This window comes from Aquarana catesbeiana, linkage group LG06 (assembly GCF_042186555.1).
Source record: "Aquarana catesbeiana isolate 2022-GZ linkage group LG06, ASM4218655v1, whole genome shotgun sequence".
In the NCBI taxonomy this organism is placed as follows: Eukaryota; Metazoa; Chordata; class Amphibia; order Anura; family Ranidae; genus Aquarana; species Aquarana catesbeiana.
Window position 1 is genome coordinate 118,702,070 of NC_133329.1, and position 72,089 is coordinate 118,774,158.

General features: G+C 43.7%; 2 protein-coding genes across 3 annotated transcripts; one reads left to right on the top strand and one right to left on the bottom strand.

The window, feature by feature from the left end:
* Window positions 1-575: 575 nt before the first annotated feature.
* On the bottom strand, window positions 576-12,473 carry NUDT1 (nudix hydrolase 1). 2 transcript variants are annotated; one of them, XM_073636725.1, is made up of 4 exons: window positions 12,360-12,473; window positions 9,069-9,225; window positions 6,932-7,077; window positions 576-1,028 (listed from the first exon to the last, which is right to left on the bottom strand). In XM_073636725.1, the coding sequence occupies exons 2-4, from the start codon at window positions 9,218-9,220 to the stop codon at window positions 856-858; spliced, it is 471 nt and encodes a 156-aa protein (XP_073492826.1). In that variant the 5' UTR covers window positions 9,221-9,225; window positions 12,360-12,473; the 3' UTR covers window positions 576-855. The 2 variants fall into 2 exon arrangements, with proteins under 2 accessions (XP_073492826.1, XP_073492825.1); XM_073636724.1 differs by having other exon boundaries at window positions 12,380-12,457.
* Window positions 12,474-12,591: 118 nt separating this feature from the next.
* On the top strand, window positions 12,592-31,274 carry MRM2 (mitochondrial rRNA methyltransferase 2). Its single transcript, XM_073636723.1, has 3 exons — window positions 12,592-12,696; window positions 25,492-25,781; window positions 30,761-31,274. The coding sequence occupies exons 1-3, from the start codon at window positions 12,641-12,643 to the stop codon at window positions 31,198-31,200; spliced, it is 786 nt and encodes a 261-aa protein (XP_073492824.1). The 5' UTR covers window positions 12,592-12,640; the 3' UTR covers window positions 31,201-31,274.
* The last annotated feature ends 40,815 nt before the right edge of the window (window positions 31,275-72,089 follow it).

A 72,089-nucleotide genomic window follows, 5' to 3' on the forward strand; every position in this document is an offset into this window, starting at 1 on the left:
ATACATAAAGAAACTACACTGGCTGTCAACCTGGTCATTTGGTTCTCATGCTACCTAAGTCATTTAATATGTAGAGTAGATCAGCCTTTCTGGCTTCTCTTGCTGCAGTATAAAAGCCAAAGAGCTTGGGAAGTAAAATTTTCAAGAGCTGGATAGCAATTGCAGCTTATGTAATTCTCTAATGACAGATTTCCTTTAAAAAGGTGCTTGTCATTTCACTTTCAGGGATGGTTAACCTCCAGGTAAGCTTGCTATACAGTTCACACTGTAGGAGCGCCTATAGGCTAGAGCAGTGTGCACTTTATAAATATATTTAGAAATTCATGGAAACAGACCTCTAGTTTTACAGAATTATAAAATACAGGTTTTAAATTAGGTTTCAGCTTTTGGCAACATAGGACAAACACTAAAGAACTTTAGCACTGATTTTAGGTACCTGCCGTATTGTGGAAGAAGTATTTACATTGGGTCTTTTATGGATTGCTTATTCTGTCACCTAGTTTATGGTCAGAAATGCCTCCCCATGCATGCAAGCATACATACATACATAAAAAAAATGCATACAAAGGCAGACACAAGATTAGGTATTTCTTACCAGAACATGTAAATAGTCAGTGACAAATAAGAAAAAATATAAACCGTTTGGAGGAGGGAAGAAAGTTGCCTTATAGAAGATTCATGCCACCGCTCAGATTTGGTCAATAGTCAATCCAGCACTAGGAAAACACTTTCATTTACAAAAAAAAAAAGACTAAAAAAAAAATAAAACATCTGTACATCACTAAGCTTAGAAAAGGCACCAAACAAATAAGTGCAATGAATAGTCTTAAGAAAAGTTTTGTAATCTTCTTGTCTTCATATATCTTCCACTTGTTGTAGGGTGTAGCTTAGGATTTTGTCATGACCCTCAAACTTGAAGTATCCTTGAAATTTCTTCTTCTGTAGCAAAAGGGGAAACCAAATGATATCATCTGGCCACATACTGTCAAAGGGGATCTTCTCCAGGGGAAACCACTGAGGGCGCATTTCTGGAAATCAACCAAAATAACTAATAATCAGTTCTGTTACATTATCCTGATAGTATCAAAAAGAAGTACTCCAAATTAAAGCAAGTGTATAAAACAAAAACAATCAAATTCAAGCTACCCTCAGTGTATGTTACAGTTTGTGTATGTATTTACTCATTTTATCACCCTCTACAAGAGTGGTGGTCAACTTACTTGATGTCAGGGGGCCCACATGATGCCCCCTACATCAACAAAGAGTTACACATAATATTTAATGAATGTAACATTACAGAAAGCTGTGATAAACAGAAGAATTATAACAGTAGATGGTCAGAGACTGCTTAAAGCAGAGTTAAACCCAAAAGTGGAACTTATGCTCGTTTACTCCTTCCCCCCTCAGGTGCCAACACCGGATACCTCTCTTTCACAGGTAACCCGTTCCCACTTCCAGGAGCCTCAGCTGCAGGTATTGACAGCACCACCCGGGCTCCCTCCTCCTTCCCCGGCCGCCGGGCTAGTAGGAGAGAGGAGTGAAGCGCAGCGCATGCGCAGTAGGGTTCCTGGCGTGAAGCCATAAGGCAAAAGGTGCTAACATCACTGGACTTCTACTTTAGTTTCAGTGCTACAGGCCCTTTACAAATCAACACTTTGACATTTGTACTACCTACAACCCCCTTAATTACTTGTGCTACTTAATATTTGTCCCTGCACTATAAAAGATCAGAGGACAAAAATATTAAAAGAAAAAAAATGAGATGACACCACAGAAATAGGATGCTGTAAAAGTAATAAACCAAACCATTTGAATACATTTTTTTTGTATTAGTGAGTTCCCAATGGGACAAGTCCCACCTCCACATGTACCCTGTAACACTAGCTGCAATGTTGTTCCAACTCCGAGGAAGGTAAAGCATGCGTCCCTCTGCCTTCTCCTTGCCGGAGTTTGCGTCAGGTAAGTGCTAAGTGCCAGAGACAAACTCTACAAAGCAAAGCATCCACCTCCATGGTAGCTGCAGTTTAGAGCAACATTGCAGCTAGTGTTCCAGGGAGAAATAAAGTACTTTATTGACTTCTCAATGAGACAAAGTGCATTTATGTAATTCTTTATAAACCAAATATCTTGCAAGCTACTAAATAAATTGATCAATACATAGTTACACCTAAACCCGTGTGTAATGTAAGTTAGAAAAATTATAAATGTTCAGTTATGTAAAAACTAATATACAGCCGCTAAGCATTGATCACACTCCCATAATTTGTACTAAACATATTAGATCAAAAAATGGTCAGGAGAGAAACACCCATTTGCCCTTAATGTCTTATGTAGCCCACTGTTGGGGCTTCTGGGAATAGAGGATGAAATTATGAGCAATAATATGAGGATCCTACTGAGACTGTTCTTTTATGTAAGCAAACGGATTGCACTTAATTGGATCAGGAGAGAACGTTTAATGCTGCCAGCTTGCCCTAGTGCAGTGATGGCGAACCTTGGCACCCCAGATGTTTTGGAACTACATTTCCCATGATGCTCATCTACACTGCAGAGTGCATGAGCATCATGAGTTTCAAAACATCTGGTGTGCCAAGGTTCGCCATCACTGCCCTAGTGAATACTAATGTTAACTGATATAAAATGACAAAAGAAGCAAGAGGATGCCCAAAAAAAGTTAATAAAATCTGGTCTAAATGGATTGACTCCAACGATACAGTGTCAGAAAGCCCTTGAGGTATTTTATATAATTTTATTATAATATAAATGTTTATTACACCACAGCCTGCACTAAACAAGGTATGTCTACCTTGAAATTGTACAAATAACTAAAGAAAATAGCACACTTCACACAGGTTTAGAGGTACAGTACCTCTTCTATTAGTTTACTTTTATTTTCATTTTTATTGTTTTTATTACACTTTATTTTCCGTTTCAGTTTTCAAAAAAAAAAAAGCTATATGTACATAAAAAACAATGCTATACTTGTGGTGAGCAATGGTCTGAATAGTAGACTCGTTTAGTGACGGTTTACTTCTGTATTCAATACTGTTTATGCCCTATGTTAAAAATTTTTCTTTGTCTATGCACATTTGGCAATAAAAACCTTTAAAAAAAAAATTAAATCAAAATAATGCAGCGCTGTGTGAATGCATTCTCAATACGGTAGTATAAAGATCACTGAAAAGGTGAATAGAAAGTGCCTCAGTTTAAAATCAAACAAATTTCTTAAATATATACATAAACCATTTGAACTGGTAAGTGAATGCAATATTCTACAATGTTCCAAACCAATGTACAGTGAAAATTCATTTTGAAAAAGTCCTATATTAAGCAAGTCCACAATAAAAAGTAGTTGATACTGAAGTTCTATGAAGTCCAAATATTGTGACTTTGTGATGGTGCTCCAAACAATGATACAGTGACTTCAAACACATGCTTCGCCCCCCCCACCCATGTGATTGTGCGCACCTCAGGGTATGTGACCGCACAACCAAGTTTGGTCTGGAAAAGCAGATGAACCACTTTTGGGCTCTTAGTGTAATGTCTCTGTGGGATCCCCAGGTAAATCCAATGAAGCTTTCCTCGATTCAAATTAAAAAGAGGCTGCATAGTGTATTATCGTTTTGAACATAAATTTATTAAAAGTAAAAATGTCAGGGTACTCAACACTTTCATGGTGCTTCCAGCATACTAATCTACAGCAAACAGAAAGTTAAAATCCACTTTAACAGGCTTAAACCTTGTATGCATCAGCAGCTGCTGAAAAAGCGTGTATGCTGTCTCCTCCACCATCCTGGCCCCTCCCATACGTGTCGCAACACAGGGCTGTCACGTGTCTTCCTCAGGGGAATATCCCCCTGAGGAAGACACGTGACAGCCCTGTGTTGCCATGCGACACATAGAAAGTTTAAGTACCCTGACGTTTTTACTGGGGGTCCCCTTTTTAAAGGGGGGTTACAGATTCCGATAAGCCCCCCGCCCGCAGACCCCCTACAACCACCGGCCAGGGTTGTGGGGATGAGGCCCTTGTCCTCATCAACATGGGGACAAGGTGTTTTGGGGGGCTACCCCAAAGCACCCTACCGATGTTGAGGGCATGTGGCCTGGTACGGTTCGGGGGGGCGCTCTCTCGTCCCCCCCTCTTTTCCTGCGGCCTGCCAGGTTGCGTGCTCGGATAAGGGTCTGGTATGGATTTTTGGGGGGCCCCGCACCGTTTTTTTTTTACTTTTGGCGCGGGGTTCCCCTTAATATCCATACCAGACCTAAAGGGCGTGGTATGGAATTTAGGGGGACCCCCCACGTCTTTTTTTTAATTTTGGTTCGGGGTTTCCCTGTGGGGAATTTCCATGCCATTTTTATCAATGAACTTCTATGTGTATTGTTGGACCGGCAATGCAATAATAGCCGCGAGTAGTTTTAAATGACTTTTTTTCCTTTGAAATGTCATTTTGCTGTCAGACTGTTCTAAACACGGGAAACATGCGCCCCTTTACAGGCTTACTATAGACCCCCCCCCCCCGGTATGAAATTTAAAGGGATATTACACTTTTATTGTTTCACTTTAAGCATTATTAAAATCACTGCTCCCGAAAAAACAGCCGTTTTAAAACTTTTTTGCATTGATCCGTGTCCCCTGGGGCAGGACCCAGGTCCCCAAACATTTTTTATGACAATACCATGCATATAAGCCTTTAAAATTAGCACTTTTGATTTCTCCCATAGACTTTTAAAGGGTGTTCCTCGGCATTCAAATTCAACTCAAACTCGAAGCTCATCCCTACTCCTGATGATTGGCATGAGCCATGAAACGTGCATTGAGTACACATCAAACTGATGCCCAGACAAGTTTGGCTCACCATGAGCAATTGCTTATGTTTATTGAACCAATATGAATGGATGAGTGTTTTTATGTAACTGTACTGTCAATCATGTTGCATTTTATTTTGTATAATAACTGTATATTCATACAAGTATATCATAGTATATTGTGTCCTTTATCACAGATTGACACTTTTTATAAATGTGATTTGTAATCAATAAACAATTCAATGAATGATATGAACAAGGTATCCATTCAGTGACATGCCTCACACAAAGTCCCACTGCTTTTTCTTTTCTGTTCAGTATGCATAAGGCAGCAAGATCGCCCCCATGTGAACCACTGAAATGATTGGCAACATTAGTGGAATGATTTCCACGGTATATTAGACATTTAGTATTACAACTGATAAAATTTAAAATTTTAAAACCTTTTCCACTAACTGCAGAAGCAAGTATACATGCATATGTACTATCACTCAGAAGCACAGGGAGATGGCGTTCAATTATGTTTTTTATTTTCTTAAACTCCAAGTTGAACGCTGTGGAAAACACAGGTGGTCTTCTCTCCAATCTATCCTGTACCTTCTTACCTAATTAGCTGTCTCTTTCAGTATTTCTAGCTAAAGCAGAAACAGTGGGCGCCAGACTAATTGCAGTATTAAAATAAAGGATTTATAAAAAGAACAAGACAATTGGCAACTCATTCTTGATTTTAATACTGCACTTAGTCTGGCACCCCTCTGTTCCTGCTTTATCCACAGAGTTCATAGCTTTGCTCTAAGGGTGGTGCCATCAAGTGCTTCCCTACAAACTTTTATGGACTACCTCCATGGACTGAAATAATATACCCTGTTTCCCCGAAAATAAGACCTAGCGTGAGTGTCAGTGATGGCTGCAATATAAGCCCTACCCCCCAAATAAGCTCTATCCTGTTTCCCCAAAAATAAGCCCTACCCTGAAAATAAGACCTACAAGGACTTTAAACTAGAGATAATTTGGGGGGGGGTAGGGCTTATATTGCAGCCATCACCGACAATCACGCTAGGTCTTATTTTCGGGGAAACAGGGTATTGTTTTAACATGTTTTTATTTCCCATCCTCTTGGATTCTTAATTGTCTGATTCTCAGACTGTTGGCTTAGGCCAGAATCTGCCCTTAGGAAGCTACTGCTAGATAGGGGCTTTCTATATAGACTGATGACTATACTGCCATCACCACCCCTCAACATAACATCCAAAAAATGGATGCTATGATTATTCATTTGTCCGGCTAAGGTCAAATGAATAATCATGTTAAGATCGTTATTTATATATGGCAAAAAATCTTGTGACCCCCCCCCAAAGTTCACTGGAACAGATGAAGCTCATATCATTTATGTAGCGCCTGAAAAACTTGATGTGCGGTTGGAATGGGTTATCATACTAAAAAATCCTCACCCTATCCCACCAACCCGTACAGGTTGGCAAGGGATGGAAAAACCCTGGCACTCATCACCACCCGAACCGCTGAACATAAAGGACGCCCATCAAGTGAAAAATTGTGAGCCAACAAGTATTCCAGGCACTCCAAAATGAACTCTCTCTGGATGCGAGAGTACAACCCACACTGGTCCAAGAAAAATGAAACTGCTCTAAGGCCCAGAGAATGAGGAATGGAGGAGTACAGACTGTCCACATCACATGTGACCCATCTGTCACCCTCTATCCACTCATAATCCTGACACATATTCAACAGATGACTGGAGTCAAGCCCAATGACTATGGGTTGCAGCTGAAAGTTAACCACTGTCCAATCCTCTTGTTTAGGGATCCAATCCCAGCTACAATAGGTCTTCCCACCAGGGGGTCTGACCCCTTGCGTGTTTTAGGCAGGTGATACACCGGGATTATAGGCGCTTTGGGAATTAAGGGGTCAATCACCTGGAGCAGCAATACAATGTCATAATATTTGCTGTACTTAGAATGTTATTCAGAAAACATAAAAAAAAAAAAAGAAGTAAAATAAAAAGTAACGAGAATTTAGTGGCCATACCCTGCATCCTAGCCTATAGTATTAGGCCTAATTTTACTTTTTTTTTTTTTCTAAAAAGCAAAGTGGTTAGTCGCTGTACCTTCACTTTCAACTGGTTCTCCTTTGAAAGAATCTGTTCGGAACACATGGACATCCAAAATCTCAGTGCTGCCCACAAATTCAAATTTTATCTCACCGATTTTCTGTAGTGTGTCAACAGTTAGACCACTTTCTTCCCAGAGTTCTCTAAATAAAGAAAAGTATATGTTCAGATTTTTGAAGTGAGGGGTAGGAATACCAGAGCGGATGGCGTTTCCCCCAACATGTTAAATACCACTGACAGCATAATATACTTTGGGTAGTTCTATTCAAATGTTAATAATTTGCCCATGCTCCCAGTTGGACAGATTATGCCTTTTAAGTGCAAGTTAGAAAAAAAAAATACTGGAAAAAGACAGTGAAAAAAAATGTCACTTACAGTGCCTTGAAAAAAGTATTCATACCCCTTAAAATTTTCTACATTTTGTCATGTTACAACCAAAAACATAAATGTATTTTTTTGGGATTTTTTGCGATAGACCAACACAAAGTGGCACATAATTGAGAAGGGGAAGAAAAATGAAGATAAATGGTTTTCAACATTTTTTACAAATAAATATGTGGCGTGCGTTTGTATTCAGCCCCCTGAGTCAATACTTTGTAGAACCACCTTTCACTGCAATTACAGCTGCAAGTCTTTTTGGGGATCTCTCTACCAGCTTTGCACATCTAGAGAGGGACATTTTTGCTCAATTTTTCTTTGCAAAATAGATCAAGCTTTTTCTGGGCTGTACTACGGGTACAAACAACAAATAACACTACACATATGTAGTATCACTGCCATCATCGGGGACAGGAGAATTTATTATGGGTTGTTCTTTGGTGGCAAGTTATGCTAGTAACAAGAAATATACAGCCAAATTTAAAATATATATATATATTTTAAATAATTTTTAAATATTAATATATTTTAAATAATTTTAAAAAATTTATAATTTTTTTACTATTTTGGGACAGTTTTCCTTTGATAATTAAAACAAAAATTTAGGAGATATCCATTACCATTTACCACCAAATAAAAACTCAATTTCTCCTAAAAAAAAAAAAAAAAAAAATAAAAAAAAAAAAAAAAAAAACAAGGTATAATCTACAAAGTAGTTGTGATGATATGTACAGTTTTACTAGCATATGTCAAAGTTGCAAAATTGTGCTTAGGCATGAACATTTGTTTTACTCTTAGGCACGAAGGGGTTAAAATGTAAGCTGAGAAGACGGCTGTTCTCCTGACCACCAGCCCATATCAGACTCAAATAGTAGTGTCCCCAAACTGCTTACACTACTCCTAACTAGAGAGCTCTGTGATAAGCATGATTTATAAGTATCGTTTCAGGTAATTTACAAGACCCCAATTGCAAGTTCTCATTTGGTCTAAATTCCCTTAGTGGGTGGCTCTGTCAGACCCCTCCCACCAAACATCCCTCAATTGAAAATTCAAAGGACCTGGGCAGAAAACTGTCAGCTGAAATACTGCTGTGTCCAATCAGATGCAGCCACCATTAGGGTATTTAGCAGCCAGAATCTGCTGCTTGCCCACCAACCAGCTTCTATCATTTTCAAAGCTTAACTGAAGAAGCTGATTGCTTCGGGTTCTGTCTGCTTAATTTCTGATAAATTCCTCCCACTAGCCAGAGGAGATTCTCTCATCCATGCTGTGTAACGTAGATAGAGGAATGTTAAACAATCAGGCTGGGTTTACACTAATGCGGTCTACGGCATCGCATGCCATTTGTACAGGAACCACATCAGATTCCTGTACAAATGACATGCGAATTCAGTGTGCCGTGCGAAGTGAGCCATACATTTTGTATGGCTCACTTTGCACTGAATCGGCACCAAATACGTGCAGGAACCTTTTTTGTCCGCACTGGAATCGGATCGCATGGGTGTTCAGACCCATGCAATCCGATAACACAGTTCGCGCTGCGTTCTGTGAACCGATTTGTGGACGTCATTAACTTTATATTGACGCCCACATCGGTTTGCAGAGCAGAGTGTGAAGTGCCTGTAATTCTGATGCGGTGCAGGAACTGCACAGGAATCACTGCGATTCCAGCACCGCATTAGTGTGAACCCAGCCTTAGTGTATGTTTAGTCAGAGCTGCTTGATGTAAGTTTACAATTCTTTTTCACCCTTTCACCTTTTTGCAGCTTGTTCAATCGTCTCTCCAGTCTGCACTTTGCCACCAAACCCATTCCACCGGCCAGCACCAAAACCACGTTTCTTCATACCTAACAGAATTCTTGGGGGCTGGACAACTAGGACAAGTGTGAGCAGCTTTGATGTAAACATTGTCTCTAAGGAATTAAAGAAAGAGGTTAATTTGGTGATGAGGTAATAAAAAAAAAAAAAAAAAAAAAAAAAAAAAAAAAAAAAAAAACCACACACAGGAGTATTTTTTTTTTTTATAAATAAATTCTGCAGGCACAATTACTTTTGTGTGCCCAGTTCTAGGACTAATTTCTCCAATTATATAATACTGTTATCTTACAAGACCTTGGGTATTAGATGGCCTCATCCCACCTTTATTATAGAGAGCCCAAAAAAAAAAAAAAAAAAAAAAAAAAAAATTAAAAAAAAAAAAAGGTACCATCTTTGTATGCATTTTATATCATAGATATAAACAGATTCCGGGACAAAAAAAACAGTTAACCAATTCAGTATTTTCTACAGTCTCATGGCAGAAAAAAATAAATCAGCTAAAAAGAGCTGGTATCAATGTTTATAATAGCGACATTTGTTTCTCCAAAGCATCCAATCAGATTCAAACTTTCAAGACTGTAATGGAAATTTGTAAGTTCTGTATATAATTGTATTGTATTTTGTACGTATTGCACACTGCCCTCACTGTGCACACGGCACTAATAATGTTTTCAGTACATGTTAACATTCTTTCGAGCCCTGATTAGAATTAGCCTGCCTATGTAACGCCCCTTGTTACCATAAACGTACAACTGTGATATTAATGTGATACCTACGTAATCATGTGTAAAAAAAACCTTCAATTGCGTCATAATAAAGCCGAACAGTTATTTGGAAAGATGCTGAGCGTATCTTTTGTGTCTGTTCCATACTGCAGTAGTTATTATTAATTTGGAACCACTAATCAATATGAGGATAGGAGTTGCCTATCTATAAAAATTTCCTGGTCAGCAGATATGAATAAGATGGATGGCTGAAGGGAAGCAACTTCAGATATTAAAAGGAGCACATCAGGCACAATGCGTTTTCACTGTCATTATTTAATAATTCTATAGGTGTTGTGGGGGAAGCAGGCTTAGGTCAGTCCAAACATCTTGCCCAGGAAAAAAAAAAAAAAAAAAAATCGGAAATAGCAGGAAGATTAAAACCCAATTCCACATTTAAAGTGGTTGTAAACCCTTACATATACCCAGTGAAGCGACTGCAGTGGTGTCGCTACAGGGGTGCGGGGGGGGGGGGGGAGCGGGCGACACCAGAAAGCAGTTGTAGTGGGTGCCGTCGAGCCCCTCTCTTCCATCGGTAAAGCGGTGGCAGCGGGATATTTTCCCCTGCTCAATTTGCCAGAGAACTCAGCAGCAGTGCTGTGACAGGGGGGAAGAGAGCTGCAGGCTGTCAGTGTATCTCCCCCGCTCGCCCCCCTTCCCTTTCTCCTGTAGAATGTAGCAAAATGGGAGAAGAGAGAGTAGCTCTAATCTGGTTCACTGCCCAGACTGTTTCCCTCCCCATTGGCTACAGCTGATGCCAATCAGAAGAGACTAGGGGAGCATTATGGGACATGTAGTCCCGGAAGATTGGCAGCCCCAGTGCTGTTCACAGGAGCAGGCTACAGCCCCCAGCAGGCATGCACTCTGCTGGGGGAAGAGAGAGAGCCTGGAACCAGCTGCCTTTTGCCAAAATCGGGGGGGTTGCGCTGTGTCCCAGGAACATGGGACTAAATGGCTAAACTGGGCGCCATCATATGACGTTGTCCCAGAACGAGAGCCGTACCGCTCTGCAATCATTTGACAGTGGGCGGGAAGTGGTTAAGCTTTCCTTTATTGTCATCTGGTGATCCAACCAGTAAGTCTGTTTTTCAGCAGAACAAGCTGTCCTGCAGATGTAGAGGTTTGAGACAAACCATTTAACACTGACAGGGATGCTTCCAATGATCCACTTCTATTTACATAAAATCCTTATCCCAAAGGAACATAAACTGTTTGATGTAACCGCTTATAAAGCATTAGCTGGAGTGTGGCTTCAATTTGTTAGTGCATCTAAATCTGCTATTACATATATCACCCCCCCACCCCCCGACTGAAAATGCTGCAGTCATTCAGAATGGGGGCACTCTAATACAGGTGTATTACCGGGCAGATCACAAAGCGAAAACAGAGGGGGGAAAAAAAAGCCTAAAAAAAAGAAATAAAAAGAAGACAAATGCAGCCACCACATAGAATGATTAAGGATGGACTCAGGCGTGTTCGCAAGTCCACGTGCCAATCAAGAAACTGACACTCCGCAGCGCTAATCACAGGCAGTGAGACCTTTCCCGATCTGTGCAGCCACGGATCAGGTATTGTCTCACTGCCTGTAATTAGCGCTGCGGAGTGTCAGCTTCTGGGCAGACGTGGGCATGTGGACTTGTGAACACGCCCGAGCTCATCCTTACTAATGATTAGTAAGTAGAAATGGGCTTGGGTGTGTTCCGGATCCTAGTCTCAACCCACCTGCCGATTCCGCCAAGAAGCCAATACTGCACACTAATCACAGTCAGTGAGACATTTCCCGATCTGTGAACCCAGAAATGTCTCACTGTCTGTTATTAGCGGTGTGCTGTTGGCTTCCTGGCGGGATCGGGCAGGAGGGTTGGGACTAGGATCCAGAACAAGCCCAACCTTTCTCTATCGGTAAGCTGCAATACAATACTTTTTAGGTTTTGGTTTTAGTAGCGCTTTAAGGCCTCAATGCACATAGACGTTTGCAGGCTCGTGAGTCTTGTTGCGTAGAATCCTCAGCACAGCCCATACAGGTGAATGGCTGTACACAGCAGACTGCTTGTGAACGCTGATAGTTTCTGCATCAGCGCTTACCCACGCATGTATGGTGTATTTTCCTGCGAGAACCACCACGGTGTTCAGGGAAATACACTGTTCATGTAAATATGGGGAACACCATCACATAAGCCATCAACGTTTACAAGCAGCTTCACTTGCATAGAGGGACGGACGTGGCATCGCAGTTCCTTGGGCACACAAACGCACCAGAAACGTTACACTACAAGAATGTGCAAATGTCGTGCACAAAACCATTTCAGGTTCACTTCAACACTAAAACCACTACTACTAATAATAATAAATACTGATAGATTACATGGCAGACAATAGGGGTTACAACGACTAAGGTGATCTGGCACCCAATACATGCAAACCTACACTCCCTATGTTGCTGCCTGCCACTATACAATATTTACCTATTCAGCTCCAGCCTCACCTCTGATCCCAGTATACACACGTGGATGGCACTCGCGGGAAAAAGCAGGGCGCGCCCACGTGATCTGCCAGGTTGTCACCCCCGGCTCCATTTTTAGTATGGGCAGACGCTTTTTTTTTTTTCCTACTCGTGTACCGGTAAAAACAAATAGTCACTAACTGAGTTTATAAACACAGACTGTACGCAGCACTTTTAGAGAGAAAGAAATATACTTTAAACTGTTTTTTTTTAACGCAGTTCCCTTAACAAAGATGGCTGTCGATGTTTCAGGCTGAGCTTCCCCCTTGCGACTTAGTGATGGCTGCTGTGCGGAATAGGTGAGTGTAGACTGTATGTAAACTGTAGTGTATAGTTGGGAATAGAGATAGAGATGGATGGGGCAGGGGAGATTATTAATAACAGGGATATTATGATTGGCAGCGTGGGTGTGGAGGAACTTTGCATCCTATCACAGAAGGACTTGTAAGGTCAGGCAGATCTGTTCCTTCCCAGGTAACATTGGAGGTCCTTAGCTGCATAACAAAGTCATAGGATTCAGTAACATAGCTCCCAAATGTCCCTGATTTGGAGTAATGTCCCTCATTCCTCCTCATTTTGCTCTGATCTATATAGTTGTATATAAAATGCACTTTTTATCTTTCAAAAAGTGTTTCCCAGCACTGAACCTTTCCTACAAATTCTAAATTGCTGCATTAGTAAATTTTTAAAGCCAATATAAAGGAATAGTAGTGGTAAAAAAGTCCTTGTGGATTTGATTAACTTTTTTTTTTTTGGGGTTAATTCTCCTATAAGGGGGTGTGGCAGGGGGCGTGTCCTACACCTACATACATTTGCTAGTAGGTGTCCCTCATTCCCATCTCAAAATGTTAGGAGGTATGCAGTATAGAAGTATGATAGATCCGGGTCATGGCAGTGCAGGCTGCATGGTGACACATTATGGAGCATGAAGAGGATCTGATGGAAGAGTTTGTGTTGTCTGGGATACATTGGTGATCTTCCCTGTCAGTGTCCCATTGGCATACCTGATAACTTCTGACAATCAGTATTCCTGAGAGTGGGGGCAGGGCTAATCCCATCAGGCCATGCTGAATTGTGGGTGTGGATGAAAGTATAGGTTCCTAGGAAGGAGCTCAAGTGTGTATGATCCTAGTCTGAGCTTACCTGAGCTATCCTGCCAGGAACATGTTACTATACTGGGCCAATTATAGGAGGCCAGGGCATTCCCTGCATCTGTACATATACACACCCATTGTATATGTGTGGCTGCAAGGCAGGGACTGCCACAGTTACCTATGACTGGCTCAGTACAGGGGACGGTTTCCTGGTGGGATAGATCAGGTGGGTTCATCCCTAGTCCTAATCACCATCTCCCTGTGTGTCTATGGATGGGGAGTAGGGTGGCAGAGAACTGACCCCTAACACATACCATGCATGGAGCAATTAAATGTATCCTTATTATTGGTCACCTGTGTCCATGGATGGAGAGCAGGGTGGTAAATCTTTGGCCCCATATATGTCTATGGATGATGGGTAGGGTGGAAGATCAGCGATCTCCTGTACATCCACGTATGGGGTGTAGGGTGGAGATCAGCAGTCTCCTGTATGCCCATGGATGGGGAGTAGGGTGGATATCCGTGGTCTCCTGTACATCCATGGATGGGGAGAAGGGTGGAGATCAGTGGTCTCCTGTATGTCCATAGATGGGGAGTAGGGTGGAGATCACTGGTCTCCTGTGTGTCTATGGATGGGGAGTAGGGTGAAGATCACTGGCCCCTTGTGTGTCTTTGGATGGGGAGTAGAGTGGAGCTCACTGGTCTCCTGTGTGTCTATGGATGGGGAGTAGGGTGGAGATTACTAGTCGACTGTGTGTCTATGGATGGGGAGTAGGGTGGAGATCACTGGTCTTCTGTGTGTCTACGGATGGGGAGTAGGGTGGAGATCACTGGTCTTCTGTGTGTCTATGGATGGGGAGTAGGATGGAGATCACTGGTCTCCTGTGTTTCTATGGATGGGGAGTAGGATGGAGATCACTGGTCTCCTGTGTGTCTATGGATGGGGAGTAGGGTGGAGATCACTGGACTCTTGTGTGTCTATGGATGGGAGTAGTGGGGAGATCACTGGTCTCCCGTGTGTCTATGGATGGGGAGTAGGGTCCTGTGTGTCTATGGATGGGGAGATCACTGGTCTCCTTTGTGCATGGATGGGAAGTAGGGTGGAGATCACTGGTCTACTGTGTGTCCATGGGTGGAGCTCACTGGCCCCTGTGTGTCCATGGATGGGGAGTAGGGTGGAGGTCATTGGTCTCCTGTGTGTCCATGGATGGGGAATAGGGTGGAGGTCATTGGTCTCCTGTGTGTCCATGGATGGGGAATAGGGTGGAGATCACTGGTCTCCTGTGTGTCCATGGATGGGGAGTAGGGTGAAGGTTACTGGCCTCTTATACATACCCTGCATTGAGGAATGAAGTGTGTCCTGATCACTGGCCCCCTTCGTGTCTACAAATGAGGAGTAGGGTGGAAGATCTCTTGACCCATGTGTGCATGGATGGGAAGGAGGGTGGTAGGTCTCTGGTCCCCTGTGTTGTCATGGATGGGGAGCAGCATGGAGATCACTGGTCTACTGCGTGTCCATGGATAGAGCTCACTGGCCCCCTGTGTGTCCGTGGATGGGGAGTAGGGTGGAAGTCACTGGTCTTCTGTGTGTCCATGGATGGGGAGTAGGATGGGATATCTCTGACCCCATGTGTATCCATGGACGGAGAACAGGGTCAAATTCATGAATCTTCTGTGTGTCTGTGGATGGGGAGTAGGTTGGTAGATCACTGGCCCCTTATACATACCCTGCATAGAAGAATGAAGCGTGTCCTAATTACTGGCCGCCTGGATGTCCTTGGATGGAGAGTAGGGTTGTAGATGTCTGGCCCCATGTATCTATGGATGGGAAGTAGGGTGGTAGATCTCTGGCCCCATATATTCATGAATGGGGAGCAGGGTGGTACATCTCTGGCCACCGCTATGTCCATGAATAGGAGAATGGTGGTAGATCTCTGCCCCCCTCTGTGTCCATGGGTGGGGAGTACTGTGGTAAGTAGATCTTTGGTCCCCGCTATGTCTATGAATGGGAAGAATGGTTATAGATCTCTGCCCCACTGTGTACTCATGGATGGGGAATATCTCCTATCTGTGGGTGGGGAGTTCCTGTCCCCCTGTGTGTCTATGGTAGGAAGTAGGGTGGTAGATCTCTGGCCCTTGTGTATCCATGGATGGGGTGGTAGATCCCTGGTCCCCCCTGCGTCCATAAATGGGGAGTGCTGTGGTAGATCTCTGGTCCCCTCTGTGTTCATGGATGGTAAGTTTGGTGGTGGATCTCTGCCCCCCTGTGTGTCCATAGATGGGGAATAGGGTAGAGATCTCTGCCTGCCTGTGTGTCCATAGATGGGTAATATGGTGGAGATCTCTGGCACCCTGTGTGTCCATGGATGGGGAGTAGGGTGGTAGATCTCTGGATTCCTGTGTGTCCATAGATGGAGAGTAAGTTGGAGGATCACTGACTACCTATTTATACCCTGCATGGAGGTAAGAAGTGCATGCTTTTTAGTGGCCCCCTGTGTCCATGGATGGGGACATATCCTGCACGGAGGAATCATGTGTGTCTAGATTTTTGGTAGGAATGAGCTCAGGTGTGTTTGGATCCTAGTGGGAGCCCCCCATGAAGCTTGTACCCTGTACTGGGCCAATCATTTGCAGCCGGCGCAAACACCTGTAACTCCTGTGCTCAGAGACATACTTGTTTTATACAGTGCACTGATCTCTGCATCCTTTTGAATGAGCCCTAAAACATTTTTCTATTTGATATAACGGGCCCGTTCACACTGATGCATTTTTGCCCCTCCTAAAAGCGGAAGAAAAGCACAATAAAAACTTTGTTGTCAGACTCAAGGGTTGTTTTAGAAAGTGCTCCTGTTGGAAGATTACCCTTCATTACTTCTTGTGACAGCACAAAATTTTGGACTTCCCATCACTTTCTATTCTTGGTGACAAGAAATAGGATAAATCCAGTAGGGACACACACAGCAAAAAAATAAATACAATAAACACAGATACATGCTACAGTGTAGTTTGCACCAAATGTATACTGTTGTAATCAGTTATGGCTCTTCCAGATTTAATTGGAAGATATTTAAAAAAAACTTTTGAATAATTTTTATTATTAATATTTTTTCATTGTATTATATTTTTATTTAATATATTGAAGCTTGTAGTAAAACAATAAATAAATCAAAAATTATATTTTATTATACTCTTTTAAAGTGACACTAAACCGTGGTTTAAAAAATATATTGAAGTATGTATTCTTAACTCAAAAAATCCCTTCTGTTGTTTTCAACCTCATCCAAATCACCAATTTATTTATTTTTTTACTATTGTGATCTGATTTTCTGTTAGATGGTGGCTACATTCGTTTTCAATGGTCCTACTGTATGTAGGAATGTAGCCACCCTCTCTTGCAACTTGTAATGTACATAGATCAGTGCACGTGACTGCAACTAACATGCACTGTTTGTTTCAAACAAACAGAAGTATAGAGGAAAAGAAGACATTACAGGGAGGCAGAAAAACACAAATAAGGAACCATTTCATGTAATGGATTATTTTTGGAGAATAAGTATAGTGTTTAATGTCACTTTAGTTATAAGAAACACTCTAAAATTTAAATTCCAGGAGATTATACAGGTTCACATGAGTATATAGTCCAGTACAGAATGTTATACATTTTAAAATACTGCATGTGTGTCAGGTCACCTGAGGCCAGGTGACAGATACACACCGTTGAGGTCAGTAGTGCACTGCTAAGGTAGTGGACCCTATGGCTGACTGCTGCGGATGAAACTCTGGGTGGTTCAGGAAAGCAAGTCCACTGGAGCACCAACACAGATCCCACTGGGAGCTAGAGCATAAGATTCCCCAGGGTGGATAGTCTAAGAGCCAGCAGGTATTCACCAGAGCCTCTAGTGGCGAGGATGGACTTTGCTGCAACTGGCTCCAGGTCGCGGCCCCCAGGGTCTCCCAGCTCACGCTCACAGTAGGCTACTGGAGTATAGAGAGGAAGCAGCAGTCCAGGACAACAAGGGATAGTCGGAGATAAGCCAAAGCCGGGGCAACTAGTAGACAAGGATAGACAAAGAACACGCCAAAGGTCAGGGTAACAAGCAGGCAGGGATAGTCACAGAATAAGCCAAGATCGGTAAACAGAAACAGATGTAGAGCCCACAGAAAGCCAAACACACAATATTGCTCGGGCAAGGCAGGCTTGACAGCACGGTGTTAAATAGTGTATCCTGTAGAGGCTAGGGTGGCGTCACGCTGAGGGAAGATTACTTAACCATGCAGGTGTGAGAGTGCAGGCCCTAAGGCTGATACACAGACCAAAGGTAAGCAGACAGGGCATGAAGGTATTACTGATGATTCATGACAATATGTAGATGTTTATCCATCCAATGTGTTCCTCTGAGTAAAGTCCTCTTTCGTAAAGGATAGATTCACCTTTGGGGACATGTAACATGTTCCCACTGCTGCAGCCGCTCGCCAATCCCCTTTCTCCCTGTGACAGCAGTATGGGGAAAAGTTCCCCGTACAAGCTGTCACTTTTTGAACAGAGTTCTGTGAATGAATGAACTACAAGTACCGACATCCTTTGCGACTGATGACTCAAAGTTGTCAGTGAACTATTACGCCACTGTTGAGCGCTGTGGTAGTTTATGGAGTCTTCCTGTACGGAGTCTGACTCTCTGCAGGAGCCCTGCATTGCACCTGTGATCTGCTGATTGTTGGTGCGATGCTTTCCAGGATCCAAAAAAAAAAAAGAAAAACAGTGAATGCACATTTTTTTTGAACTGCAAAAAAATGGGCTTTTATTTATTTTTATTTTTTTTAAAGGTCTGTTAATCCTTTAACCGCTTGCCGACCAGCCACCATCATTTTACTGTGTAGCTATACGTCGGCTCGTGGGATGGGGATAGCAGGCGCGCGCGCCCTCTGCACAGCGGGGGTGCCGATGCTCATGGCCGATGGTCGCGATGAGCGATCGCGGGCACGAGAGGCAGAACAGGGATGAGTGTGTGTAAACACACACTCATCCCTGTTCTGTTCTGAGAGGCTTGATAGATTGTGACTTCCTATTAGCTAAGAACCACGATCCGTCATTTCCTCTAGTCAGTCCCCTCCCCCTTCAGTTAGAAACACAAACGGGGAACACATTTAACCCCTTGATCTACCCCTAGTGTTAACCCCTTCCCTGCCAGTGACATTTTTTACAGTAATCAGTGCATTTTTATAGCACTGATCACTGTATCAATGCCAATGGTGTCAAAAGTGTCTGATGTGTCCGCCATAATGTCGCAGTCCCGATTAAAAATCGCAGATCGCCACCATTACTAGTAAAAAAAAAAAATTAATAATAAAAATGCCATAAAACTATCCCCTATTTTGTAGACGCTATAACTTTTGCGCAAACCAATCAATATACGCTTATTGCGATTTTTACCAAAAATATGTAGATGAATATATATCGGCCTAAACTGAGGGAAAAAAAAAAATTTATATATATTTTTGGGGGATATTTATTATAGCAAAAAAGGAAAAAAAATGCGTTTTTTTCAAAATTGTCGCTCTTTTTTTGTTTATAGCGCAAAAAAAAAAAAACGCAGAGGCGATCAAATACCACCAAAAGAAAGCTCTATTTGTGGGAAAAAAAGGACGTCAATTTTGTTTGGGTACAACGTCGCACGACCGCGCAATGGTCAGTTAAAACAACGCAGTGCCGAATCGCAAAAAATGGCCTGGTCATTCAGTAGCCAAATCTTCCGGGGCTGAAGTGGTTAAGGATGGGTGTGCATCTTACCATATGGACGTCATTAGTAAACTTACTCATCAATAGTATCATATAAGCAGAGTAATTCATCAGTCCCCTGTTTCCAGAGCATGGAACCACAATTGGGAAGAGAAGGATAACTTTTACTGCAGATGATACCCCAAAAAAGGGGAAGGGGGGTCCCTACAGCCACCACCACTGTAATGAGTATACATGGAGTATGACGCGGTGGGGTGACTGTCCCCTCTGACCTCCATTAGCTTTTTGACCAATTTTCTGTGATTTTATGGGCACAACCTCATTTTTATAGATTGCCCATGTAGCTTTGCCCTGTACACTGCTGCCGTTGGCTGTAAAAGAATAGACACTTATAATTGTCAGTTATTCACATTTACTGCATAAGATGAAACAAGATAAAAACGTTAATATTCATAGGGATGTATAATGCTATAGCAGCCTTATTCAAGGAAGGGTGGCTGTATTAATCATAGGTTAAAGAACTCTTTTTACTGAGGTTAGCAGCAATTTAAAGCAGCTATAAAAATGCAATGATATTTTTATGAGAAAAGATTACGATGGGATTATTCTTATTTATTTATATTCAAGATCTACAAAGATCCCGACTACTCACCTAAAGAAGCGCATGCAGAAGCTCAGGGCTGTACACAGGCCATGGCAAGAATTAAACAGCATGTCACATTGGAACGTTGCCGAGAGCCACCCATTTAAGTGTATGGAGCTGCGCTGTAACCATATCAAATGGGCACGGTTTGCAGCTTGGTGGCATAGTACTTAAAGGGTTTCACACTTTGTGTGGCAGGAACATGCATTCCTGCTTGCATTTTTTTTTTGCCCATTTTCTACACGCCACGCAGCATAAGACACTTGACTGGGCTGCCCTATGCAAAACAAACACGATAAAAAATGTAATGTGCCAAATTTTGGCAGACGTATGTGACGATGTGCATTTTGCCATGATTTTGGTGTGTTTTGTTGAGAAACAGATGCATCAAAAAATCACACCACATTTTGACTGCTATCAAGTAATAATGCCACCGCATTGCACATTTTGCCGTCTTTCTGAAAATTCTGCCCGTGTTTTCATAGCAGCATAGTGTGAACGCAGCCTTAATAGGCAGTGAGGAAGCAAGATATAGCCTCCTCATTGCCTGTCAAAAGCCCCTGAAGAGTGATCAACCACAATTTTCTTTTCAGATTGACTGCAAGGGCTGCCGCACCTATTAATGAGCTCTTAGTTACATAATTGTATGCTGTGTAACCTCCCTTTATGAAAATGTGTTTGCAACAGGTTCCCTTTAATGCCCACTTCCCAATGCAGCATCTTTCCTTTGCTTCCTTGTCTCTCTGTGTAAGTTCTAAGTCACTTTAGTCATACTGAATTCACTGGATGGACATGACAGAGTTCCGGAGCTTTCAGAAGGAAAGGTTAAAATGACTGAAGTTATTTGGATTTTTTTTCTAAAGGCCACATTTCTGATCCTGTTTAGTGTTACATCCATATTTAGGATGTAACATGAAAAATGGTCACAGTCTGCAGCCCCCCAACCCCCAAACCACCCTTTATCCCCTTTCTGAATGTACTGGAGTTTTGTTATGCCGCATACACACAATCGGAAATTCCGTCAGAAAAAACTTGGATGGTTTTTCCGACGGAATTCCGCTCAAGTTTGCCTTGCATACACACGGTCACACAAAAGTTCTCTGAACTTTCAACCGTCAAGTACGCGGTGACGTACAACACTACGACGAGCCAAGAAAATGAAGTTCAGTGCTTCCGAGCATGCGTCAAATTGTTTCTGAGCATGCGTAATTTTTTGCGCGTCCGAATTGCATACAGACAATCGCATTTTCGGATAGGAACTTTTCCCGACCGAAAAATAGAGAACATGCTCTCAATCTTTTGCTGGCTGGAATTCCGCCAGCAAAAAACCGATGGAGCATACACACGGATTTTCCGACGAAACGCTCTCATCAGAATTTTGCTGGTGGCATTTCCGATCGTGTGTACGCGGCATTAGAGTTCCCTGTGTAATTTTGAATTTAGCAAGAAATCTGTAAATTAAAAAAACTGCAAGGTTTATCTGTCATTGCCGCAGAAGGACTCCTATTTCTAGCACAAGTGTGGTGACGTCACCATAAACCACTAATTCCCCTCTCCCTATAGGATGAAGACAGAGGAAGACCTATTTATAGTTCAAATCAGGAGAACCAACTGACAATGTTGTCTCCTTCCGTTGATACAATAAAGGAGTGAGTGTAGCCACCCAAGGACAGAGAGTAAAGAAATGCAACCACCTGCTGGAACCACAGGGACACGTTCATTATTGCAGGACATCAGCTCCATATGTGAGTGTCCTGCCTTGGAAACTATGTCCCTGAGTGTTCTGCGTTTCCACAAGAACATTTTTTCCGGTCCCTAAATGCCTCCTATGGTCACCTGCAGTCCTTGGCGCATTGTGGTGGTTGTAGACTCTTTAAATCATCACTGATTACAGTGTACACAATTGTTTAAAATCCTGGGAAGTCTTGTGCTCCAAGTGGACAGCATCCCCTGAAGAAGCCCAGATTGAGGGCGAAATATGTTGGGAACTCCATCAAATGTGCTGTACCCATAAGGATTGTACCCTTTGTATTTGCTGTGGAATTGTTTTTAGACAATTTTTCTTAATCTTTGTGTAACACTAACCCCCGAAGGAGCTGCTGAAATAATTTGGGTTGTTGCCGTCACCCCTTACCTGTAGTTTCACCACATCAAGAACCTAGAGTCCATGTTGAGCTTTGTATCCAACTAAGTATGCACCAGTCACTTTAGTAATTTTCCAATGCTTTAATGAATAACTTGAAAGAAGTAGCAGTGAAGAGGTAGAACGGGAGTTGCAGGAAAATTCAAATACCTTTTTCAGATCATTGAGGGATTGAAGATCTTAGAGACGATTATACTTTCAGTCCAAAGATCTTTGCCCACCCGGATTGGTCTCTCTCACTGACCTAGCAGCCGGAATGGAGCACGAACAAAAAGTCTCTGCCACAGACTTTAGAGAAACAAAATAGCTATATGATCCTCTGCCACAGGACGTAATGGTCTTAGATGAACAGCAACACAGTACCAGAACCTTTAAGCCGACCTGGCAGTACTGTGAGGTAAGTTAGGTTAGGATGCATCCTCCAATTGAGTCACCAGGCCCCTCTTGAGACCAGCCTTCTGCACGGTCCTCTCCAAGATGAGTCCTCCCCTGGATCATCTCAATTGCTTGGCTTCTTCCCACAGGACAGACAGCACAGGACCACCTCTAAACCAGCGGGCCCCAGACGACCTCTGGGCCCACTTATTGTAGCGCAGCCTCTGGCCAGCATGGCCCCGAGACTGAAAGGAAGCCGTCACATACCTTTAGGCCAGGAGGGCCAGCAGGTAAAAGAAAACCAAAAATGGTGTCTGCCCCTTAAGTACTCTCTCCCAGAATTCATAGCAGTGGACCCCCTCTGCCGAGTTACCTCTGAGAAAGAAGAGCACTCAATACACTTCAGCCTGTTGCTTTTCAACCCTGGCCTGTGGTGACAACGACACCTACAGGCGACAGTGTGGAACTGCACGCAATACAGCCAATGCTGGAACAGAGGCTAATTTAGCCATAGATTAAATCTGAACTATATACAGAACAGATGACCCACTAAATTTACATATAGCACCTGATCAACAGGAGCAGGGCGCTACATTTGTTTAAATAAAATGTATACTTTTTAATATACCTCCTTGAATCAATTTATTAGTATATGCACCTCCTGCAAATCCCACAAGTACTCCTATATCTAATGCAACCACCTTGTTAAAGGACTAATATATTAAATGTTAGTTTTGGGATTAGGTACACTTTAATGCAGGTGCATCAACACATAATTAAAAGGGGCCTATATTCAAAGGTTTCAAGTTTAGATTGCAGATCTTCTTTACTTACAGAAACTCGTAGACTGGCATTGCTAACCTCCTGAAAATAATAGTTCTCTGACTGTTTATGACATCAATAATTTGAGGTGCTAACTCAGAACAAACATGCAGCAGGTGAAGTCAGAACTACTGATTTGCATAACTGTTCTGGGTTAATAATGCAAACGTGTTTGGCTCGGTTCACACTGCTGCAACTGCAGAGTTGTAGGACTTTGCCTGCGACTTCCTTCCAACTTGATCTGACTTGGATTCTATTTAGGAGCCTGTACAAGGGCTGAAATTGCACCCAAGTCAGACCAAAGTAGTGCAGGAACCTTCAGAGCGACTTGTGTAGCATCAGTTAAAGAGGCTGTAAACCTCCATTTGCAAGTTGTACCTATAGGTAAGCCTATAATAAGGCTTACCTATAGGTACTGTAAATATCTCCTAAACGTGTGCCTTTTAGGAGATATTTACTTTGTACTGTGCCAATGATGTCATTGGGGCATGTGCTATGAAGAAACGGCCACCCGTACTATTTCTTTAGTAGCGAGTGTTGTGACTGGCGGCTCACGCATGCGCTGGGATGACGTCATGCGGCTCCAAACAGTCACAGTGCCAGAGTCCGTGGCCCCGGAAGGAAGAGGGTCGAACATGGATGCGGCCGGCAGCGGGGACGGCACAGGCTTCGTTTGTAGATAAGTGTCACATAATGTGCTAGTATGTGATGCATACTAACACATTATGCTTTTACTTTGCAGGGGAAAAAAAGGCTTTCATAGGGAAATATTAAATTTGACATATCATGCAACTTGGGGTCTCGCAAGTCAGATCCCATGTGGCAGCAGTGTAAACCGAGCCTTAAAGTGATATTAAAGCCTTTTTTTTTTAAATAACAAAGATGTCATACTTACATGCTCTGTGCAGTGGTTTTGCACAGGGCAGGCTGGATATTCCTCTTCTCAGGTCCTGGCTCCTCCCTCCTGCCGCGTGACCCCAGAGCAAGCAGCTTGCTCTGGGGGCACCAAAGGAGGCGCGGTCCTGACCTGCAGCTATGTATGTCCATTCACACACTTAGCCGCCGCTCAGCCCTGCCTCCTCCGTCTCCAGATTGGCTCAATGGCTATGATTGACAGCAGCAGAAGCCAATGGCTCCCGCTGCTGCCAAAAAGCCATTCAGGAGTGCAAGCCCCCAGAGAGGCAGGGCACTCGTGGACATCTCTGGATCGAGAGGGGGCTCAGGTAAGTAATAGGGGGCTGCTGCACACAGAAGGTTTTTTTTACCTGCATGCATAGAATGCATGCAGGTAAGTAACCTTGTGCCTTTACAACCACTTTAAATACTTGCCGACCAGCTGCTGTCATTATAGGGCGGCAGGTTGGCTCCCCTGCACGAATCGGCGTAGCTGTATGGTACGTTTTAAGAGCTATAGGGGGCTCGCTTACCCGTGGCGTGACACCGGAGCCGATGCGCGTGGCCGGCAGCCACAATGTCCGCCGGCGACCCGTGATTGCTCCTCAGAGAGCCAGAATGGGGATCTGTCAATGTAAACAGACAGATCCCCATTCTGTCAGGGAAGTAGTGGGTGATCTGCTGTTCCTAGTGATTAGGAACAGCGATCTCTCTATACTCCCAGGCAGTCCCGTCCCCCCACAGATAGAAACACCTCCCTAGAGAACACTAAACCCCTTGATCGCCCTCTAGTGTTAACCCTTTCCCTGGCAGTGACATTTATGCTGTAATCAGTGGCTATTTTTAGCTCTGATCGCTGTATAAATGTCACTGGTCCCAATAAAGTGTCAAAAGTGTCCAATCTGTCCACTGCAATGTCGCAGTCCTGCTAAAAATCGCCGATCAGCACCTAAACTTGTAAAAAAAATTAATAATAAAAATGGCATAAATATATCCCCTATTTTGTAGACGCTATAACTTTTGCGCAAACCAAAAGACTTTTTTTTTTCTTTTTTTGGGGATATTTATTATACCAAAAAGTAATAAATATTGTGTTTTTTTGTTTATAGCGCAAAAAATAAAAACAGAGGTAATCAAATACCACCAAAAGAAAGCTCTATTTGTGGGAAAAAAAGGACAGCAATTGTCAGTTAAAGCAGCGCAGTTCGGTATCTCAAAAAATGGCCTGGTCAGGAAGTGGGTAAATCCTTCCGGGGCTGAATTGGTTAAGCAGTATTATTCATTGGCTGCATGCTTGCTTCTAGAAGTAACATTGGTGTCATCCAGAAGTTAGTTTTTCTGTTATAAATATATTTGGCAGCAATTCATTGTTTCTTCTGCTTGCAGATTCTGTCAGAAAGCCTCTTGGCTAGTGCAATGTCGCAATATTCATACCAGCCTGGTTCAAGAAAAGGCCAAGACAGGAGCAGAGCAGATATGGCTGGCCAGACAGAAGAAGGATCCCTATGTAAAAGCAGCTCGGGAACAAAACTACCGCTGCCGCAGCGCTTACAAGCTTCTCGAAATTGACACGGAGCAAAAACTCCTGAAGCCAGGTCTTCATGTGATCGACTGCGGGGCTGCTCCTGGAGCCTGGAGCCAGGTGCTCATAGAGAAAGTCAATTCCCTGGGACAAGGTGAGCAAATTGTCAGATCTAGCTACATCAACTAGACATGGACATACAATTTCCTAAAGTGTACGTCCCATACCTGATTTAAAAAAAAAAAGTGTAGGTCCTACCAAGACTGTCATGTACAACAGATTATACTTCCTTTCCCAGTGTAATACACTCAGTGAGCTTCTCCCATAACCATATGTAGTATTCTATGACAGCCCTCTAAATTTCCACTCGCCTACATGCATTTTGTGAGTGGAAAATTATTGCTGGTGAGTGTAGGGCTGCCTTGGAGGGGTGTTGAGCACCGCCGGCAGGCGGGGTTGAATGGGAGCCCTTCGCCATCGCCCAGGGGAAGAGAGAGCCAGCCGGATCATCAGAGAACACGGAACATCGCTGTAATAGCTTTCATTTGAATTGCTGAGTGTTCCCCGTGCTCGCCGTCACATACAGTCCCACTTCCTGGTCCGGGTACTTTGATAGACAGAACACCGGTCCAATGCCGGGACGTGTGACGTATAGCGCGCGGGGAACACTCGGCAATTCAAATGAAAGTTCTTACAGTGATTTTCCCCGCTCTCTGATGATGGCCGGCAATCCTCTTCCTCTCCTCTCTCTTCCCCTGCACAGGTGAAGCAGCAATGTTGGGCACAGGTGAGGCTGTATTGATGGACACAGGTGAGGTTGCATTGATGGGCACAGGTGAGGCTGCATTGATGGGCACAGGTGAGGCTGCATTGATGGGCACAGGTGAGGCTGCATTGATGGGCACAGGTGAGGCTGCATTGTTGGGCACAGGTGAGGCTGCATTGTTGGGCACAGGTGAGGCTGCATTGATGGGCACAGGTGAGGCTGCATTGATGGGCACAGGTGAGGCTGCATTGTTGGGCACAGGGAGGCTGCATTGTTGGGCACAGGGGAGGCTGCATTGTTGGGCACAGGTGAGGCTGCATTGATGGCCACTGATAAAGTCATTGTTAATATTTATTTTTGTAACTTAATTTTGCATAAAACATTTAAGTGTCATATCATGAGATAATTTATGAGGGCGTTTTTAGGGGCGGGGTTGGGTGGGGCAACTGGTGGCGAGTAACCCTTAAGGCCTGGCTAGTAGCTTAGGACTTGAAATTTTGAGCCCTGATCTGTGACACTAACAGCAGTTTGCAGATATGATTAGTACAGTTTGATTAGTACAATTTTAGCTAGTTTTCAGTGGTTTACGGACCTTATGTTTTATTGCATGGCATTATATAAGCCCAACTCCGGGACAAAAAAAAAAAAACCATTGCAGTGGGCTCTGCAAGGATTAAATGCTCATCCTAAGTCTAAGGAGAAATACTTGCCTTATTCCATGCTTCAGCAGGCTCCCTCCAGTGGTGCAAGCATGTCATTGCAGCCTCATCTAGGACGCTTGTGGCCTTGTTTGCACATATGCCCCCTCTACGTACAATACAGGGTTAATAGCCTTGCATTGTACTGAAGCCAAGGGACCACCCATAGACCAGAGGCTCAGAAAGAAGAGGAGACTGCTGGAGCAGGGGTTAGGGTATGTAATACTGCCTTTCATTCTACTGAATAGACGTAATGAGCATTTAACCCTTGCAGTGTCGGCAGGCCCCACTGCAAGGGTAGATTTTTTTTCCTCAGAGTCACAAAAAAAAAAAACTTTAGCAGTTGTTTAAAAAAGGTAAGTGGGCACTTTTTACACCTGGAGGGAAAGAGGTTTAATCTCCACGTATGGAAAGGTAGTGCTTGCACTCATCCACAAAGTATCTATAAAAATATACAGTGGGGACGGAAAGTATTCAGACCCCCTTAATTTTTTCACTCTTTGTTATATTGCAGCCATTTGCTAGAATCATTTAAGTTCATTTTTTTCCTCATTAATGTACACACAGCACCCCATATTGACAGAAAAACACAGAATTGTTGACATTTTTGCAGATTTATTAAAAAAGAAAAACTGAAATATCACATGGTCCTAAGTATTCAGACCCTTTGCTGTGACATTCATATATTTAACTCAGGTGCTGTCCATTTCTTCTGATCATCCTTGAGATGGTTCTACACCTTCATTTGAGTCCAGCTGTGTTTGATTATACTGATTGGACTTGCTTAGGAAAGCTACACACCTGTCTATATAAGACCTTACAGCTCACAGTGCATGTCAGAGAGCAAATGAGAATTATGAGGTCAAAGGAACTGCCTGAAGAGCTCAGAGATAGAATTGTGGCGAGGCACAGATCTGGCCAAGGTTATAAAAAAAAATTCTGCTGCACTTGAGGTTCCTAAGAGCACAGTGGCCTCCATAATCCTTGAATGGAAGACGTTTGGGACGGCCAGAACCCTTCCTCGAGCTGGCCGTCCGGCCAAACTGAGCTATCGGGGAGAAGAGCCTTGGTGAGAGAGGTAAAGAAGAACCCAAAGATCACTGTGGCTGCAGAGATGCAGTCGGAAGATGGGAGAAAGTTGTAGAAAGTCAACCATCACTGCAGCCCTCCACCAGTCGGAGCTTTATGGCAGAGTGGCCCGACGGAAGCCTCTCCTCAGTGCAAGACACATGAAAGCCCGCATGGAGTTTGCTAAAAAGCACCTGAAGGACTCCAAGATGGTGAGAAATAAGATTCTTTGCTCTGATGAGACCAAGATAGAACTTTTTGGCCTTAATTCTAAGCGGTATGTGTGGAGAAAACCAGGCACTGCTCATCACCTGTCCAATACAGTCCCAACAGTGAAGCATGGTGGTGGCAGCATCATGCTGTGGGGCTGTTTTTCAGCTGCAGGGACAGAACAACTGGTTGCAATCGAGGGAAAGATGAATGTGGCCAAGTAAAGGGATATCCTGGACGAAAACCTTCTCCAGAGTGCTCAGGACCTGAGACTGGGCCGAAGGTTTACCTTCCAACAAGACAATGACCCTAAGCACACGGCTAAAATAACGAAGGAGTGGCTTCACAACATCTCCGTGACTGTTCTTGAATGGCCCAGCCAGAGCCCTGACTTAAACCCAATTGAGCATCTCTGGGGAGACCTAAAAATGGCTGTCCACAAACGTTTACATCCAACCTGACAGAACTAGAGAGGATCTGCAAGGAGGAATGGCAGAGGATCCCCAAATCCAGGTGTGAAAAACTTGTTGCATCTTTCCCAAAAAGACTCATGGCTGTATTAGATCAAAAGGGGCTTCTACTAAATACTGAGCAAAGGGTCTGAATACTTAGGACCATGTGATATTTCAGTTTTTCTTTTTTAATAAATCTGCAAAAATGTCAACAATTCTGTGTTTTTCTGTCAATATGGGGTGCTGTGTGTACATTAATGAGGAAAAAAATGAACTTAAATGATTTTAGCAAATGGCTGCAATATAACAAAGAGTGAAAAATTTAAGGGGTCTGAATACTTTCCATCCCCACTGTATATATAAAGATATGTACACAGCCAGCATAAAAGCATACAAGCCAGCATAAATTCTACGTGTATGTCACATTAAAGCCCCATACACACTATCAGATTTTCTGCTGATTTTTGTCTTCAGATTTACCAAAACCATGTAGTCCAAGGGCCTGCCTGATTGCATACAAATTGAAACTCCTAAGGTTTGACCTCATATTATATGGTTTTGGTAAATCTGAAGGAAAAAAATCAGCAGAAAATCTGATAGTGTGTATGGGGCTTTAGAGAGCTCATCCATCGCATATGCAACAAATCCTCACAATAGATGGAAATCAATCAATAAAAACTACCAATAATGTTATATATTCTGTTGCACAAAGATATATATGTGAATCTCCTTCAATGTAATAATGTTGAAGGAAGTTCACATGTATATCTTTTTTGCAGCAAATTATATACCAATATCGGTAGTCTTTTTTCATTGATTTCAATCTATTTTGAGTATTTGTTGCACATGCAGTGGGGTAATGTAAACGTGGATTTAAGCAATACTTTTTATGCTGTTTGCAGATTGTATTTTAAATGTTTTTTTATATACTTTGGGGATGAGTGCAAGCGATGTGTGTGTTTGTAAATGCAAAAAATATGAATTATTCATAATATTTGTAAGAAATAGCATAGTAGAAGGCTGATCTAGGGAATTATCCAGTTGCCTCTCGGGATCAGAAAGGAATTTTTTCCATTTAGGCCCCGTTCACATTTTGCGTAGTGCGTACTTGTTTACAATTTAGTTTTTTGGGGTTTTTTTGCATGTCACACATTGGGCAGCCCATTCAATTGAATATACACATTTGTTACGCCAATGAAGGTCATGTACCAAATTTTGACACTGAGCCAGGCGCGTGTTTTCACTAGAATTTTGTTGTGTGACAATCACAGCAAAATCACACCACATTTGGGGTTCCATTAAGAAGGAATGGCACCCAAACGCATGTCACATATTTTGTCATGATTTAATAGGTTTTGGAAATTCATGATTCTACTCCCGCAATTCCAAATCGCTCATTTGTGAATGGGGCCATAGCATAAAATAGACTAGATTTTATTAGAGTATTTTTTTATCTTCCTCTGGATCAGTTTAGTTTAGGGTTCAGAGGATGCAAGTTCTTGTGGTTTTATTGATGAATTTTGTTCAGTGTGAAAATGTGAAATATGCATAAAATGGCCTTCAGTGCAAAAGGAGGTACAAAACTATATATGCCACAGCTCACCTAAAGCTTAGATCCTCCACAAAGCAATAAAATAAAAAAATCACAGCATTCGGTAATGCTGCTTGCACTCGTCCACAAAGTATCTACAAAAGATACAGTATGTACACAGCCAGCATAAAAGCATACAAGCCAGCATAAATTCTACGAGTATGTCACGTTAAGAGAGCTCATCCATCGCACATGCAACAAATCCTCACAATAGATGGAAATCAATGAATAAAAACTGCCAATGTGTTTTGGTTTGAAGTTGATGGACATGCGTTTTTTTCAAGCTAATTTTATACCTACGTTTATATTTGCACTGATTCTTATTGTAAAGTATTTTTTCTTTTGTAGATCCAACAGCAAGTGTTGGCTATGTGTTAGGTGTGGATCTTCTTCACATATCTCCCCTGGATGGAGCCGTGTTCCTCTCTAAATGTGACCTTACAGACCCCGCCACACACCAGAAAATAGTCAGCCTTCTCCCGTCTGGCAAAGCAGATGCCATACTGAGCGACATGGCTCCCAATGCCAGCGGGTTCAGAGAACTGGATCACCATAGACTAGCCAGCATGTGTCTGTCTCTTCTAGACTTGGCAGCCATTGTTCTGCAACCTGGGGGGAATTTTCTGTGCAAAGTCTGGGATGGCAGTGAAACCAATCCAATACGAGACAGACTGCGACAAAGATTTCAGCATGTCAAGACTGTAAAGCCTAAAGCTAGCAGAACGGACTCTGCGGAGATATATTTGCTGGCAAAATCATACAAAGAAATTCAATCTTCACACAGATAATTCCTTGTAATCCAACATAAAAACAACTTCTGTGGTTAAAAATACATTATTTAATAAATAGCATTTTATTGTTTTGTATATTTGCATTGCTTTTTATTTTTAAACAAGAGCTTGCTTATTCTGTTCTTTTATTTGTGATGCCCTGTGGGCCTTGGTATTTATAAATAATAATTCAAATATGACCATTAAAAAAGAAATTAACTTCCAGTTCCTGTGAGCAATAGGAAAAAATGTGTTAAACCCTAAACCAAAAATGTACTTTATTGCAGCTTACCAATCATTAGATGTGGCTGCATTTGTTTTATTTTTTTTTAGGCTTTTTCCCTGTTGTCACCTGCTGATCTGGCCAGCAATACACCTCCTGTATTAGAGTGCCCCCACTCTGGATGGAGGAACAACAGAGACACCAGCATTGTCAGTCGGGGGGGGGGGGGTTATTAGATGTGCTAACAGATTCAAATACACTTACAAATTGAAGTTAAACTCCAGCTAATACTTACTTCTTAACCACTTCAGCCCTGGAAGATTTGGCTGCTGAATGACACGGCCATTTTTTGCGATTCGGCACTGCGCGTCGCTTTAACTGACAATTGCGCAGTCGTGCGACGCTGCACCCAAACAAAATTGACATCTTTTTTTTCCCCACAAATAGAGCTTTCTTTTGGTGGTATTTGATCGCCTCTGCGGTTTTTATTTTTTTGCGCTATAAACAAAAAAGAGCAACATTTTTGAAAAAAACAATATTTTGTACTTTTTGCTATAATAAATATCCCCATTTTTTTTTTTAAAAAAAAAAAAGCTAATTTTTTTCTCAGTTTAGGCCGATATGTATTCTTCTACATATTTTTGGTAAAAAATCGCAATAAGTGTATATTGATTGGTTTGCGCAAAAGGTATAGAGTCTACAAAATATGGGATAGAGTTATAGCATTTTTATTATTATTTTTTTTTTTTTTACTTGTAAAGGCGGTGATCTGCGATTTTTATCAGGACTGTGACATTATGGAGGACACATTGGACACTTTTGACACATTTTTGGGACCATTGGCATTTATACAGCGATCAGTGCTATAAAAATGCACTGATTACTGTTAAAATGTCACTGGCAGGGAAGGGGTTAACGGGGGGATCAAGGGGTTAATTGTGTTCCCTGCTGCATGTTTCTAACTGAAGGGGGAGGGGACTGACTAAAAGAAATGACAGATTTGTGGTCCCTAGCTATTAGGAACACACGATCTGTCACTCCTCACAGAACAGAACAGGGATTTACACACACACGTCCCTGTTCTGCCTCTCGTGCCCGCGATTGCTCATGGCCGGCGGTCATCGCAACAATGGGCCACCAGCATCGGCACCCCCACAGTGCAGCGGCGCACGCATGCCTGCTATCCCGATCTCACGAGCCGACGTATAGCTACAACGGTTCACGGGATCGTGACGACCTGCTGCAGTAAAATGACGGCGGCTGGTCGGCAAGCGAATAAGCAGTTACGGCAACAATTTTTTTTTTCTTTTCTGATAAAGGTTTTTCATAAAAAGCTGATCATTGTAAGTACCCCTGTCAGTGTTAAATGTTTGTCTCAACCCCCTAATTGCTATATCTGCAGTACAGCTCGTTCTTTTGAAAAAAAAACAGACTTACTGGCCAGATCACCAGGTAAATATAAAAGAAAGAAAGCCCAAAATAGAATAGCTGACGCTTGAGGCGTATACAGTGGAAGAGCTCAGGGAATCCAGTGACGACTGGGATCTGGAAGTCTAGTGAGAGATTGGAAGCTCAGTAAGTGAAGATCTACAGTGGGATACTGTGAGATAAGTAAAGGACTGTTCTGTGTTACCAAGAGTTATGTACAACTACCGTTAGTGACTGTGACAAGATTAGTTGCTGTAGGAGACAGTAGTCCTAGCTATACAGTAGTGTTATCCGGCTGGAGGTCTGCCACTGTATAGCTGTCTACCTATAGAAGTCTCAGAGTCTGCCAATTATCATTGCATCTACTTAAGGGTGTCCTGGCCCTGACCCTCTCTCCCACAGTTCTGTTAAGAGACAATAAATCTCTTGTTCGCATTCAAAAGTGACTGGCGCCCATCATTTCTTTTTGCATCACACCCACCATGCCTGGTAACCCACTCTACAAGGAAGGATGTCAGCTCTCCCTAATCCTTGAGGTCACCATTAGGCCTCTGGGGCCCCAGAACCTTGCTACTTTTACATAAATTTTTTTAAACAAATGGAACTTTCTTTTTGTGGTATTTGATCACCACTGGATTTTTTATTTTTTTGCGCTACAATGCAAAAGGAGTTTCCTCACTGCTATCTAGCCCCAAGTGTGCTTATTTCAACGCCATGGCATTGGGTACTGCGATGCCCAAGGGGGCGTTGATGGCCCACATAACGGTTCTCCCCAAGGAAGGGAAAGATCACTCTACATGCCCAATTCGCTTTTGAATAATGATATTAAAATATTAGCAAAAATTTTGGGCAACCGCCTAAAACCAATCCTTCCAACAGTTATACATCTTGATCAAATGGGGTTCATTATGGGGAGGGAAGCCAGGGACATCTCTAATAGAGCGATCCAGTTAATCCATTGGGTTGAATCACAGGCTACGCGCCCTCCCTGTCTTTTGCTTTCCACAGATGCCGAGAAGGCATTTGACAGGGTGGATTGGACCTACCTACGGACGTTGTTGGCCAGACTGGGTCTGGGCCCTGACATGCTATCATGGATATTCTCCCTTTAGCCAAAGTGAAAGTTAATGGGCTACTGTCAGACTCATTCCCTATCCACTTAAGGACCAGCCTCGTTTTGGATTTTAGGTGTTTACATGTTTAAAACAGTTTTTTTGCTAGAAAATTACTTAGAAAAAAAACCCATATATAATGTTTGGGGGTTCCAACACCCTAGAGAATAAAATGGCGGTCCTTGCAATACTTTTTTTTTGCACCGTATTTGCGCAGCGGTCTTAAAAGCGCACTTTTTTTGGAAAAAATTCAGTTTTTTGAATAAAAAAATAAGACAACAGTAAAGTTAGCCCAATGTTTTTTTTATATTGTGAAATAAAATGTTACTCCAAGTAAATTGATACCCAACATGTCACGCTTCAAAATTACGCCTCAAAAATCTCCATAGGCGACGTTTAAAAAATTCTACAGGTTGCTTGTTTTGCGTTACAGAGGAGGTCTAGGGCTAGAATTATTGCTCTCGCTCTATCGGTCGCGGCGATACCTCACATGTGTGGTTTGACCACCGTTTTCATATGCGGGCGCTACTCGCGTATGCGTTCGCTTCTGCGCGCGAGCTCATTGGGACGGGGGGGTTTTTAAAAAAATATATATTTTTATTATTTATTTTACATTATTTTATTTATTTTTACACTGTTTTTTTTAAAAAAAATTGTGTCACTTTTATTCCTATTACAAGGAATGTAAACATCCTTTGTAATAGAAAAAAACATGACAGGACCTCTTAAATATGAGATCTGGGGTCAAAAAGACCTCAGATCTCATATTTACACTAAAATACAATAAAAAAAAAAAAAGTCATAAAAAAAATTACATTGAAAAAAATATGCCTTTAGGAGGCGTGGGCGGAAGTGAGTGGGCGCCATCTTAGCCTCACTTGTCTCCAGGCACAGAAGGGAGAAGGGCCCCTCTCCCGCCACCGATAAAAGTGATTTTGCGCCGAATCCGCTGCAGGGACCACTTTTATCAGAAAGCCGACTGCCGCACGAAAACGGGGATACCGGGGTTATGGCAGCTAGCTGCTGCCATAACAACGATATCCGCCGTCAAAGTTTGGACATACATCGGCGTGCGGCAGTCGGCAAGTGGCTATCCGTAACGGGACACAACAGGGGTGCCCTTTGTGCCCCCTCATTCTCTCCTTAACCCTCGAGCCACTGCTTAAATCATTAAAGGTTTCAAAGTGGGACCGATGGAGCATATCTGCCTATGTGGACGATGTCCTGTTCTATGTCTCAGATCCCCCGATTTCTCTCCTTAATATTATGGCCGAACTGAAGGACTTTAACCTGCTGTCCAATTTTAAAATAAATTACAATAAGTCCGAGATCCTGTCCTTGAATGTGCCTTCGGGTTTGCGTACACAGCTGCAGGGCTCCTTCTCCTTTACCTGATGCCAGACTTCACTAAAATATATCGGTGTGTACTTGCCTGCATGCTGCTCCCAGTTGTATGCCTGTAATCATACCCCATTGCTCTCTACTATCAAAACGGACCTAAAAAGTTGGGACCGCATTGCCTTTTCCTGGATGGGCCGGGTCAACATTCTGATAATGAATGTGTTGCCACGTATTCTTTTTGCAGAGGGTGCCTGTTTCATTGCCCAGACCTTTCTTTTCAACCCTGAACAGCCTGTTTCTGAAATATATTTGGAATGGGAAAGCCCTTATTTGGCTCTTCGCGCGATACAACGCCCGAAAAGCAAGGATGGTATGGGGGTCCCGGTCATTCGCACATACTATGAAGCGATAGCACTACAACACATCTTGGACTGGTACCATAATATGGCCTTCAAACCATGGGTCCATCTTGACAAATTCCTAGCAGACCGCAATTTATCACATGCCCCATGGGTCCCCCAGGATTGCAGGGGATTTTCTGCACTTACCTCTCCCATGGCCACCCACGTCCTGGCAACTTGGGATGCTTTGAATGGGAAGGGGCAACTGACCCTTCTGGCTCCCCTAGGGGGCTACCCCTGGTTCACTCCAGGGGAACATCCCTCATTTTTTAGAACTTGGTCAGCCGATGGAGAGACGAGGTGTGGCAAATTTATGAAGGATCAGGGGTTACTACCGTTGGCCACATTGAGAATACAGTATGGATCTTTCCCCATGGATGAATGGCGCTATAGACAACTCCAACATTTTGTCCATAGCCTACCCCAATGTGTTCGATCCCTTACCACGGCATCTCCTTTTGAACGGCTCTATATGTCTGCCTCTGCTATCCCACATGCTATATGTGTTTCTGCAGTCGTTGGAGAGCAGAGGGAAGCCTGTATATTTAAGGGAGTGGGAGAGGGACCTTCAGCACGTCTTCAATGATACTCAGTTAGGCCACCTTTTACTGTGTCACTCATACGAGCTTGGTGGACATGAAAATGCAGGAAAACAGTTTTAAGGTCATTACCCGATAGCATAGAGTTCCCTCTAAGCTTGCTAAGATATACCCATTGGTCTCCGACGCCTGCTGGAGGGAATGCTGGAGGGGCACATTCCTCCACATCTGGTGGGAGTGCCCTAAGGTGCAGCTATTCTGGGTGGATATATGAGCCCAGATTAAAGACATTCTAGATCTCAAGCTCCCTGATTCCCCTTTGGAATGCTTGCTACACGTTCCTACCATTCCTCTCAGCCAATATCGCAAGTCCGTACTGCCTCATTTACTCAAGGCAGCCAGAAACTTAATTTCAATATACTGGAAGAGACCGCAAATCCCCACGTGTGCTGTGTGGATTACCTTAGTGAATATCATCATGGCTGCAGAGGAATGGATGGCAAAGTGTAAAGATCACTATGATAAGTTTTATACTATATGGGCCACCTGGATACACTTATACACTTATACTTTATACTTAATATTTTTTTCTCATTAATAAATGGATATTGAATTTAACACAGAATTGTTGTCTCTTTGTGATACATTTAAAGTCTACGTTTTTATTGTTTGATTTGTATTTATGAATAACTAAAGCTGGCCATACATTATACAATTTTCTTATTTAATTTCCTTTAGATTTACCTTCAAAATGTAGTGCGATGGCCTGCCTGATTGCATACTAAGGGGGTTATTTATGAAAGGCAAATCCACTTTTCACTACAAGTGCAAACTACATGTGCAAAGTGCACTTGAAATTGCACTGAAAGTGCACTTGGAAGTGCAGTTGCTGTAGATCCGAGGGGGACATGCAAGGAAAATAAAAAACAGCATTTTAGCTTCCACCTGATTGTATGATAAAATCAGCAGAGCTTCCCCTCATTTCAGATCTACCCCTCAGATTTTCAGCGACTGCACTTCCAAGTGCACTTTCAGTGCAATTTCAAGTGCACTTTGCACTTGTAGTTTGCATTTGTAGTGCAAAGTGGATTTGCCTTTCGTAAATAACCCCCTGTGTGTTGTACTGATCTCTTCATTTCAGCAAAGATACAAATCCAGTCCAGGCATGGGGCTGATGTACTAAAACTGGAGAGTGCAAAATCTGGTGCAGCTGTGCATGGTAGCCAATCAGCTTCTAACTTTAGCTTGTTCAATTAAGCTTTGACAAAAAAAACTGGAAGCTGATTGGTTTCTATGCAGAGCTGCACCAGATTATGCACTTTCCAGTTTTAGTAAACCAATTCCATTGTGTTTGATCGGTAAAGAGATTAGTTTGGTGATGAACTGATTCACTATAGTTATCTGTAGAAGTGGAATGCATTTCTGAGGAATACAGTCCTCCTTTCTCAGGGTTGTAAAATTTGCACATTAACAAAAACCATCCAAGGAAACATTTATGTTCTTTGAAAGGACTAAAAATAAATCTAGAAATGGATAGATCTTTCATTAATGGGCAATTTTCAATTGATGGGCACAGTGGCGGCAATTGATGGGCACAGTGGCTGCGTTTGATGGCATAGTGAGGCTGCAATTGATGTTTTTTTTTCAGAATTTTTCAGTTTGCTTGCGCCCCCCCCCCCAAAAAATTTGGAGCACCAGTCGCCACTGTGATAAACTGCCTCTTGTCAAACTTCATTGAGCAGCCACATGTCTTCTTAAGCTACCTGGGACTGAATAGTCTTCTCCCTATGATTGAATTACCATTTAGATATTTGTACATACGATCATGGTTCCTCTTAAGCTCCTCTTCTCCAAGGAAAATAAGTTTAATGTGTGTAGCCATTCCTTATAACTGAGATCCTCTAGTTCCCTTATTAGCTTTGTTGCCCTTCTGTGGACTCTCTCTAGTTGCAGCACATCTCAGCAAAAACTGAGATTGAACTATTTATACAAACCTCTATGTTATTTATGAACAAGCTAAACAGAATTGCTCCCAGGACAGAGCCTTGGATTTTGCAAAAGCATTTGACACAGTTCCCCACACACAGCTAATATGTCAGGTAAAGTCTACAGGCTTGGAAAAATCAGTTTGTAAATGGATAGAGAACTGACTAAAGGATCATATTCAGAGAGTAGCGGTTAATGATTCATACTCTGAATGGTCTAAGGCAGGGGTGTCAAACTCAATTTCATCACGGGCTGCATGAGCAGTATGGTTTCCCTCAAAGGGCCGGTTGTATCTGGGGTGAGCTACGTGTAGAGTTCACGACTATGCTATGTACAGAGTGCAGGGTCCATGGGTGCATTATGTACAGAGTGCAGCATTCAGGGTTGTGTTGTGTACAGAGTGCAGGGTTTAGGGGTGCACTATGCACAGTTTGCTACCCCAACCTCCCCCACAAAGCTTTCTCACATCTCTTTCATCTACATGGCCCGCCTCTAGTACCTCCCTGTGTAAGGTGGCTCTGCAGGGAGATCATTCTCTCTCTCTATCTCTCTCAGATTGTGGAGATCTGTCCCTGCCATGCCTCACTGTGAGTACGTGCAGGAATCTATTAGATCTGGGAGCCACTGAGGGCAAAGCTGTCTCTCATAAACACAGAAGGCTTCTGTGTTTAGAAGTGACAGCGGGGAGCAGAAGCAGAGGGAGAGAGCTGAAGGTGGCGGAAATGGATTCCTACATGTTCCAGGTGAAAATCTGGGTGTGAGAGCCACATGACAAGGCCTGGAGGGCTTCATTCGGCCCCCGGCCTTGTGTTTGACATATGTGGTCTAAGGTTATCTGTGGCGTACCCCAAGGTTCAGTGTTGGGACCCTTACTTTTTAATATATTTATAAATGATATAGGGTCTGGGATTAAAAGTACCATTTTGGGCTTTGCAGATGAAACAGTGGAGTTTTGTCCTTACAGAATGTCTCCAATTAAACAGTGCTGACCTCAATGCACTGTTTAATTGGATAACTGTGTGGCAAATGAGTTGACAAAATGTAAAGTTATGCACTTGGCAGCTAAAAATATGCATGCATCATACATACTAGTTGGAGTACAACTGGGGGAATCAATGGTGGAGAAGGATCTGGGTGTTCTGGTAGATCATAAGCTTAATAATAACATGCAATGCCAAGCTTCAGTTTTCAAAGCGAGCAAAGTTATTTCTTGTATTAAAAGAGGTATGGACTCCAGAGAGAGATATCATTTTACCCCTGCACAAATCATTAGTAAGACCTCATCTGGAATATTCAGTTCAGTTTTGGGCACCAGTTTACAAAAAGGACATTGGGGAACTGGAGAAAGTGCAGAGAAGGGCAACCAAACTGATAAGAAGCATGGAGGAGCTCAGTTATGAGGAAAGATTGGAGGAACTGAATTTATTCTCTCTTGTGAAGAGAAGATTAAAGCAGAGCTCCACTCAAAAGGGGAAGTCTGCCTCCCCTCCCCCCTCTGCTGTCACATTTGGCACCTTTAAGTGGGGGGAGCGGATACTTGGTTTTGACAGGTACACGCTCCAACTTCCAGCTCAGTTTGCTGTGGCAAACTGAGCTGGAAGTTCACACCCCCATCCTTCCCCACAACCTTCTGGGACATTTTACACGTCCCAGAAGACTGCGGCTCATTCACAAAACGCAGTGCACTTCACGCATGTGATGAAGGAAACCAGCTGTGTAACCGCAAGTCAAGATGGTGGCGACAGCCACCGTTAGCCAATTGAAGAATCAGCTCAGGTGAGGACACTGCTGGATGTCTGGACAGGTAAGTGCCCTAACATTAAAAGTCAGCAGCTATAGTATTTGTAGCTGCTGACTTTTAATTATTTCTGAAGGAACTTGGAGCTCCTCTTTAAGGAGGAATATGATCAACATGTACAGTATAAACACATAAGTGTCAGTGTGTCAGTCTCAGCCCCTCTGGCTGCTGACAGGCTCTGTGTCCCTTGAGCCTGTCAGTGTGTGTGAATCCCAGCCCGCGGGATATATGGGCTGAGCGACACCCGCTACACAAGTAACATCAAAACCTCAACAGAGGCCCTGTAACCGGACAGTTCAACAAAACATTCCCATTAGATTATATGTGCATTTAATGTATTTTATACATGTAATTTAACTGTACAGATTAAATGAAAAAAGGTGCAGCGCTAAATGCAATTCATATTGATACCAAATGGAAATAACTAGTGTTTAAACATCAAGAACATGTGTAAAATACGCATTATATGTGAGCAAACATATATACAAATATAAAGTGCAAAAAATATAAAAAGCACAAAAAAAGGGGTTAAAGTCCACTCTAATAGGGCGTACACACGGTCGGACTTTGTTCGGACATTCCGACAACAAAATCCTAGGATTTTTTCCGACGGATGTTGGCTCAAACTTTTTTTGTCTACACACGGTCGCACAAAGTTGTCGGAATTTCCGATCGCCAACCACGCAGTCACGTACACCACGTACGACGAGACTAGAAAAGGCCAGTTCAGAACCAAGCGCGGCACCCTTTGGGCTCCTTTTGCTAATCTCGTGTTAGTAAAAGTTTGGTGAGAGACGATTCGCGCTTTTTCAGACTCGTGGCTTTCAGATCGTTTTCTGCGGTTCAGTTTGTGCTTGTGGGTTTATATCTGCTCTTCAGTGCGTGCAGCAAGTTCCGCGTGACTTTAGGTAGTCATTGTATTCTTGTTCGTTCGTTACTGGTTTTCAGGTCGCTCTTCACAGGCCTTGCTGTTCTTCAGTGCGTTCTGTTACTTTGTTCTGAGCAGCCAACCGTTTTCTAGCCATGTTTCGTATGCGTACTCCTCGTAGAGTTCGCGCTGTTGTGCGGGGGCTTGGTGTTGGGGTCCTGACCTTGACACAAGTCCAGTCCATGAACAGGGTGGGGAGGAGTTCATGGACCAAGAATTGGTTGCTTCAGCGTGACCAGTTCTCTCATATGCCTTTGCTCCGTGAGATCCGTGAGAATAATCCTGATGATTTCAGGAACTTTCTCAGGATGACGGACCCCGTGTTTCACCGTTTGTTGGCTTCGCTGACCCCCTATATCAGCAGGCAGGATACCTGCATGAGGCAAGCCATCACTCCAGAGCAGAGGTTGGTCACTACCCTGCGGTATTTGGCGACAGGGAGAAGCCTGCAGGACTTTAAGTTCTCGACAGGCATCTCCCCCCAGGCTCTGGGGATCATCATCCCAGAGACCTGTTCTGCCATCATCCAGGTCCTGCAGAAGGAGTATATGAAGGTAAGATTTTTATCCTTTTATATCACATTTTATTGTATTGAATGTTTGATAATATCTTGTATTTCTTTCCTCATTCCATGATTGTAATATGCTGTGAATGTCCCCTTTGTTCTCATGCATGCTGGATTTTTACGTAATTATTATTTTAGGTCCTTCATACATATTTGCCCTTCACTAACCTCCCCAGCATGGTGTCTCCTGGCCCTATATTCACCTCATGTAGTCACTTAACAATGTATTTTATCAGCTCCATAGTAGTGCTTTACCCCAAACACCTCCTAAACTGTTTGGAAATGTTATTTTATTATAATCATCTATCTGCTGACTTTGCCAAACCCATACACACTATACCCACCTCTTTACTGGTCAGATTTATGGATGAATTCCCCAAAGCATGTAGTGCAAGGGCCTGCCTGTATACTTTCAAATGGTACTGTTTAAAGTTTTTGTATCCTATTATTATCTTGACAGGTAATAGCAGAATGTCCAAATGTCCTCAAATGTGTACAATGTGTATTTATATCTTTGTATTATGACACTTCTTACCTGTCCAGTGGGCTGCCAATAGTGTAACTAAGGAGGGGCTGTCCCAAGTAATACCCATTATTTAGGCATTCATCTCTCAATGAAGTGAAGAGGGTTACCTGTCCAAGATTTCCACACACCCCCTATAATGTTAGAAATGGCCCATGAGAGGGGGGGGGAGGGGGAATATGATAGGTGTACCTTATACTTTGGCCTTGTTAAATTCCCCTTACTAAATGCTATCTGGAGGTTGCCCCATAATGTTTGTGTCTAATCTGCTTGCCATGTTTCTGTGAAAAAATAGTAATGTTTATTGTTTTTTCCTCAACAGTTTCCTTCCACGCCACAGGAATGGCAGACTGTGGCCTCCCACTTTGCCCAGCGGTGGGACTTTCCTAACTGCGGAGGGGCAATTGATGGGAAACACGTCCACATCGTCCCACCACCCAACTCGGGGTTGTACTATTATAATTACAAGGGGTTCAATAGTATAGTGATGTTGGCGGTGGTGTCGGCTAATTACGACTTCTTGTATGTGGACGTGGGGAAGAATGGCCGGATGTCCGACGGTGGAGTCATCGCCCAGACGGAGTTCTACAGGCGTCTCCAGAATGGCAGCTTGGACTTGCCAGCTCCAGAGGACAATGTTGAAGGACTCCCATTTGTGTTCTTGCTGATGAAGCGTTTGCGCTGGGGGACCACCTGATGCAGCCATTCCCAATGAGGACCCTCACCCCGGAACAGAGGGTTTTTAATTACCAGCTGGCCAGAGCCTGAAGAGTGGTGGAGAACACATTTGGAATCCTGGCCAGCCGGTTCCGCCTATTTATGACACCCATCCATATGGCGGAGTATAAACTGAACCATATTATACTTGCGTGCTGTGTTCTCCATAACTTTTTAAGGAAACATTCGGCCAACTATGCTGGCTCAGTTGGGCCTGAGGCCGGAATCATACATCAAACCACACTGACAGCGCTTGAAAGTGGCCGTCCTGGCTTGCCCTCCCTGAGTGCCCGTGATGTCCGGTTACGCTACCTGGAGTTCTTTGCGGGTAGGGGGGCTATCAATATGCCAGACAATCTGTGAAGCCTTTTTATACTAAAAAAAAAAAAAAAAAATTCTTTGTGGACATTTACTGCTTGTGTTTGTTTTAGCTGACCCTGACAGAAATGTTTTGAGTGCAGAAAATGGCGTGATTATACAAAGCACTGTTGGCTGTTATTTACTAAATGCAAAAACACATTTCACTACAAGTGCACTTGCAACTGCACTGAAACTGCACTTGTAGTGAAAAGTGGATTTGCCCTTAGGAAATAACCCCCATTTTCTCATAAAACAAGAATTACATCACCCCAAAAGTGTTGTAGCGTTGAGACAATAATCCACACATTCTTGATTAACAATCTTTTTAATACCTGCACAATCACATGTGCATTTACCAAAGGTTTTTCAAACAAACCAACATGTTTGTTGTATAACAATTTTTGTGGTGGCATTATCCAAAATCAAAATGTCCATTTTATAGAAAACAGGCCTGTGTAAAACCAACAAGAAAAGACACAAATCTTGAACTTACAAACGTCACATTTGGTCGAATTTGAAGGCAATATCAGACATGAGTATTTAGGAACTGTGTTTGATATTGCGTTCAGATGGGGGGAAATCACCCCTGGAAAAGCCAAATTTGGAAGATGCACACAAATTTCCCAATGTCAACATGTGCTAACTGCCATCACGGGGGATCAAGGGATGTGTTTTGGGGGAGAAACCCCTTCCTCATCGCTATTTTATTATTGAGGAAGGGGTTGCACCCCCAAAACGCGTCCATTGATCTCCCGTGATGGCAGATAGCACATGTTGACACACTGTGTACATCCTCCAAATTTGGCTTTGGGAAAAATCACAAAAACATTTAGCACATTGTAGCACACAAAAGAAGAAAGTGATTTGGAGGGGTTTTAAACTTGCCCCAAAACATCAATGATGTTTTTATATTTTGGAATAACATCATTGATGTTTTGCTTGATGATTTCCAATTGTAAATTACACCCCATGATCTCCCCGATCAGGATCTGGGCACTTTCGGATGTGAAAGGATCTGGATCCACAACATCACGATCACCTAAAAAGAGAGGAACCCCAAAATAAATTTGGTTTCAAAAAAATGCCGCCATCCATCTCTTATCTGAGCCTGTGGTTGCAGACACTCACCTGTTGTGGTGACTAGTTCCACCACGTCTTCATCCTCCTGCTCAGCTTGTGTTGGAGGGATTTCCCCTTCTTCCATAGGGGGGGGGGGGCTCTGATCTCCTCAGATGAGGGGTGTGCTCTGAGTCTTTTATCCCCTATGTAAAACAAAAATGGTATACTTAGCACACAGATATTTAATGTCAGAACTATAAATAGGAAACATTGCTTGGAAGTGAGGTACAATTGTCTATTTTAGCAGAGTTCCAAGATGTAGCTTTTTTAGTGTCCTTTGTCAACCTGCAATACTTTACCTGTTTTGTACAAGCTTCACAGATGGAGACCCCCCTATAGTATACACTGGAGCACCTGTGTGGCCCCCCTAATAAAAATGGTGTTCTTGTGTCCCACACTAGTGCTCCAGTGTCCAGATGTGAAAACAGCTGCTGAGTATCCTCTCCTTACACAGAATCTAGTTTGCATTTCATTCTAGTAACAAAGCCATCTACACAACCCAATTCTTTGAAGACAAGTATAGGGAGTCAAAATGGTGGCCAAATGCATATGGGCTAAACAATGGTATTTTATAGTTGGAACGAAAAATGTTTGATCCGAACGAATAATGTGCCCATGAACATGAAAGTTGCCATTTTAAACTGTACAACAGTTCCTAAAAGCACATGGAGCAACACGAACGTAATAAACACAAAAAGAATAGGAACACAGCACAACTACTTACTTTTTTGCAGCACTCTCCGGATCTTTCTGTACTGCTCATGTTCTCGTAATTTCAGGTCCGACCACCGCTTCCTGAGCTGATCTTTCGATCGTCGTACCCCGAATTTCCGGTGCAGACTCTTGACCACTTTCGCAATTATCTTGGCCTTTCTGACATTGGGGTTGGGGTAAGGCCCATACTTTCCATTATAGTCGGCCTTCTTCAGGATGTCCACCATCTCCAACATCTCCCCAAAGGACATATTTGAGTCCTTAAATCTCCTTCTGGATCGGGACGTTTCAGGCTCCGGCCTTTCCTCCTCCTCGTTGCTACAATTAGCACGATCCTGCTGTCTATCCGCCATGTGCTCTTCCCCCACTGCGCCGAACGAAAAGGGGCGGGGAATAGACTAGAAAGAACGTCAGAGGCGAGCGGAGTTATACGCATGCGCAGTGTGTATAAAGCGTAACATACGTGCGTATTACGTACGATCTGTGAGCGGAGGAAGGAGCATCGGAGACGCTGATCGTGATAACGAAGGTAAGATCTAAACTTGCGCCTATACTGCTTCGAAATGGAAGCCTATATTGTAACAAGATTAGGGGAGTTTTGCCTGACATTAGGGTTTGTCTTGTGTTGTGTCTTGCAGAGAAAATGGATGGGTTCAACGACCACAATTTCCTGCCCCTGTTCATAGACAAGTACAGGGAGCTGCCCTGTCTGTGGCAAGTGAGACACCCCCACTATAATCACAAACAGAAGAGGCAGGCAGCGCTGGAGAAACTGCTGGAGTTGGTGAAGCCGGTGGTCCCCATAGCAACCATCCCTTATTTAAAAGCCAAAATTGGTGGCCTGAGGAGCACTTATCTTAGGGAGCGCAAGAAGGTCACAGATTCCCAGAGATCTGGAGCTGCAGCAGATGACGTTTATGTCCCCAGGCTGTGGTACTATGAGAGACTGCGATTTCTGTCAGACCACACTGAAGTCAGGGAATCCCTCTCCACTCTTCCTTCCACTCTTCCTTCCACCCCAGCTGAGGTTTCTGATGTCCAACCTGGGCCTTCCAGCCAGGAAGAAGTGGAGGAGCCCAGCTGGAGTCAGGTATAGCATTCTTCTACAGATTTCTGGTCAATAAATAAATTATGTTTACTAGATGTTATTATTGATCACTAATTGCTGATTAAAAAAAGTGTTTTACATATCAATAGACAGTAGTGGGCACCCAAAATTGGGACAAGAATGAAAAATGCTGGGCTCAGAAGGATAGTCTGTTATATTTCTTAACATTCAATTTGCAGCAGTCAGGAGGTGAAAATTGTTTGTGATTGATTGAAAAAATACTAAAACTATGTCCCTTTTTCATACACAGGAAGACCTCAGCCAGGAGGAGGTTGTGGAATGTGGCAGTCAGGAGGAGGTTGTGGAATGTGGCAGTCAGGAGGAGGCGGGGGTTAGTGGCAGCCAGGCGGAGGCGGGGCTAAGTGTCAGCCAAGAGAAGCCTAGGACCAGTCGCAGCCTGACTGAGTCTCAGGTCCCTCCCCTCCACCTGCCATATAAACGAGCCAGGAAGGTCACTCCGAGTCCCGTGCAGGATTCAGCGTTCAGGCTGATCCAGGAGGCTTCTGCGTCCCTCAGAGCCTTACCCACTCCTGAAGAGGCCTTTGCCTGCATGGCTGCCACCAAATTGCAGGGCATGCAGGACGGTCAACGCAGGCTCTGTGAGGACCTGCTTTATAAAGTCCTACGTAAGGGGGTGAGTGGGGAACTAACACCCAAGACCGACGTGGTTGAGTTGGACCATCCTCCTCCTCCCCCTGCTGCCACAACTCCACCACCACAGCCACCGCGTGGAAGGAGGTGTGGAAAGAAGACCAGAGAGTGATTGCCCTGGGTTCAGTCTGGTCTGACAGAAGATGCAGTCTCTTGTATGACCACAGCCTGGGGACACAGATGTCATCTGCTGCTTTCCGGATCTCTGGGACTTCTGGACCAGACTGCCCTCCCTTAGATAAGGACTCCTCAGGCCACCAATTTGGCTTTCAAATTATTGATGTGTGCCCTGGGGGTCCAAGGCTTCGCCCACTTCTGCAGTTTCTCCAGCGTTGCCTCCCTCTTTGTTTAGTTGTGACCCCTTAATACAATTTTTTAGGTAAATTATACTCTCCTGTGTGTGTTTTCATCCAAAATGGACAGTTTGTTGGTGAGGATTCAGGTACATTTCTAACATAAAATGTGAAATTAACAAGGGACAACAACACCAAACAATCTCCTACAGATTAAATAGAACAACATATCAATGGTGTTGTGGGAACTTGTCACAAAAAACACACACAAACATTTTCGGGAGTACAAATCAAAATCACAAAAAAAATAAAAATAAAATACAAACACAAAAAAAGAATCTACATTAAAGCCAAAAAATATATAAAAAATATATAAAAATATGTTGTCAGATGTGAGAAATCAAAATATATTGAGGGAATCACGATAAATAGTAACGAAATAAGTTTGTGAGAAGTGTGTGTGAATATGAGCAGCAAAAATACTTAATTCTTGTCACATTATAAAGAAGAAGAGAGTGCGCTGTATTAAACCATTTTGAACATTGCAGCGTGACGAAAGTGCTGTATCCATTGCGAACGCTAAGTTTACCAGAACGAGCTGTTCCGTCTTGGAATTTCTTCTGAGCATGCGTGGCACTTTGTGCGTCGGATTTGTGTACACACGATCGGAAATTCCGACAACGGATTTTGTTGTTGGAAAATTTTATAGCCTGTTCTCAAACTTTGTGTGTCGGAAAATCCGATGGAAAATGTGTGATGGAGCCTACACACCGTCGTAATTTCCGACAACAAGGTCCTATCACACATTTTCGGTCGGAAAATCCGGCCGTGTGTACAGGGCATAAGTTTTCTCCTTTAACATCACATTCTATGTATTTAATGTATGCTAATGTATTGTATTTCTTTCATCATTCCCTAATTACCATGATTGTAATATGCTATGAATGTCCCCTTTGTCCTCATGCATGCTGTAAGCTTTTAATGCTCCTTTTTTGTCCTTCATGCATATTTGCCTTCACTAACCTCCCAGCATGCTATCCTGGGCCCATATACACCTAGCCCAGTCACTTAACAATGTATTTTGTCAGCTCCATTGTAGTGCTTTACCCTAAACACCCCCTAAAATGTGTCCAAATGCTATTGTTGTCCTTAAATTCAGGCAGAGTGCCAGAGGCACGTCCACATCATCCCACCACCCCACTCGGGGTCATACTATTATAACTATAATGCCCCAAACACACGGTCGGACATTGATCGGACATTCCGACAACAAAATCCATGGATTTTTTCCGACGGATGTTGGCTCAAACTTTTCTTGCATACACACAGTCACACAAAGTTGTCGGAAAATCCGATCGCTCTAAACGCGGTAACGTAAAACACGTACGTCGGGACTATAAACAGGGCAGTAGCCAATAGCTTTCGTCTCTTAATTTATTCTGAGCATGCGTGGCACTTTTTGCGTCGGATTTGTGTACACACAATCGGAATTTCCGACAACGGATTTTGTTGTCGGAAAATTTTATAGCAAGCTTTCAAACTTTGTGTATCGGAAATTCCGATGGAAAATGTGTGATGGAGCCCACACACGGTCGGAATTTCCGACAACAAGGTCCTATCACACATTTTCCGTTGGAAAATCCGACCGTGTGTACAGGGCATAAGGGGTTTCATAGTATTGTGTTGATGGCGGTGGCGGTGGCGTCGGCAACATACGAGTTTCTCTATGTGGACGTGGGGAAGAATGGCCGGATGTCGGATGGTGGAGTCTTTGCCCAGACCGAGTTCTACCGACGTCTCCAGAGTGGTGGCTTGGGATTGCCACCTGCGGAAGAGAACGTGGAAGGACTCCCATTTGTTTTTATTGCTGATGAAGCATTTGGTCTGGGTGATCACCTGATGAGGCCATTCCCCCAGAGGACCCTCACCACGGAGAAGAGGGTTTTTAAATACCGGCTGCCTTTGGGATAATGGCCAGCGGTTCCGCCTATTTCTTACAGCAATAAATATGGCGGAGTACAAACTTAACCACATAGTTCTTCTAGCATGCTGCATACTTCACAACTTTTTGAAGAGAAATGCTCCGAATTATGTTGCCTCAGTTGGGCCTGAGGCCGGACTTCCAGAAAATCCACTGACGGCCCTGGAAACTGGCCGTCCTGGCTTGCCCCCCCAAAGCGCCCGTGAAGTACATAAAAAATATGTAGATTATTTTACGAGTAGGGGGGCCATTGCTATGCCAGCAAATTTGTAATTATTTTAGGTATTAAAAAAAAAATTTGATCTGATCAAATCTTGATTTTGCTTTACTGCTTGTGTTTCTTTGAGCTGTCTCCTAGGTTCTCCTAGTGCACTTGTAGTGCCAAGTGGTTTTTCCATTATTAAATAACACCCATTGTCACTGTAAACACCAACTTAATGCACAAAATGGTATTGAGCATTGAAAGAAGAAGCCACACATTGTTGAGTATAAAACCTTTTACTCTGTGCACATTCACATGTGCACGGAGTAAAAAAAAAATTTTTTCTAAAAAGAACATATATTTTTTTTAAGTTTTACCTTGAAAATATTTTTTTTAGTACACAAACAGGCATGTTTCAAAACATAACATACACAACTCAGGAACTTACAAAGTTCAACATTGAAAAACTGAAGGCAATATCAGACATTATAGTGTCAAAAATGTGTTGATATTGACTTCATCAGATGGGGTGATGTCCCCCTGTAAAAGCAAAATTTTGAAGATGCACACAAATTGGGAGTCAAACTGGGGATTTCCCTCCTGATCCCATGCCTAAAGTCAACATGTGCTATCTTCCATCATGGGGGATCAATGAATGTGTTTTAGGGGTGAAACCACTTCCTCTCACCTACTTGAGTTACGAGGAAGGGGTTGCACCCACAAAACGCGTTCATTGATATCCCCTGATGGCAGATACACTGTGTGCATGTTCAAAATTTGGCTTTTAAAATGCGTTAAAAATTTGTAAAAAATTGGTCCGAAAAAATTGAAAATGGTGTCATTTTGGTGTTCTTTAGATTCTTCCTAGTACATCAATCAGGTTCTTCAGTTTTTGTTCTATGTCATTTGTTTTTTTGCTTGATGACTTCTAAATCCTGACTACAAAACATTATGTCCTGGATTAGCCTTTGTGCACTGTCAGTCGTGAAATGAGTAGATTATTCTTTCACAACATGCACATCACCTAAAAGAAAAAATACACACCATGTATTATAAATATGCAGGCATACATCTATTACCTGAATCTGTGGTGTCAGACACTCACCTGTTGTGGTGACAATCTCAACCACCTCTCCTTCCTCCACATCCTCAGGTTGTGGTGTCCTCTGTTCCTCTTCTTCAAGAGGGGGGGTTTCCTGGTGTCCTCAGACGTCCGGAGTCTTTTCTTCCCTATGAGAATGAAACAAAAGGTGTACTTAGCACACAGATATTTGAGGCCAGAAATAGGAATATGAAACATTGTTTGGAAGTGGGCTACAATTGTTTGTTTTGGCAGCGTTCCAAGATGAAGACATGATTTTTTCCCTTACCAAAGCTGGAATTCTTACCTTTTTTGGACAAGTTTAACACATGGAGACACCCCAAGTATCCACTGGAGTACCTGTGTGGGACACCCTAAAAAGTTTGTTCTTGTGTCCCACACTAGTGCTCCTGAGTCCAGATGTGTAAACAGCTGCTGAGTGTCCTCTCCTTACATTACACTGAATCAAGTTTGCAATTCTTTCTAGTTTCAAACACATCTAGACAACAATGTCCTAAACTTCTTTTAATACAAATTAGCACGACCAAATGTAGTTAACCCTGTATCTGCCCAAAACATCGTATTTAGTTGGCAAACGAACGATGTTTCCTATGAACGATTACTGTGCCCATGAGCATGAAAGAAGCCATTTCAAACTGTACAACAGTCAAGAAAAGCACATGGAGCAGCATGCAAGTAATAATAATAATCAGAACACACGACAACTACTTACTTTGTAGAAGCTTTTTCTTTATCCTTCTGTACTGATCCTGCTCCCTCAATTTCAGGTCTGACTAGCGTTTCCTCAATTGCTCCTTGGATTGTCGTGCCCCAAAATTCCTGTGCAGATTCTTCACAACTTTAATTATGATCTTGGCCTTTCTCACATTTGGGTTTAGGTACGGTCCATACTTCCCGTCATAGTCGGCCCTCTTCAAGATGTCCACCATCTCCACCATCTCTACAAAGGCCATATTTGAGGCCTTAAATCTCCTCCTAGATCGGGACATTTCGGGCTCCGGGCTTTCCTCCTTCTCGTTACTGCTATTATCAAGCACCTGCTGTGTCTCCGCCATGTTCCTCTCCCACTGCAACGAAAGAGAAGGGGCAGGTTACGCGGGCGGAGTTTCACGCATGCGCAGCGTGTATAAAGCTAACACACGTGTGTCGTGCGTATGATCTGCGAGTGGAGGAAGCGCCGAATGTTCTAACAAAGGTAACATTTTAACTTGGGACATCAGTGGCCTATGCTGATTCGATTGAGGCCTATATTGGGATAAGATTAGGAGAGTTTAGCCTGATATTAGTGTTTTTGTCTTGTGTTTTGTCTTACAGCAAATATTCAAAGACCCTGAATTCATGGGCCAGTTCATAGACAGATACAGGGATATGAGAAATTTGTGGGAGGTTAAAAACCCTGTATATCGAAATAAACCAGCTAGTAAGGCATCGCTGGAGAAACTGCTGCAATTTGTGAAGACGCAGGTCCCCGACGCAGACATCGAGTTTGTGGATAAGAAAATTGGTAGCTTAAGAAGCACGTATAGGAAGGAGCTTAATAAGGTCCAGGCTTCCATGAGATCAGGAGCAGCAGCAAAGGATGTGTATGTACCCAGTCTGTGGTAGTACAACAGGATGCAGTTTCTGGAAGACCAGATTGAAGCCAGGGAATCACTTTCTACAATTCCATCCACCCTTCCCTCAACCCCAGCTGAGGCTTCCGAGGACCAACCTGGATCTTCTATCCTGGAAGAAGTTGAGGAGCCCGGCTGGAGCCAGGTATAGTATTTTTGAACATATTTATTGTATGAAAATTATTGTTGTTAACTAGATGTTATTATTGCTAACAAATGAATGATTGAACAAAAAATGTTTGACATATCAATAGACAGTAGGGGCCAAAAATGATTGGGACAAGAATAAAAAATGCTGGGCTCAGAATGATAGTCTTTTCTATTTATTATAATTCAATTTGCAACAGTCATGAGCCGAAAATTGTGTGTGATTGATGAACAAAAAACTACAACTATGTCCCTTTTTCATACACAGGAAGACCTTAGCCAGGATGAGGCTCTGGAAAGTGTCAGCCAGGAGGAGGTGGGGGTAAGTATCAGCCTGGAGGTGGCCAGGCCCAGTAGCCTCACCCCATCCCAGGTGCCTCCCCTCCACCTTACAACAAAAAGGGCCAGGAAGGGGAGTAACGTGGAGGAGGCAGCACTGGGCCTTATTAAGGACGCTAATGCGGCCCTGAAACCCCCCCCCCCGACGCTGAAGAGGCCTGTGGCTGCTATGTAGCTGCAAAATTGCAGCAAATGGAGGAGGGCCAATGCTTCATGTGTGAGAATCTTATTTTTCAGTCCCTTCAGAATGGGTTGAGGGGCCAAATTAGTGAGAACATGCACTTATGTGCGCATGCCCATCCTCCTCCTCCTCCTGCCACAAGTCCACCTCCAAAGCCACAGTCTCCATGGAAGGCTGCAGGGAAGGCTGCAGGAAAGGATGCAGGGAAGATATGAAAGTGATGGCCTGGGTTCAGTCTGGTCTGACAGAAGACGCAGGCTATTGTAGTACCACAGCCTGGGGACAAATATGTCATCTGCTGCTGTTCCTGATCTCTGGGAGTCCTGGACCAGATAGTGCTCCCTATTATATGGACTTCTCAGGCTACAAATTTTTAGTTACAAAGAGTTAATGTGTGCCCTGAGGTACAAAGGCTTTGCAAATGCAAGCAGTTTATCCAGCGTTGCCTTCCTCTTTATTTTGTTATGAGCCAGAACAAATGTAGATTTTTTTATATGAAAATACTTGCCTATTTTTTTTCTTCAAAAAGGACAGTTTGTTTGTGAGTAGGCAGGTACATTTCAAAAATACAATGTCAAATTAACAAGGGACACCAACCAACCTTCTTGAGCTTTAAAAATACAAGATAATAATGTTGTTGTGAAACTTGCCACACAAAAAAAAACATATGGAGATCACTAGAAAATAATTTAAAAATAATCAAAAAAACAGGAGATCTTGATTAAAAAAAAATGACTATAAAAAATAATTCTAAACATTATTATGCAGATCTGGCTTTAAAAACAAAAAAGATTATTCATGAGATCAGGAGAAATAATAAAGAAATAAATTTGTGAGAACTCTGTGTGACTATCAGCAGCAAAACAAATTCATTCTTCTAGCATTATAAAGAACAAAAGAATGCGCTGCATTAACCGCTTCAGCCCCGGAAGAATTTACCCCTTCCTGACCAGAGCACTTTTTGCGATTCGGCACTGCGTTGCTTTAACTGACAATTGCGCGTTCGTGCAACGTGGCTCTCAAACAAAATTGACGTCCTTTTTTTCCCACAAATAGAGCTTTCTTTTGGTGGTATTTGATCACCTCTGCGGTTTTTATTTTTTGCGCTATAAACAAAAAAATAGTGACAGTTTAGAAAAAAACGCATTATTTTTTACTTTTTGCTATAATAAATATCCCCAAAAAATAATTAAAAAAACATTTTTTTCCTCAATTTAGGCTGATACGTATTCTTCTACATATTTTTGGTAAAAAAAAAAAAATCGCAATAATCGATTATTGATTGGTTTGCGCAAAAGTTATAGCGTTTACAAAATAGGGGATAGTTTTATGGCATTTTTATTAATATTTTTTTTTTACTAGTAATGGCGGCGATCAGCGATTTTATTGTGACTGCGACATTATGGTGGATGTGCATAATGTCGCAGTCACAATAAAAATTTTATTTTTGACACATTTTTGGGACCATTGTCATTTATACAGCAATGAGTGCTATAAAAATGCACTGATTCCTGTGTAAATGACACTGGCAGTGAAGGGGTTAACCACTAGGGGGCGGGGAGGAGTTAAGTCAGTACTAGGGAGTGATTTCTAACTGTAGGGGGGATGGGCTAGCTGTGGCACTTCACTGATCTCTGCTCCCGATTACAGGGAGCAGAGATCAGTGAGCCTGTCACTAGGCAGAACGGGGAGATGCTTGTTTACATCAGCATCTCCCTGTTCGTCCTCTCCGTGAGGCGATCGCGGGTATCCCCGCGGCGATCGAGTCCGCGGGACCCGCGATCCGAGTCACGGAGCTCCCGGCTGGTGCATGCGCACGCCGCCGGCAGCGCGCACACAATGGCACGGCGGGGAATTCAAATGGGACTTACAGGTACGCCCATTTGCCCAGCCGTGCCATTCTGCCGACGTACATCGGCGTACGCCGGTCGGGAAGTAGTTAAAAGATCCAAAAATTGACAGCGTGACGAATTTGCCATTATGAACGCTTGTTTTACCAGAACAAGCGCTTCCGTCTCGTACTTGATTCTGAGCATGCGTGATTTTTTGCGCGTCCGAATTGCATACAGACGATCGCAAAAAAATAGAGAGCATGCTCTTAATCTTTTTCTGGCTGGAATTCCGCCAGCAAAAGACCGATGGAGCATACAGATGGTCGCATTTTCCGACAAAAAGCTCTCATCTGAGTTTTGCTGGTGGCATTTCCGATCGAGTGTACGCGGCATAAGAGTATATTTGGATGTTGATTTCCAGTGCATCAAGACCAATATTTCACCAACACTCTTTTGTCACATATTGGATTTTTTAGTCTGTTATTGTCCTGGACTTTATTTAGGGTTTCTAACCATTTCCCTTATGCCCCGTACACACGGTCGGATTTTCCGATGGAAAATGTCCGATCGGAGCGTGTTGTCGGAAATTCCGACCATGTGTGGGCTCCATCGGACATTTTCCATCGGATTTTCCGACACACAAAGTTGGAGAGCAGGAGATAAAATTTTCCGACAACAAAGTCCGATCGCGTCAATTCCGACCGCGTGTGGCCTGTTCCGAGTGCCACGCATGCTCAGAAGAAATTCCGACACGGAACAGCTCGGTCTGGTAAACTTAGCGTTCGGAATGGATACAGCACTTTCGTCACGCTGCAATGTTAATAATGGTTTAATACAGCGCACTCTCTTCTTCTTATAATGTGACAAGAATTAAGTAGTTATGCTGCTCATATTCACACACACTTCTCACAAACTTATTTCTTTACTATTTATCGGGATTCCCTCAATATATTTTGATTTGTCACATCTGACAAAAATTTTTTTTTTTTTTGGTTTTTAAGGCCGATTATTTTTTTGGTTTGTCTTTTTTTCAAGGCTTATTTTTTGTTTTTGGGATTTTTATTTGTACTCCTGAAAATTTTTGTGTGTGTTTTTTGTGTCACAACACCATTGATATTTTGTTCTATTTAATCTGTGGGAGATTGTTTGGTGTTGGTGTCCCTTGTTAATTTCACATTTTATGTTAGAAATGTACCTGAATCGTCAACAACAAACTGTCCTTTTTGGATGAAAACACACATAGGAGAGTATAATTTTCAAAAAAATAACTTTTATTAAGGGCTCACAACTAAACAAAGAGGGAGGCAACGCTGGAGAAACAGCAGAAATGTGTGAAGCCTTGGACCCCCAGGGCACACATCAACTATTTTCAAGCAAAATTGGTGGCCTGAGGAGTCCTTAACTAAGGGAGTGTAGTCTGGTCCAGAAGTCCCAGAGATCCGGAAAGCAGCAGATGACATCTGTGTCCCCAGGCTGTGGTCATACGAGAGACTGCAGCTTTTGTCAGACCAGACTGAACCCAGGGTCATCACTCTCTGGTCTTCCTTCCACGCTTCCTTCCACGCGGTGGCTCTGGTGGTGGAGTTGTGGCAGCAGGAGGAGGAGGAGGATGGTCCAACTCAATAACGTTGGTCTTGGGTGTTAGTTCCCCACTCACCCCCTTAGTTAGGACTTTATAAATAAGTTGCTCACACAGGAGGCGTTGACCCTCCTGCATGCCCTGCAGTTTGGTGGCAGCCATGCAGGCAAAGGCCTCTTCAGGAGTGGGTAAGGCTCGGAGGGACGCAGAAGCCTCCTGAATGAGCCTGAGCGCTGAATCCTGCATGGGAGTCGTCTTCCTCGCTCTTTTATATGGAAGGCGGAGGGGAGGAACCTGCGATTCAGTCAGACTGCGACTGGTCCCAGGCTTCTCTTGGCCGACACTTAGCCCCGCCTCCTCCTGGCTGCCACTAATCCCCGCCTCCTCCTGACTGCCACATTCCACAACCTCCTCCTGGCTGAGGTCTTCCTGTGTATGAAAAAGGGACATAGTTTTTTAGTCATCAATCACACACAATTTTCACCTCCTGACTGTTGCAAATTGAATGTTAACAAATATAACAGACTATCCTTCTGAGCCCAGCAGTTTTCATTCTTGTCCCAATTTTGGGTGCCCACTACTGTCTATTGATATGTAAAACACTTTTTTCAATCAGCAATTAGTGATCAATAATAACATCTAGTAAACATCAATTATTTATTGACCAGAAATCTGTAGAAGAATGCTATACCTGACTCCTTCTGGGCTCCAACACTTCTTCCTGGCTGGAAGGCCCAGGTTGGACATCGGAAGCCTCAGCTGGGATGGAAGGAAGAGTGGAAGGAAGAGTGGAGAGGGATTCCCTGACTTCAGTGTGGTCTGACAGAAATCGCAGTCTCTCATAGTACCACAGCCTAGGGACATAAATGTCATCTGCTGCAGCTCCGGACCTCTGGGAATCTGTGACCTTCTTGCGCTCCCTAAGATGAGTGCTCCTCAGGCCACCAATTTTGGCTTTTAAATAGGGGATGGTTGCTGTGGGGACCACCGGCTTCACCAACTCCAGCAGTTTCTCCAGCGCTGCCTGCCTCTTTTGTTTATTATTGTAATGGGGGTGTCTCACCTGCCACAGACAGGGCAGCTCCCTGTACTTGTCTATGAACAGGTGGGAGGAAGCTGTGGTCATTGAAGCCATCCATTTTCTCTGCAAGACACAACACAAGACAAACCCTAAGGTCAGGGCAAACTCTCCTAATCTTTTTACAATATAGGCTTCAATTTCGAAGCAGAATAGGCCCAAGTTTAGATCTTACCTTCGTTATCACGATCGGCGCTTTCGATGCTCCTTCCTCCGCTCACAGATCGTATGTAATACGCACGTGTCTTACGCTTTATACACACTGCGCATGCGTGTAACTCCGCCCGCCCCTGACGTTCTTTCTAGTCTATTCCCCGCCCCTTTTCGTTCGGCGCAGTGGGGGAAGAGCACATGGCGGAGACACAGCAGGTGCGTGCTAATTATAGCAACGAGGAGGAGGAGGAAAGCCCAGAGCCTGAAACATCACGATCAAGAAGGAGATTTAAAGCCTCAAATATGTCCTTTGGGGAGATGTTGGAGATGGTGGACATCCTGAAGAGGGCCGACTATGAGGGGAAGTATGGACCTTATCCCAACCCCAATGTCCGAAAGGCCAAGATCATGGCGAAAGTGGTCAAGAGTCTGCACCGGAATTTTGGGGTACGACGATCGAAAGATCAGCTCAGGAAGCGGTGGTCGGATCTGAAATTAAGAGAACATGAGAAGTACAGAAAGATCCGGAGAGTGCTGCAAAAAAGTAAGTAGTTGTCCTGTGTTCCTATTCTTTATGTTTATTACGTTCGTGCTGCTCCATGTGTTTTTCTTACAAGTCTACATTTTTACATGGCAAATTTCATGTTCATGGGTACATTATTCGTTCGTATCAAACATTATTCTTTCGGCCTATAAAACACCATTTTTTAGGCCATATGCATTTGGCCACAATTTTTACGCCCTACTTGTCATAAACTATTTTGGTTGTGTAGATGGCTTTGTTACTAGAATGAAATGCAAACTAGATTCTGTGTAAGGAGAGGACACTCAGCAGCTGTTTTCACATCTGGACACTGGAACACTAGTGTGGGACACAAGAACACCATTTTTATTAGGGGGCCACACAGGTGCTCCAGTGTATACTATAGGGGGGGGGGGGGGGGGGGGCTACATCTGTGAAGCTTGTACCAAACAGGTAAAGTATTGAAGCTTGACAAAGGACACTGAAAATGCCACATTTTGGAACTCTGCCAAAATAGAAAATTGTACCCCACTTCCAAGCAATGTTTTATAATTATAGTTCTGCCATCAAATCACTGTGTGCTAAGTATAGCATTTTTGTTTTTTTATTTTATTTTTTTTAATAAGTTTTTATTGAAACACAGGATGTTCACAAAAAGAAAAGAATACATAATATATGCAGATATTTTCAATAGTGACATCGCATCATCTCAGAAGAAGGTCATCAAGGTAAATTAAGTACTTTATCATAAGCACTATAGGCAGCGACCCTAGTCAGAAATATTAGATCCTGTCAAATTTTTGATATTCAAAAAAGAATAATAGAGAAAAAGGAAAAAAAAGAAAAAAGAGAGAAAAAAGAATAGGCAGAGGTGGGAAATGAAAAAAAAAGGTAAGGTATAGGAATAAGGGGGGATGGGGAGGAGTTGCCGTCTGTCTCAGGAGGGTCTACCTTACATTAGATCTCAATACATAATGTACATTCAGCTAGATTCCATAATTTCCGCATATGCGGATGTATATTTAAAGGCGAACCAGCAGGACCACATTTTTCTCTTCATTTCTGAATTTTTTTTATTGGAGTATATTAGATCCTCCATATAGTACATATGATCTACTTCCCTCAGCCATTGGCGTAGGGAAGGTATTTTAGTTGTTTTCCAGAACTTAGGGATAAGAGCTTTAGCGGCATTTAGTAAATGCGGAGTAATAGACTTTCTGTATGATCCCGCTGGTTCGCCTGTACAGTGTAAAAGGACATACCAAGGGTCATTAGGGACTTCAGAACCCTGAATCTCCTTAATCCAATAAAAGATGGTAAGCCAGTAAGGCCTTATCAGGGGGCAGTACCACCAGATGTGAGCGTGCGATGCGATATCTCCACAGCCACGCCAGCATAATGGTGATTCTTGAGGGAAAAGCTTGTGCAGAGTTGCTGGTGTGTAATGCCATCTGGTCAACAATTTGTAATTAACCTCTGCAATTTTGGAGGCGATCGAGGTTGAGTGGGTTAAAGAGAGGATGGACGACTTCTCCTGATCTGTCAGATTCTTGTTTAAGTCCCTCTCCCAATTGTGAAGAAATGTAGGGTAGCTAGCAGGGGTGAGTGAACCTAGTGCTTGATAGAAATAGGAAAGCGGTCTTTCTACCGGCATGTCTCCTGAAAAAGCTGATTCAATCGGTGTTAAGCTGGTTGTATTGCGTAGGGGTTTTGGAAGGGATTGGATAAAGTCTTTTAGTTGCAGATATCTCCATTGATCCAATAGCGATGGGAATGGCGTCGAGATGAGCAATGAAAGTGGTACAATATTCGAGGCGTCTGCGACTTGGTGCAATTGAATATTATTCCCAAGGTTCCAAGAATGGAGTCCGGGGTCCATATTACCTGGTGGGAAGAAGTTATGTCCAGTCAGGGGCATAAGGGGGGAATTGTATTGCCACTTCTGAGTTCTGTGTAGCAAGTCCCAGCATGTAAAGGTGGATCGAGTGAGTGAAGATGTAGTAGAGGGCAGCGATCGAAATTTCCCAGGAATCCAGATCAGCTTGTAAAGGTCACTACCCCCTAGTGTCATCTCCACTGATACCCAGAGTTTTGATGCCTTGTTGTATTTCCAGTCTGAAATTCTTGATAAGATTGTTGCCATATAATATCGCTTGATGTCTGGTAAAGCTAAACCTCCTAATTTATTAGGTCTAAGCAATACTGATCTAGAAATTCTAGGGTTACGTCTATTCCAGACATATTTGCTTATAATTTTCGTTACACATTTAAAGAAACTAGGTGGAATTTGGAAAGGTATCATCTGGAACAAAAATAGCAACCTGGGCAGTACGTTCATTTTGATCACACTGATCTTCCCTAGCCAAGAGTGTGCGAGCTGTGACCATTTTTGTATGTCCGATTTAAGTGTATTAAGGAGGGGCATGAAATTAGCACGGAATAGGGATGATAGGTTAGGAGTCAGAAATATACCGAGATATTTCATTGCTGTTTTCTGCCAGGTGAATGGGAAATATTTCTGAAGATTGCTAGCTATCTCTTGGGGGACTGAAATATTTAATATTTCGGATTTGGACATATTGATCTGAAAATTTGAGACTTGATTATATGCGGAAAAGGCTTGCAGAAGATTGGGTATAGTAATTATAGGTTGTTGGACATAGAATAAGATATCATCCGCATACGCGGCGTATTTGTGTTCAAACTTGTCTATCGTGATGCCATGAATGTTTGGATTGTGCCGAATTGTAGATAAGAAGGGTTTGAGTGAGAGAGCAAATAAAATAGGGGAAAGAGGGCAGCCTTGACGCGTACCGTTGTGGAGTGTGAATGATTCGCTTAAAGTACCGTTTATTCTCAATTGTGCCGTAGGATAGTTGTATAGGGCAGATATCTGACTTAGGAGAGAGGGGCTGATACCTAGATGGGATAAAGTCGCTAGCAAGAACTCCCAGTCCACCCTGTCAAACGCTTTTTCAGCATCCGTTGACAACAACAGGGTGGGCTGGGAGGTGTCGCAAACATGTGCAATCAAGGAGAGAGTACGTAGGGAATTGTCTCGGGCTTCCCTGCCAGGGATAAAGCCTGTTTGTTCCGTAGAGAACCATTTCGGTACTAAAGGGAGGAGTCTATTTGCTATTAATTATGCGTAAAGTTTAGCATCCAAATTCAAAAGAGAAATGGGGCGATAGCTACCACAAACGCTTGGATCTTTTCCTGCCTTCGGAATTACGGTAATGTGAGCATGTAGGGTTTCTGGTCTAAAGTGATCTCCTGAAGTAATAGAGTTAGTGTATTTACCAGGTTCGGGAGCAGAATATCAGCGAATGAGCGGTAATATGTTGTTGTTAAGCCGTCCGGACCTGTGGCCTTACCGTTGGCCATGGCCTTAAGAGCTTTACGAAATTCTCCAGTGGTAAAATCCCCGTCCAGGGTAGCTAAAATGTCTTCCGGCAACTTAGGGAGATCGGCTTGTTTTAGGTATTCTTGTATAAGACGGCTACGGGACCCCTGATCTCCTGTATGGTGATGTACATTGTATAACTGCTGGTAAAACTTTCTAAATTCTGCAGCTATGGCAGGGGTGTGATGAGCTATCTCAGCGGTTTTAGTTTTAATTTTAGGTATGAAACTCGCGGCTTTTTTTTGTTGAAGGGAACGGACCAGCAACCTGCCAGGTTTATTGCCCCATTCGTACATACGATGAGCAATTATGCGAAATTGTTGTTTTTGTGCAACATGGAGAAGGTTTTTTAAGTCTTCCCTCTTGCTAGTTAATTCTGCCAACACAGATTTTGAGAGGCTTAATTTGTGTTGTCGCTCAAGGGTATTTATATCTCGGATTAGTGCAAGTTGCTGACTCGTTCGTTCTTTTTTTTTCCTAGTACCCAACTCTATAAACTTCCCGCGGACAAAGGCCTTATGGGCCTCCCATATTGTGCCTGGAGATATATCCGGACTAGCATTCTCCTGAAAATAAAATTTCAGATCTTTTGCAATCATAGTCATGTCTATTTCTTCTGTCAATAAATTATCATTTAACTTCCAGTTTATTCTTTTATGTGGGATAGATGGAACCTGTATTTTAAGCACAATCGGAGCATGGTCAGAAAAAGTAGATGTATCAATATGTGAGTCCATTATCAAGGGAAGGTGTTGGTGACTGACAAAAAAATAATCGATACGCGAATAGGAATGATGTAGGTTTGAAAAATGTGTGTAATCTCTCATCTGGGGGTGTAGGATTCTCCAAACATCCATCAGCTGAGCATCGTGTAGATGTTTACGTATAAATGTTAAGCGCGCATGTGAGATACAGGATTTGCCCAAAGATGTGTCCAATAACAGTTCGAGGGGGACATTAAAGTCTCCCGAGAGGAGGACACATCCCTGCGCAAACTCCGCTAGCTTCTTAAGAGTGCCCGACAGGAAGGAGACCTGGTCTCGATTGGGGGCATAAAGCGTGGCTAAGGTGCATAACATACTGCCCAGGTTGCCTCTTACAAATAAAAATCTTCCCAGAGGATCACTAACCATGGAGTCAAATTTAAACTGAGTATCCCTGTGGAGTCCAATGGCCACGCCTTTCGATTTGTGTACATCGGTCAGGCTATAGAACCATGTAGGGTAATTTGGAGAGAAGAGCTTGACCGAAGTAGTGTGTGTGAGGTGGGTCTCCTGCAGGAAGACAATGTCCGCCCGCAGGCGATCCAGCTCTCGGTATAGATTATGTCTCTTACCTGGTGCATGGAGACCGCGGACATTAAGTGATATCAAATTGAGCTTAGCCATTGACTACAGCAGGGAGCACTCGTGCAATGCTTTCTCCACATCCAACTGTTCCAGGCAGACGGCAAGGGGGGGTGAAGGAAAGGGGAGAAGGGAGAAAAGGAAAGAAGGAAAACAAAAGATAGAAAATAGAAAGTATGTGTTAACAATCAAACTTAGCATAATCAAAAGCCACCATTGAAAGAGGCGGCTGAGGACATTCAAAAATCTATTGTGCCTAGGTGGGGCAAGCCGTGGGCACGCAGCCCTCCCACCCCCACCCCCGAAGGGAGTAGGTGCGTGAGGACGACGAGCCCCCCGGCCCCCCCAGGGGGGCTGTCTCAACGCCAGAGCCGAACGACGGAGCGCGAACATACCTGTGCGCGCGTCGTCCCATCACCCCGGGCGCGGCACCCAGTCTTACAGAGAAACAAATACGTTGTATCTACCCAGAGAGATAAAAAAAATTTAAGACGAACCAGGAAAAAAGGAACCTAAAAAAAACAATTTGAGAGAAAGAAAAAAAAAAAAATTATAGAGGCAACTCAAGTGAGCCTGCCAGGAGATCTCTCTCTCCACTTCCTCTCCTACCTATCCTCCTCATCCACTTTCATTTTCTATCCCCACTTATAATACAGGTATATATTTAAACCCGAAAAACAACTAAATAGGGGTGGGCTTATCATATGAGGCAGGAGAGCATATTCTAGATTTGAACACCTTAATAAAACTAACTAGGGATATAAAAATAAAACAATAGTTATTCCACAGTTATGTGGAAGGTGTAAACCTAACATAATCTAGAACAGTATACTTGCAAATGCAGCATTTAGGAGGAGTCTCCTGGGTAGCTTCAGATAGAATGCATTGTTACAGTCACCCAAATTGCGAAGATGCAAATTGCGAAGATGCATCCGGGGAGCCCGATCCACGCTTGTGCTGTACTTTTTGCCAACTTGCATCCGGAGGAACACTGAGAGGGGGAATGGATTCTTGCCATCCTGGAAGATCCGGAGGCGAGATGTTGAGATCCGAGCAAAATTTTCCCAGGTCCTCCGGGAAGCGGAGGGTAGCCGTCTTGCCGTCTCTATGGGCTATCAGAGCTGAAGGAAAGCCCCATCGGTAATTAATAGAGGCCAAGCGCAGTTGTTCGGTTAATGGACGCAGGGCCCTGCGTCTCTCTAATGTCTCTCTAGCAAGATCCGGAAAGAACAGCAAGGATGCGCCGTCAAAGTCCAGTGGTGTTTTTTCCCGGGCTTTCCGCATAATTCTCTCCTTTTCCTCAAAGTAGTGTAGCCTGCAGATTACATCGCGTGGGATATCAGAGGTTAGGTTGCGAGGTCTTAAGGCTCTGTGTGCCCTGTCGATTTTCAAAGGAAAGTCTGTGGGCTGGCCAAGTAGGCTATTGAATATGCCACGGAGGGAGGGCAAAAGATCATCATCCCCTGTGGCCTCCGGCAGGCCTCTGATCCGTATATTGTTCCGCCGATTGCGGTTTTCTTGATCTTCGATCTTATATAGCGCCATGCGATGTGAGATAGTAAGGTTGCGGGTAGTCGTCTGCAAAGATCGTATTGCAGCCGCGTGGCGATCGAGGCGCAGCTCCGACTCTTCTACCTGTTCCAACACGTGGTTTAGGTCTGATCTGACTGCTGAGAACTCCTTTTTAATGGAGCGTTCCAGGCTAGAGAACAGGGAGGCTAGCTCCGTCTTGGTAGGAAGGTCACTCACCAGAGCCGCGATCTCCGAGTTTCTGGAAGTGCTGTCTTCCCCGTCAGAGCATGCTGATTCTGCCGGAGAGTGTCTCCTGGTTGTAGGTCTATGGCGGGAGGCGGAGCTCGGGCCGCGAGGCGAGCGGCCTAGTCCATCCATGCTGGTAGTGTCCTCTAAGTATAGCATTTTTGTTTGACATAGGGGAGAAAAGACTCGGAGGACACCCCTCATCCGAGGAGAACACAGACCCCCCACCTCTGGAAGAAGGTGAAATCCCGCCAACCCAAGAAGAGCAGGAAGAAGAAGACGGGGTGGAACTAGTCACCACAACAGGTCAGTATCTGCGACCACAGACTCAGGTAAGAGATGGATGACGGCATTTTTTTGATACCTTTTTTTTTGGGTTTCTCTCTTTTTAGGTGAGCGTGATGTTGTGGATCCACACATCCTCACATCAGAAAGTGCCCAGATCCTGATCGGGGAGATCATGGGGTGTAATTTAGAATTGGAAAACCTCAATAAAAACATAAAAACATATTCAAAAAAATAAAAACATCATTGATGTTTTGGGGCGAGTTTAAAACCCCTCCCAATCCCTTTGTTTTTTTGTGTGCTCCAATGTTCAAAATGTTTGAAAGATTTGTCGAAAAGCCAAATTTGGAGGATGCACACAGTGTGCCAACATGTGCTATCTGCCATCACGGGAGATCAATGGACGCGTTTTGGGGGTGCAATCCCTTCCTCAATAATAAAGTAGCTGTGAGGAAGGGGTTGTTCCCCCAAAACACGTCCCTTGATCCCCCGTGATGGCAGCTAGCACATGTTGACATTGGGAAATTTGTGTGTATCTTCCAAATTTGGCTTTTCCTGGGGTGACTTCACCCCATCTGAACGCAATATCAAACACAGTTTCTAAATACTCATGTCTGATATTGCCTTCAAGTTGTACCAAATGTGAACTTTGTAAGTTCAAGATTTGTGGCTTTCTTGTTGGTTTTACACATGCCTGTTTTAGCTTAATTGGACATTTATCTGTTTGATAATGCTACCCCAAACATTGTTATACCACAAACATGTTGTTTTGTTAGAAAAAAACTTTTCTAAGTGCACATGTGATTGTGCAGGTATTAAAGAGATTGTTAAGCAAGAATGTGTGGATTATTGTGTCAACGCTAAAACACTTTGTTGGTGATGTCATTGCTGTTTTCTGTGAAAATGGGGGTTATTTCCTAAGGGCAAATCCTCTTTGCACTACAAGTGCAGTTTCAGTGCACTTGTAGTGCAAAGTGTCTTTGCCTTTAGTAAATAACACCCAACAGTGCTTTGTATAAGGTTACACAATCACGCCATTTTCTGGACTCAACACATTTCTGTCACGGTCAGCTAAAACAAACACAAGCAGTAAATGTCCACAAAGTTTTTCTTTTTTTTGCTTTTTTATTTGATAAAGGCTTCACAAATTTGGTGGCATATTGATGCCCCCCCCTACCCGCAAAGAACTCCAGGTATCGTAACCGGACATCACGGGCACTCAGGGAGGGCAAGCCAGGACGGCCACTTTCAAGCGCCATCAGTGTTGTTAAATGTATCATTTCGGCCTCAGGCCCAACTGAGCCAGCATAGTTGGCGGAATGTTTGCGTAAAAAGTTATGGAGAATACAGCACGCCAGAATTATATGATTAAGTTTATACTCAGCCATATGGATGGGTGTCAGAAATAGGCGGAACCGGCTGGCCAGGATTCCAAATGTGTTCTCCACCACTCTTCTGGCTCTGGCCAGCCGGTAATTAAAAACCCTCTGTTCCGGGGTGAGGGTCCTCATAGGGAATGGCCGCATAAGATGGTCCCCCAGCACAAACGCTTCATCAGCAACGAACACGAATGGGAGTCCTTCTACATTGTCCTCTGGAGGTGGCAAGTCCAAGCTGCCATTCTGGAGACGCCTGTAGAACTCCGTCTGGGCGATGACTCCACCATCGGACATCCGGCCATTCTTCCCCACGTCCACATACAAGAAGTCGTAATTAGCCGACACCACCGCCAACATCACAATACTATTGAACCCCTTATAGTTGAAATAGTACGACCCCGAGTTGGGTGGTGGGACGATGTGGACGTGTTTCCCATCAATTGCCCCTCCGCAGTTAGGAAAGTCCCACCGCTCGGCAAAGTGGGAGGCCACAGTCTGCCATTCCTGTGGCGTGGAAGGAAACTGTTGAGGAAAACAAAAATAAATTAATATTTTTGCACATAAACATGGCAAGCAGATTAGACACAATCATTCTTGGCCAACCTCCAGATAGCATTTATTAAGGGGAATTTAACAACGCCAAAGTATAAGGTACACCTATCATATCCCCCCCCCCCTCATGGGCCATTTCTAACATTATGGGGGGGGGGGGAATCTTGGACAGGTAACCCTCTCCACTTCATTGAGAGATGAATGCCTAAATACAGGGTATTACTTGGAACAGCCCCTTCTTAGTTACACTATTGGCAGCCCACTGGACAGGTAAGAAGTGTCATAATACAAAGATATAAATACACACTGTACACATTTGAGCACATTTGGACATTCTGCTATTACCTGTCAAGATAATAATAGGATATAAAAAGTTTAAACAGTACCATTTGAAAGTATACAGGCAGGCCCTTTGAATTTAAGGACAACAATAGCATTTGGACACATTTTAGGGGGTGTTTGGGGTAAAGCACTACTATGGAGCTGACAAAATACATTGTTAAGTGACTACATGAGGTGAATATAGGGCAGGAGAGCAGGCTGGGGAGGTAAGTAAAGGCCAATCTGTATGAAGGACCTAAAAAAATCATTACATAAAAATCCAGCATGCATGAGGACAAAGGGGACATTCACAGCATATTCCAATCATGGTAATTAGGGAATGAGGAAAGAAATACAATATATTATCAATCATTAAATACAAAAAAATGTGATATTAAAGGATAAAAATCTTACCTTCATATACTCCTTCTGCAGGACCTGGATGATGGCAGAACAGGTCTCTGGGATAATGATCCCCAGAGCCTGGGGGGAGATGCCTGTCGAGAACTTCAAGTCCTGCAGGCTTCTCCCTGTCACCAAGTACCGCAGGGTAGCGACGAGCCTCTGCTCCGGAGTGATGGCTTGCCTCATGCAGGTATCCTGCCTGCTGATATAGGGGGTCAGCGAAGCCAGCAGACGGTGAAATACAGGGTCCGTCATCCTGAGAAAGTTCCTGAAATCATCAGGATTATTCTCACGGATCTCACGGAGCAAAGGCATATGAGAGAACTGGTCACGCTGAAGCAACCAATTCTTGGTCCATGAACTCCTCCCCACCCTGTTCATGGACTGGACTTGTGTCAAGGTAAGGATCCCAACACCAAGCCCCCGCACAGCACGAACTCTACGAGGAGTACGTATACAAAACATGGCTAGAAAACGGTCGGCTGCTCAGAACGAAGTAACAGAACGCACTGAAGAACAGCAAGGCCTGTGAAGAGCGACCTGAAAAACAGTAACGAACGCACAAGAACACAATGACTACTTAAAGTCACGCGGAACTTGCTTGCACGCACTGAAGAGCAGATACAAACCCACAAGCACAAACTGAACCGCAGAAAACGATCTGAAAGCCACGAGTCTGAAAAAGCGCGAATCGTCTCTCACCAAACTTTTACTAACACGAGATTAGCAAAAGGAGCCCAAAGGGTGCCGCGCTTGGTTCTGAACTGGCCTTTTCTAGTCTCGTCGTACGTGGTGTACGTGACCGCGTGGTTGGCGATCGGAAATTCCGACAACTTTGTGCGACCGTGTGTACGCAAAACAAGTTTGAGCCAACATCCGTCGGAAAAAATACTAGGATTTTGTTGTCGGAATGTCCGATCAATGTCCGACCGTGTGTACGGGGCATTAGAGTGGACTTTAACCCCTTTTCTTTGTGCTTTTTATATGTGGATATTTTTTGCACTTTATATTTGTATATATGTTTTCTCACATATAATGCTTATTTTACACATGTTCTTATTGTTTAAACACTAGTTATTTCCATCTGGTATCAATACCAATTGTACTTAGCGCTGCACCTTTTTTCATTTAATCTCTATTATTTTCAATTGTCATTTGTGGTGCTGGCAGCTGTTTTTCATTACACTGACAGCGTGGTATTCACCAGAAATTTCTACATAATCTAACTGTACACTCCTCTGTTTTGTACCATTCAAAAGCCCTGAGACTGCTGTCGCGTTCAGCAAGCATTGCTGCCACTGAATGAGCCACAACCATGAATGGGAGGCTTGAGGTTGTGGTGCAACATTCCCATTGAAAAACCTAATTCAGCTGTCAAAAAAAACAGATGGCAGATTTATTGCCTCCTGAGTCCTGAATGTCTGTCAGCCACACCTTAAGAACCCTTTCACACTGTGCTGACAGCAGCGTTTTGCCGGTGGTATCGCAGCGCTGCCCCATTAATTTCAGTGGTGAGTTCACCGTTCCTTCATCGCTCCAAAGAAGCTGCTGGCAGGTCTTTTTGTGACGCCCCCTGCCAGCGCATCGCTACAGTGTGAACGCCCGAGGGCTTTCACACTGAAGTGAATGGAGCAGCTGTTTTAGGGCGGTTTTCAGGCGCTATTTTTAACGCTATAGCGCCTGCAAAATGCTCCAGTGTGAAAGGGGTCTTACCACGTTCTAAAAAAAATTCTACTGCGGACTGGTTTTCAGAGAGCAATGCATGCAGGTGTATACTCAGCCTATGGGAATGTTTAATGGGTTAGTTTTTATTTTGTATTATGGATTGTTTGTATCAAACTTATTGAAAACATTGTATATATTTTTTTATATTGGAGCTGTGCAGCAATTGTGTATGGCAGGGGTAGGCAACCTTTTTGACCACAGTGTGCTGAAAAATGTTTTCAAAGAAATTGAGAGTGCCGATCTTTTCACAAAAAATGTCACACTCTCAATCACGAAAAGGATTTTTTATAAAGTAAATACTGTTAACTACTTTAGTAGTGAGAAATTAACATCCTGCACTCTCACGCTTCAGATCAGCCCCAATTCCTGCAACTCCACACCTCAGATCACTGTCCCCTCCTGCAAATCTGCCCCACCACTGTACTACCCTGCTCATCTGCCCCACCACTGTAACCCCCTGCTTATCTGCCCCACCACTGTAATCCCCTGTACATCTGCCCACCACTGTACTACCCTGCACATCTGCCCCACCACTGTACTACCCTGCTCATCTGCCCCACCACTGTAACCCCCTGCTCATCTGCCCCACCACTGTAATCCCCTGTACATCTGCCCCACCACTGTAACCCCCTGCTCATCTGCCCCACCACTGTACTACCCTGCACATCTGCCCCACCACTGTACTACCCTGCACATCTGCCCCACCACTGTACTACCCTGCACAGTTGCCCCACCACTGTACTACCCTGCTCATCTGCCCCACCACTGTAACCCCCTGCTCATCTGCCCCACCACTGTACTACCCTGCTCATCTGCCCCACCACTGTACTACCCTGCACATCTGCCCCACCACTGTACTACCCTGCTCATCTGCCCCACCACTGTAACCCCCTGCTCATCTGCCCCACCACTGTAACCCCCTGTACATCTGCCCCACCAATGTACCCCCTTTTTCATCTGCCCCACCACTGAAACCCCCTGCACATCTGCTCCATGGCCGTACCCCCATGCTCTTCTTTCTCACCGCTGAACCATCTTCTCATCTGTCCTAACACTTAACTTATCTACTCATCTCCCCCGCCACTGTAACCCCCTTTCTCATCTGCCCCACCACTGACCCTCTTTTCTCCTCTGCCCCAACACTGAACACCCCTGCTCATCTTTCCCACCACTGTAACCCCCTTCTCTGAACCCCCCTGCTCATGTGTTCCACCAATGTACCCCCTTTCTCCTCTGCACATCTGCCCCACCTCTATACCCCCCTGATCCTCTGCCCCACCGCTGTAACCCCCTGCTCATCTGTCCCACCAATGACCCTCTTTTCTCCTCTGCTCCAACACTGAACCCCCCTGCTCATCTTTCCCACCACTGTAACCTCCTTCTCATCTGGCCCAACACTGAACCCCCCCCCTGCTCATCTGTCCCACCACTGTAACCCCCTGCTCATCTGCCCCATCACTGTACCCCCCTGCTTTTCTGTCCCACCGCTGAACCCCCTTCTCATCCCTCCCACCACTGTACCTCCTGCACATCTGCTCCACCACCGTATCCCCTTGCTCTTCTGTCCCACCACTGTAACACCCTGCTCATCTGCCCCATCACTGTACCCCCCTGCTTTTCTGTCCCACCGCTGAACCCCCTTCTCATCCCTCCCACCACTGTACCTCCCTGCACATCTGCTCCACCGCCGTATCCCCATGCTCTTCTGTCTCACTACTGAAGGACATTCTCATCTGTTCTAACACTGAACCTATCTGCTCATTTGCCCCACCACTGTAACCTGCTTTCTCATCTGCCCCACCAATGCACCTCCTGCACATCTGTTTCACCTCTGTACCCCTCTGCTCTTCTGTCCCACTTTTGTTCCCCCTGCTGTCCTGCCCCACCACTGTAACCCCCTGCTCATCTGTCCCACCAATACACCCCCTGCTCATCTGGCCCAACACTGAACCCCCCTGCTCATCTGCCCCAACACCGAACCCCCTGCTCATGTGTTCCACTGCTGAACACCCTTCTCATGTCTTCCACCACTGTACCTCCCTACACATCTGCCCCACCGCTGTACCCTCCTGCTCATTTTCCCCACTGCTGTACCCTCCTGTTCATCTGCTCCACCGCTGTACCCTCTTCTCATCTATGATATGCATGATATGCAGAGTGGTGAAAGGAAGCAGAGATGAGACACATGTACCTGTCCTGGCACACTCATCCTGCTGATCCAACTCTCGCATCCAGCCCACGTGCTTGTATGTGATGTATGTGATGTCATATACAAGTATCTGCAATGGATGCACAATGATGAGCTCAGGTCAGGGGCAATTTCTGATAGCAGTGGGCCTGTGTGCAGGATCATAAGTTAGGTCCCTGCAGCTGAGAAAAAGTGTAGCACTCTGCGCCGCAGCAAAGGTTGGGTGTGATTTTCATTGTGCTGAATACTGGCTGTGGCTTAAAGGGACACAGAGTGCAGGGGTTCAGTAGTAAGTGACGCAAAAGGTTCAGGAATAATTTCAACAAAGTTCCCAGAAGCTCAACAGTAATTCCCACAAACTGTCACCTGATTGTGGTTTTCTCAATCAGTGAAATCCCTTCTTTCTGAGATTGGTAGTGGCAACCAAGCGAATCATCTTCCTCCAGATGGTGGGCGGGGCTAGCAGGACTGTGATTGGCTTTAGCAGTGGCCAATGACAGTCCTCCTCCTCCTGGAAACAGGGACCGCCCCCCTCCCCCTAGCAGAACTGCTCCCAATCTCTTCCCCATCACAAAAGCTGACAATCGCAGCTACAGCAAAGTTAGAGAACCAAACAATGTTTCCCATCTTTTACAATGTGTGGGGGTACAGTGCGTCCCCCTTAGTGCAGGTGCGGTGCGGGGAATTCTGAAATTGGAATGCATTAGTGTCTCACTGACACTTCCCTGCACTGCTGATGGGGAGGGGGTCGAGTGCCAGCAAAGAGGCTTCATGGGCAGCTTGCGGCACCAATGCCGGGGGTTGCCTACCCCTGGTGTATGGGATATTTTGTTTTTGGATATTTGTGTTTTTTGAATATTTTACTATTAAACCTTAAAGCAGAACTTTCAACCTAAAGGGGATGTTCTGCTTTTCCTCCTCCTCCCCCTCCTCTCTCATATTTGGAATTTTTTTTAGTGGAGGGAGGGGGGTGAGGCAGGTACCTGATTTTGACAGGTACCCGCTCCCA

Bases quoted from the DNA above. Each gene is read 5' to 3' on its own strand.
- MRM2 (XM_073636723.1), top strand. From the start codon at position 12,641: ATGTTTCAGGCTGAGCTTCCCCCTTGCGACTTAGTGATGGCTGCTGTG. The intron at 12,697-25,491 runs GTGAGTGTAGAC...TTCTGCTTGCAG, and splicing joins ATGGCTGCTGTGCGGAATAG to ATTCTGTCAGAAAGCCTCTT. The intron at 25,782-30,760 runs GTGAGCAAATTG...TTTCTTTTGTAG, and splicing joins AGTCAATTCCCTGGGACAAG to ATCCAACAGCAAGTGTTGGC.
- NUDT1 (XM_073636725.1), bottom strand. From the start codon at position 9,220: ATGTTTACATCAAAGCTGCTCACACTTGTCCTAGTTGTCCAGCCCCCA. The intron at 7,078-9,068 runs GTGAAAGGGTGA...TTCTTTATTTAG, and splicing joins ATTGAACAAGCTGCAAAAAG to AGAACTCTGGGAAGAAAGTG. The intron at 1,029-6,931 runs GTACAGCGACTA...GTTGATTTCCAG, and splicing joins AGAACCAGTTGAAAGTGAAG to AAATGCGCCCTCAGTGGTTT.